General features: G+C 43.5%; 2 protein-coding genes across 2 annotated transcripts; one reads left to right on the top strand and one right to left on the bottom strand.

The window, feature by feature from the left end:
• Nucleotides 1-25894: 25894 nt before the first annotated feature.
• Nucleotides 25895-40672, top strand: ZC3H12B (zinc finger CCCH-type containing 12B). Its single transcript, XM_033201531.1, is given in 7 exon segments — nucleotides 25895-26651; nucleotides 34342-34481; nucleotides 36203-36437; nucleotides 37090-37196; nucleotides 38987-40084; nucleotides 40087-40131; nucleotides 40134-40672. Coding segments are annotated over 7 exon segments (2505 nt in total). The 5' UTR covers nucleotides 25895-26043; the 3' UTR covers nucleotides 40406-40672.
• A 9376-nt stretch (nucleotides 40673-50048) lies between these two features.
• On the bottom strand, nucleotides 50049-71834 carry LAS1L (LAS1 like ribosome biogenesis factor). Its single transcript, XM_033201144.1, is given in 15 exon segments — nucleotides 50049-50368; nucleotides 52288-52438; nucleotides 55194-55687; nucleotides 60784-60931; nucleotides 61280-61486; nucleotides 61788-61838; nucleotides 62188-62273; nucleotides 65354-65463; nucleotides 66296-66342; nucleotides 66679-66963; nucleotides 68437-68518; nucleotides 69598-69667; nucleotides 70649-70777; nucleotides 71521-71599; nucleotides 71602-71834. Coding segments are annotated over 15 exon segments (2217 nt in total). The 5' UTR covers nucleotides 71753-71834; the 3' UTR covers nucleotides 50049-50241.
• Between the last annotated feature and the right edge of the window lie 255 nt (nucleotides 71835-72089).

Raw genomic sequence — 72089 nt, 5'->3', positions numbered from 1 at the left:
ACATTCCATGCTAATGGAAACAAAAAATGATCAGGAGTAGCTATACTTATATCAAACAAAATAGATTCCAAGACAAAAACTATAAGAAGAGACAAAGAAAGTTACTATATAATGATAAAGAGGTAAATTCAGTAAGAGGATATATCAATTTTAAATATATATGCACCCAACACTAGAGCACCTAGATAAGTAAAGGAAACATTATTAGAGCTAAAGACAGAGATAGGTCCCAATACAATAATATCTGGAGACTTCAACAACCTACTCCCAGCATTGGACAGATCTTCAAGACAGAAAATCAACAAAGAAACATCAGACTTGATCTGCAGTATAGACCGAATGAATCTAATAGATATTTACAGAACATTTTATCGGATGGTGGCAGAATACACATTCTTTTCTTTAGCACATGGATTATTCTTTAAAATAGACCATATAATAGGTCAAAAATGTCTGAAAACATTCAACAAAATTGAGATAACATCAAGCATCTTCTCTGACCACAATAAAATAAAATTAGAAATTAATGATAAGATAAATTTGAGAAACTATACAAACACATGGACGTTAAACAGTATGCTCCTGAATGACAAGTGGGTCAATGAAACAATTTTTGTAAACTTCTTAAAACAAAAGACAATGGAAATACAGCATACCAAAATCTATGTGATACAACAAAAACAGTACTAAGAGGGAATTTTATGGCTATAAGTCCCTACATCAAAAAGAGGAATAACTTCAAATAAACAGTCTGATGATACATCTTAAAGAAATAGAAAACCAAAAGCAAACCAAACCTAAAATTAGTAGGAGAAAAGGTGCTGGAGAGGTTGTGGAGAAATAGGAAACTTCTACACTGTTGGTGGGACTGTAAACTGGTTCAACCATTGTGGAAAACAGTATGGCGATTCCTCAAGGATCCAGAACTAGAAATACCATATGACCCAGCCTTCCCATTACTGGGTATATACCCAAAGGATTATAAATCACGCTGCTATAAAGACATATGCACACGTATGTTTATTGCGGCACTATTCACAATGGCAAAGACTTGGAATCAACCCAAATGTCCATCTGTGACAGACTGGATTAAGAAAATCTGGCACATATACACCATGGAATACTATGCAGCCATAAAAAAGGATGAGTTTGCGTCCTTTGTAGGGACATGGATGCAGCTGGAAACCATCATTCTCAGCAAACTATCTCAAGAACAGAAAACCAAGCACTGTATGTTCTCACTCATAGATGGGAATTGAACAATGAGATCACTCCGACTCTGGAAGGGGAACATCACACACCAGGGCCTATTATGGGGAGGGGGGAGGGGGGAGAGATGGCATTTGGAGTTATACCTGATATAAATGACGAATTGATGGGTGCTGACGAGTTGATGGGTGCAGCACACCAACATGACACAAGTATACATATGTAACAAACCTGCACATTGTGCACATGTACCCTAGAACTTAAAGTATAATAAAAAATAAAAATAAAAATAAAAATAAAGAACTAATAGGCTGGGTGTGGTGTCTCACGCCTGTAATCTCAGCACTTTGGGAGGCCGAAGCAGGCAGATCAATTCAGGTCAGGAGTTTGAGACCAACCTGGCCAATGTGATGAAACCCTGTCTCTACTAACAATACAAAAATTAGCCAGGCATGGTGGCAGGCACCTGTAATCCCAGCTACTCTGCAGGCTGAGGCAAGAGAATCACTCAAACCCAGGAGGCAGAGGCTGCAGTGAGCCAAGATAGCAGCACTGCACTCCCGCCTGGGTGACAGAAGGAGACTCCATCTCAAAATATTAATAATAATAATAATAATAATGATTAAAACATAAATGAATTTAAAACGAGGAAAACAATATAAAGGATCAATGAAACAAAAAGTTGGTTTTTTGAAAAGTAAAACAAAATTGACAAAACTTTAGCCAAACTTACTAATAAAAGGAGAGAAGTTTCAAATAAAAGCATTAGAAATAGGAAAGGAGACATTATGACTGATACTGCAGAAATTCAAAGATCATTCGTGGCTATGATGAGCAACTACATGCGAATAAGTTGGAAAATGTAGAAGAAATGGACAAATTTCTAGATACATACAACCTATCAAGATTGAACCAGAAAGAAATCCAAAACCTGAACAGACCAATAACAAGTAATAAGATCAAAGTCATATTAAGAAGTCTCTCAATAAAGAAAAGCTGGAGACCCAGTGGCTTCACTGCTGGTTTCCACAAACATTTAAAGAAGAACTGGTACCCATCCTACTAAAACTATTGCGAAAAATAGAAGATCAGGAAATGCTTCTAAATTCATTATATGAGGTCAGCATTACCCTGAAACCAAAACCAGACAAAGACACATCAAAAAAAGAAAACTACAATCCAGTATCTCTAATGAATATTGATGTAAAAATCTTCAACAAAATACTAGCAAAACCGAATTCACTGTTACATTAAAAAAAAAAAAAATTCATCATGACCAAGTGGGATTCATCCCTGGGATGCAAGGATGGTCCAATATATGCAAATCAATCAATGTGATTCATCATAGCAACAGAATGAAGGATAAAAACCATATGATTATTTCAATTGATGCCAAAAAGCTTTTGATAAAATTCAACATCCTTTCATGATAAAAAACAAAAAACTCTCATAAAACAGGGGATAGAAAGAACATACCTCAACATAATAAAAGCCATATATGACGCCTTTTGTCTAAGATCTGGAACATCACTAGAATGCCCACTTTCACTGCTGTTATTCAACGTAGTAGCAGAAGTCCTAGCTAGAGCAATCAAACAAGAAAAAGAAATAAATGGCAACCAACTTGGAATGAAAGAAATAGTATTATTTTTGTTTGCAGACGATGTGATCTTATATTTGGAAAAACTTAAAGACTCCACACACACAAAAAGAAAAACTGTTAGAACCGATAAACAAATTCAGTAAAGTGGGAGGTTACAAAACTAACATACGAAAAAAATCAATAGCATTTCTACATCCCAACAGTGAGCAATCCTAAAAAGAAATTTTAAAAGTAATCCCATTTACAGTAGCCACAAATAGAATTCAATACCTAGGAATTAATCAAAGAAGCAAAAGATTTCTCAAGTAAAAATTATAAAACACTGATGAAAGAAATTGAAGAGGACACCAAAAAAGTGAAAGACATTCCATGTTCATGGATTAGAAGATTCAATATTGGTAAAATGTTCACACTACACAAAGCAATCTACAGATTCAATATAATCCCTATCAAAATGCCAACAACATTCTTCACCGAAATAGAAAAAAATGCTAAAATTTATATAGGCATACATAAGACCCAGAATAGCCAAAGTTATCCTATGCAATAAGAGCAAACTTGGAGAAATCACATCCAAATTCAAATTATATTACAGAGCTATAGTAATCAAATCAGCATGGTACTGGTATTAAAACAGACAAAAAAAAAAAAATGGAACAGAATAGAGAACCCAGAAACAAATTCACACACTTAAAGTGAACTCATTTTCGACACAGGCGCCAACACACTTTGGGGAAAAGACAGTCTCTTTAATAAATGGTGCTGGAAAAATTAGATATCCATGTGCAGAAATATGAAACTAGACCCCTGCATCTCACCATGTACAAAAATCAAATCCACATTGATTAAAGACTTAAATATAAGACCTCAAACTATGAAACTACTACAAGAAAACATTGGGGAAATTCTCCCCAATGAGAATTGGTCTCAATGTCCTGAGACACTGGTCTCAATGTCCTGAGAAGACAAGAATTTTTTGAGCAATATCCCCTAAACACAGGCAACCAAAGCAAAAATAGACAAATGAGATTACATCAAGCTAAAAAGCTTCTGCTTTTTATTCAGTTTTCCTATCACTGTTTATTGAAGAGGCTGTGTTTCCCCATTGTGCATTCTTGGCATTTTTGTAGAAAATCAATTGACTGTAATGATGTGGATTTATTTCTCTGTTTTGAATTCTGTTATTTTGGCCTATGTTTGTTTTTATGCTTGTACCATACTCTTTTGATTACCTTTGAGATATATATATATACACATACACACACACACACACATTTGTTTTTCGAGACAGAGTTTTACTCTTGTTGCCCAGGCTGGAGTGCAATGGCATGATCTCGGGTCACTGCAACCTCTGCCTTCCGGGTTCAAGCGATTCTCCTGCCTCAGCCTCCCAGGTAGCTGGGATTACAGGTACATGCCACCACACTCAGCTAATTTTTTTGTATTTTTAGTAGAGACAGGGTTTCACCATGTTGGCCAGGCTGGTCTTGAACTCCTGACCTCAGGTGATCCACCCACCTTAGCCTTCCAAAGTGCTGGAATTACAGGCATGAGCCACCACACCCACCATGTGATATATTTTTAAATCAAGATGTGTGATACCTCCATCGTTGTTCCTCTTGCCCAAAATGTCTTTGGCTATTCAGGGTCTTTTATGGTTCCATATGAATTATGGAGTGTTTTCCATTTCTGTAAAGAATGTCAGTGGGTTTTGATAGAGATTACATTTACTCTATAGTTCACTTTGGGTAGTATGGACATTTTAACATTTAACAATATTAATTCTTTCAATCCAAAAATATGGGATGTCTTTTCATTTATCTGTGTCTTATTTAATTTCCTTTATCAATGCTTTATAATTTACAGTGTGTAAGTCTTTCACCTACAGAGATTATTTAACTTCTTCCTTTCTGATTGGGATGCCTCTTATTTCTTTCTGTTGCCTAATTATTCTGGCTAAGACTTCCAGTACCATGTTGAGTAGAAGTGATGAGAATTGTCATCCTTTCCTTGTCATCCTTTACTTGTTTCCCATAGCATATATATTGCTGTTATTGCTTTCTAGTTTTTTTCATTATGGTCAGAAAATACACCTGGAATGACATTGATCCTATTAAATTTGTTAAGGCTTGTTTTGTGACCTAACATGTGATCTATTTGGAGAATGTTCCCTGCGTACTTGAGAAAAATGTGTATGCTTCTGCTGTTGGGTAGAAAGTTCCACATAGATCTATTAGTTTCATTTGTTTTGTAATGTTCTTCAAGCCAGATGTTTCCTCATTTATTTTCTGTCTGGATGCTGTATCTGATATTGTGAATGGGGTATTGAAGTCCTCTACTATTGTTGTATTGTCAATGTCTGTCTTCAGATCTGTTGATATTTGCTTTATATATTTAGGTTCTCAGATGTTGGGTGTGTATATATTTATACTTGTTTTATCTTCCTGCTGAATTGACCCTTTTGGCATTACATAGTTGACCTTCTTTGTCTCTAGAGTTTTAAACATAAAATGTATTTTGTCTGATATAAGTATGGCCACTCCTGCTTTCTTTTGGTGAACATTTGCATGAAATATTTGTTCCACCCCTTCACTTCTCAGCTTATGTGTGCCCTTAAATCTAAAGTGACTCTCTTGTTGACAGCATATTACTAGATCCTGTTTTTTTAAATCTATTCATTAGCAAGCAATGGATTTCTATAATAAAGAAAAAAATCTATTCAGCCACTCTCTGCCTTTGATTGGTGAGTTTAATCCATTTACATTTAAGGTAATTACTGATAGGTGAGTACTTACTATTGCTATTTTTAAATTATTTTCTGTCTATGTTGCAGATTTTTTGTTTCTCTTTTCCTATCTTGCTCTCTTCCATATTTTTTTTTTTTTTTTTTTTGCGACAGAGTCTCACTCTGTTGCTCAGGCTGGAGTGCAGTGGCACGATCTCAGCTCACTGCAGCCACTGCCTCCTGGGCTTAAGTGATTCTCATGCCTCAACCTCCCAAGTAGCTGGGATTATAGACTCATGCCACCATGTCTGGCTAATTTTGTATTAGTAGAGATGGGGTTTCACTATGTTGACCAGTCTGGTCTCAAACTTCTGACTTCAGGTGATCCACCTGCCTTGGCATCCCAAAATTCTGGGATTACAGGCATGAACCACCACACCCCGCCTCTTCCTTTGTTATTTGATGAGTTATTTTGGTAGTGATTTGCTTTGATGCTTTCTCTTTATCTTTTGCGTATCTATTAAAGGTTTTCTGGCTGTCATCTTGAGGATTGTATAAAATATATTCTAGTTTTATCCTTTGATTTTCAGTCGATAACAATGTAGCTTAAATATCATACAAAAATACTACACTGTTACATCCCTCCACACACACACACTTTGTGCTCTTGTACTCAGAATCTGCTTTTTATATTTTGTATCCACTAAAACATTTTATCTTTTAAGTTTTATATTTGAGCTAAAAGTAAATTATGCACCACCATTACATTGTTACATTAATCTGTATATCTCTATTTTATGCTTTCACATCACTATTTAACATGTGTTCTTTCAGTTTGAAGAGTTCCCATAAATATTTCTTTGTAAGGCAGATCTAGTGGCAATGAACTCCCTCAGTTTTTGTTTGTCTGGGAAAAGGTTTCCCTTCTTTATTTTTAAAGGATAATTTTGCAGGATATAGTATTCTTTGATGTCAGGTTTTTTTTTTTCTTTCAGGACTTTGAATATGTGTTCCTACTCTTTACTGGATTGCAAGGTTTCTGTTGAGAAATCCACTGATAGTCTTACCAGGATCCCTTACATGTGAAGCTTCGCTTTTTTCTTGTTGCTTTCAAAATTATTTCTTCATCCTTGTTTGTTTTAGTCTGTTCTCAGGCTGTTAATAAAGATGTACCCATGACTGGGTAATTTATAAAGAGGATTAATTGACATACAGTTCCACGTGGCTGGGGAGCCTCACAATTATGGTGGAAGGCAAAAGAGGAGCAAAGTCATGTCTTACATGGTGGCAGGCAAGAGGGTATGTGCAGGGGAACTCCCGTTTATAAAACCATCAGATCTCCTGAGACTTATTCACTGTTACAAGAACAGCATATGAAACACCCACCCCCGTGATTGAATTACCTCTCACTGGATCCCACCCATGACATGTGGGGATTATTACAGTTCCAGGTGAGATTTGGGTGGGGACATAGAGCCAAACCACATCTCCTGGATTGCAAGGTTTCTGTTGAGAAATCCACTGATAGTCTTACAGGAATCCCCTACATGTCAAGATTTTACTTTTCTCTTGCTGCTTTCAAAATGATTTCTTCATCCTTGACTTTAGACAATTTGATTATAATGGGTCTCAGTGAAGATCTATTTGGGGTTCTTTTCACATCATGGGTCTAGATGTTCATTTTCCTCCTAGATTTGGAAAGTCTTCTTTCATTAATTTCTTTAAATAAGATTTCTGCTCCTTTTTTTCTCTGCCCCTTCCAAATTCTATGATGTATGCATTGTAGTTTTATACTATCTTGTAAGTCACACAGACTTTCTTCAGTCTTTTCATTCTTTTTACTTTTTGTCTTTCTAACTGGATAGTTTCAATTATTTTCAAGTTCACAGATTCTTCTACTTGATCAATTCTGTTTTTGAAGTTCTGTATTGGGTTTTAATTTCTTTCTTTCTTTTTTTGAAAGTACAGAGATTTATTGCAAAGTACACACTCAAGAAAGGGGAGTGCAGGCATATTCAAGAGTCAGTCACACAATCACACAATAGAGTTTTCAGCTTCTACTTTTATGGGCTTATTTAACCAAGGAGTCGAATATTTATGAAGATTCCTGGAAAAAGGTGAAGATTTCTCAGAACTGTGGTGCCACTCATTTTTACACCACTAATAGGTAATCTCAGAACTGTCATGGTGCTGGTGGGTGTGTGATTTACTATGTTAATGAGTATATAATGAGGTCCTAGGTGAAACCTGGGTCAAATTCAGCACCATATTGGATTCAGTCAGTCTTAGCCAACTTGTTCCACACCCCGTTTTTCATGGTTTTATCAGTCCATAGCTTCTAGTCATGTGAAACTGCTGCCTGGAATTTTTTTTTTCTTTTTTTTTTTTTGAGACAGTCTCACTCTGTCACATGGGCTGGAGTTCAGTGGTATAATCTCAGCTCACTGAAACCTCTGTCTCCCAGATTCAAGCAATTCTCCTGCCTAAGCCTCCCCTGTAGCTAGGACTACAGGCATGCACCATCACTCCTGAATAATTGTTTTTCTTGTATTTTTAGTAGAAATGCAGTTTTACCATGTTGGTCAGGCTGGTTTCAACCTCCAGACCTCAAATGACCTGCCTGCTTCACTCTCCCAAAGTGCTGGGATTACAGACGTGAGCCACCGTGAACCACCTGCCTGGAATTCTTTGTTCATCCTCTTTCCTAATGATTAGGGGTAATAGCACTGCCTAGCAAGGGCATGGAAATCTCTGGCTGACTGGTCTAGGGGATCCAAGGTAAGGTCATCAAGAGAGTCTAAATCTGAGGCAGGGATTGATTGGAATCCTTGCATAACCATCATTTAATGTGGAATGTTGCAACCTAGAAGACACAAACTTTACAAGGAGGTTAAACAAGCATTATACACACACACACATGCACACACACACATACACACATACACACACACACATACACACAACAAGAGTTGTGTGAAGAAGAGGAAAAATAAAAAGCAGAAAAAATGTTTGATGTCTAATGGCTGAAAAGTTCCAAAATTTGATGGAAAACTTTAATCCACACATTCAAGAAGATCAATAGGCCGGACACGGTGGCTCATGCCTATAATCCCAGCACTTTGGGAGGCTGTGGTGGGTGAATCACCTGAGGTCAGGTCTCTACTAAAAATACAAAAATTAGCCAGGCGTGGTGGCAGGTGCCTGTAATCCCAGCTACTCAGGAGGCTGAGGCAGGAGAATCACTTGAACACGGGAGGTGTAGGTTGCAGTAAGCTGTGGAGATCATGCCATTGCACTCCAGCCTGGGTGACAGAGCAAGACTCTCTCTCAAAATGAAAAAAAAAAAAAATCAATAAACTCAAAGTTGGAAAAACTCAGAAACATTCCAGGGTGTGTGTGTGTGTGTGTGTGTGTGTGTGTGTATACACTTGATATATCACAAGTCTCTTAGGCTCTGATCATTTTTCTTTATTTTCTCTTTCTGCCCTTCAGACTAGGTAATCTCAGTTAACCTATCAACATAAAGTTGATGATACTTTCTATAGCCAGCTGAAATCTGCTGTGATCTCTCCAGTGGATTTTTTATTTCAATTATTGTCCTATTCAACTTCAGAATTTCCATTAATATTCTCTATGTGATAAGACATCTTACATTCCTTTTGTTCCTTGACATACTTTCTTGTAATTTTTAAGCATATTTTAAATAGCGGATTTAAAATCTTTGTCAAGTAAGCCTGACATCTGGGTTTGCACAGGGACAGTATTTTTTAAATTTTTTTTGAAGAAATGGGGTCTCACTTTATTTCCCGGCTAGATTTAAGCTCCTTGGCTCAAACAATACTTCTACCTCAGCCTCTCGAGTAGCTGGGACTATGGGCTCAGGCCACTATGCCCAACTCAGGAGGGATAGTTTCTATTGACTTTTCTTTCCCTGTACATAGGCCATACTTTTTTTTCTTTGCATGTCTCACAATTTTTTGTTGAAGACTGAACATTTTAAATAATATAATTGGCAATCTTGGAAATCACATTCCCTCGTCTTCCTGAGGTTTGTTTTTGTAAATGTTGTTTAGTGACCAGTGAAGTAATTCTTTTTTTTTATTATTATTATACTTTAAGTTCTAGGGTACGTTTACATAACGTGCAGGTTTGTTACATATGTATACTTGTGCCATGTTGGTGTGCAGCACCCATCAACTCGTCAGCACCCATCAATTCATCATTTTTATCAGGTATAACTCCCAATGCAATCCCTCCCCCATCCATGATAGGCCCCGATGTGTGATGTTCCCCTTCCCGAGTCCAAGTGATGTCATTGTTCAGTTCCCACCTATGAGTGAGAACATGCGGTGTTTGGTTTTCTGTTCTTCTGATAGTTTGCTAAGAATGATGGTTTCCAGCTGCATCCATGTCCTTACAAAGGACGTGAACTCATCCTTTTTTATGGCTGCATAATATTCCATGGTGTATATGTGCCACATTTTCTTAATCCAGTCTGTCACTGATGGACATTTGGGTTGATTCCAAGTCTTTGCTATTGTGAATAGTGCCGCAATAAACATACATGTGCATGTGTCTTTATAGCAGCATGATTTATATCCTTTGGGTATATACCCAGTAGTGGGATGGCTGGGTCATATGGTACATCTAGTTCTGGATCGTTGAGGAATCGCCATACTGTTTTCCATAATGGTGGAACTAGTTTATGATCTCACCAACACTGTAAAAAGTGTTCCTATTTCTCCACATCCTCTCCAGCACCTGTTGTTGCCTGACTTTTTAGTGATTGCCATTCTAACTGGTGTGAGATGGTATCTCATTGTGGTTTTGATTTGCATCTCTCTGATGGCCAGTGATGATGAGCATTTTTTCATGTGTCTGCTGGCTGTATGAATGTCTTCTTTTGAGAAATGTCTGTTCATATCCTTTGCCCACTTTTTGATGGGGTTGTTTGTTTTTTTCTTGTATATTTGTTTGAGTTCTTTGTAGATTCTGGATATTAGCCCTTTGTCGGATGAGTAGATTGCAAAAATTTACTCCCATTCTGTAAGTTGCCTATTCACTCTGATGGTAGTTTCTTTTGCTGTGCAGAAGCTCTTTAGTTTAATGAGATCCCATTTTTCAATTTTGGCTTTTGCTGCCATTGCTTTTGGTGTTTTAGACATGAAGTCCTTGCCCATGCCTATTTCCTGAATGATACTACCTAGGTTTTCTTCTAGGGTTTTTATGGTATTAGGTCTAACATTTAAGTCTCTAATCTATCTTGAATTAATTTTCATATAAGGAGTAAGGAAAGGATCCAGTTTCAGCTTTCTACTTATGGCCAGCCAATTTTCCCAGCACCATTTATTAAATAGGGAATCCTTTCCCCATTTCTTGTTTCTCTCAGGTTTGTCAAAGATCAGATGGCTGTAGATGTGTGGTATTACTTCTGAAGACTCTGTTCTGTTCCATTGGTCTATATCTCTGTTTTGGTACCAGTACCATGCTGTTTTGGTTACTGTAGCCTTGTAGTATAGTTTGAAGTCAGGCAGCGTGATGCCTCCAGCTTTGTTCTTATGACTTAGGATTGTCTTGGCAATGCGGGCTCTTTTTTGATTTCATATGAACTTTAAAGCCGTTTTTTCCAATTCTGTGAAGAAACTCATTGGTAGCTTGATGGGGATGGCATTGAATCTATAAATAACCTTGGGCAGTATGGCCATTTTCACAATATTGATTCTTCCTATCCATGAGCATGGTATGTCCTTCCATTTGTTTGTGTCCTCCTTTATTTCACTGAGCAGTGGTTTGTAGTTCTCCTTGAAGAGGTCCTTTACATCCCTTGTAAGTTGGATTCCTAGGTATTTTATTCTCTTTGAAGCAATTGTGAATGGAAGTTCATTCCTGATTTGGCTCTCTGTTTGTTTGTTACTGGTGTATAAGAATGCTTGTGATTTTTGCACATTAATTTTGTATCCTGAGACTATGCTGAAGTTGCATATCAGCTTAAGGAGATTTTGGGCTGAGACAATGGGGTTTTCTAAATATACAATCATGTCGTCTGCAAACAGGGACAATTTGACTTCTTCTTTTCCTAACTGGATACCCTTGATTTCTTTCTCTTGCCTGATTGCTCTAGCCAGAACTTCCAACACTATGTTGAATAGGAGTGGTGAGAGAGGGCATCCCTGTCTTGTGCCAGTTTTCAAAGGGAATTTTTCCAGTTTTTGCCCATTCAGTATGATATTGGCTGTGGGTTTGTCATAATTAGCTCTTATTATTTTGAGGTACGTTCCATCAATACCGAATTTATTGAGCGTTTTTAGCATAAAGGGCTGTAGAATTTTGTCAAAAGCCTTTTCTGCATCTATTGAGATAATCATGTGATTCTTGTCTTTGGTTCTGTTTCTATGCTGGATTATGTTTATTGATTTGCGAATGTTGAACCAGCCTTGCATCCCAGGGATGAAGCCCACTTGATCATGGTGGATAAGCTTTTTGATGTGCTGCTGAATCCGGTTTGACAGTATTTAATTGAGGATTTTTCATCGATGTTCATCAGGGATATTGGTCTAAAATTCTCTTTTTTTGTTGTGTCTCTGCCAGGCTTTGGTATCAGGATGATATGGGCCTCATAAAATGAGTTAGGGAGGATTCCCTCTTTTTCTATTGATTGGAATAGTTTCAGAAGGAATGGTACCAGCTCCTCCTTGTACTTCTGGTAGAATTCAGCTGTGAATCCATCTGGTCCTGGACTTTTTTTGGTTGGTAGGCTATTAATTATTGCCTCAAATTCAGAGCCTGCTATTGGTCTATTCAGGGATTCAACTTCTTCTGGTTCAGTCTTGGAAGAGTGTAAGTGTCCAGGAAATTATCCATTTCTTCTAGATTTTCTAGTTGATTTGCATAGAGGTGTTTATAGTATTCTCTGATGGTAGTTGTATTTCTGTGGGGTCCATGGTGATATCCCCTTTATCATTTTTTATTGCATCTACTTGATTCTTCTCTCTTTTCTTCTTTGTTAGTCTTGCTAGCGGTCTGTCAATTTTGTTGATCTTTTCAAAAAACCAACTCCTAGATTCATTGATGTTTTGGAGGGTTTTTTTGTGTCTCTATCTCCTTCATTTCTGCTCTGGTCTTAGTTATTTCTTGCCTTCTGCTACCTTTTGAATGTGTTTGCTCTTGCTTCTCAAGTTCTTTTAATTGTGATGTTAGAGTGTCAATTTTAGATCTTTCCAGCTTTCTCTTGTGGGCATTTAGTGCTATAAATTTCCCTCTACACACCGCTTTAAATGTGTCCCAGAGATTATGGTATGTTGTATCTTTGTTCTCATTGGTTTCAAAGAACATCTTTATTTCTGCCTTCATTTTGTTATGTACCCAGTAGTCATTCAGGAGCAGGTTGTTCAGTTTCCATGTAATTGAGCGGTTTTGATTGAGTTTCTTAATCCTGAGTTCTAGTTTTATTGCACTGTGATCTGAGAGACAGTTTGTTATAATTTGTGTTCTTTGACATTTGCTGAGGAGTGCTTTACATCCAATTATGTGGTCAATTTTGGAATAAGTGCGATGTGGTGCTGAGAAGAATGTATATTCTGTTGATTTGGGGTGGAGAGTTCTATAGATGTCTATTAGGTCCGCTTGGTGCAGAGATGAGTTCAATTCCTGGATATCCTTGTTAACTTTCTGTCTCGTTGATCTGTCTAATGTTGACAGTGGAGTGTTGAAGTCTCCCATTATTATTGTATGGGTGTCTAAGTCTCTTTGTAAGTCTCTAAGGACTTGCTTTATGAATTTGGGAGCTCCTGTGTTGAGTGCATATATATTTAGGAGAGTTAGCTCTTCCTGTTGAATTGATCCCTTTACCATTATGTAATGGCCTTCTTTGTCTCTTTTGATCTTTGATGGTTTAAAGTCTATTTTATCAGAGACTAGGATTGCAACCCCTGCTTTTTTTTGTTCTCCAATTTGCTTGGTAGATCTTCCTCCATCCCTTTATTTTGAGCCTATGTATGTCTCTGCATGTGAGATGGGTCTCCTGAATACAGCAGACTGATGGGTCTTGACTCTTTTTCCAGTTTGCCAGTCTGTGTCTTTTAATTGGAGCATTTAGTCCATTTACATGTAAGGTTAATATGGTTATGTTATGTGTGAACTTGATCCTGCCATTATGATATTACCAGGATATTTTGCTCGTTAGTTGATGCAGTTTCTTCCTAGCCTCGATGGTCTTTACATTTTGGCATGTTTTTGCAATGGCTGGTACCAGTTGTTCCTTTCCATGTTTAGGGCTTCCTTCAGGGTCTCTTGTAAGGCAGGCCTGGTGGTGACAAAATCTCTAAGCATTTGCTTATCTGTAAAGGATTTTATTTCTCCTTCACTGATGAAACTTAGTTTGGCTGGATATGAAATTCTGGGTTGAAAATTCTTTTCTTTAAGAACGTTGAATATTGGCCCCCACTCTCTTCTCGATTGTAGAGTTTCTGCCGAGAGATCTGCTGTTAGTCTGATGGGATTCCCTTTGTGGGTAACCCGACCTTTCTCTCTGGTTGCCCTTAAGATTTTTTCCTTCATTTCAACTTTGTGAATCTGACAATTATGTGTCTTGGAGTTGCTCTTCTCGAGGAGTATCTTTGTGGTGTTCTCTGTATTTCCTGAATTTGAATGTTTGCCTGCCCTACCAGGTTGGGGAAATTCTCCTGGATGATATCCTGAAGACTGTTTTCCAACTTGGTTCCATTTCCCCCCTCACTTTCAGGCACCCCAATCAGACGTAGATTTGGTCTTTTTACATAATCCCATACTTCTTGCAGGCTTTGTTCATTTCTTTTTCTTATTTTTTCTTTCAGTTTCTCTTCTCACTTCATTTCATTCATTTGATCCTCAATCGCTGATACTCTTTCTTCCAGTTGATCGAGTCGGTTACTGAAGCTTGTGGATTTGTCATGTATTTCTCGTGTCATGGTTTTCATCTCTGTCATTTCATTTATGACCTTCTCTGCATTAATTATTTTAGCTATCAATTCTTCCATTCTTTTTTCGAGATTTTTAGTTTCTTTGTGCTGGGTACGTAATTCCTCCTTTAGCTCTGAGAAGTTTGATGGACTGAAGCCTTCTTCTCTCATTTCGTCAAAGTCATTCTCTGACCAGCTTTGATCCGTTGCTGGTGATGAGCTGCGCTCCTTTGCATGGGGAGATGCACTCTTATTTCTTGAATTTCCAGCTTTTCTGCCCTGCTTCTTCCCCATCTTTGTGGTTTTATCTGCCTCTGGTCTTTGATGATGGTGATGTACTGATGGGGTTTTGGTATAGGTGTTCTTCCTGTTTGATAGTTTTCCTTCTGACAGTCAGGACCCTCAGCTGTAGGTCTGTTGGAGATTGCTTGAGGTCCACTCCAGACCCTGTTTGCCTGGGTATCAGCAGCAGAGATTGCAGAAGATAGAATATTGCTGAACAGCGAGTGTACCTGTCTGATTCTTACTTTCGAAGCTTCCTCTCGGGGGTTTACTCCACCCTGTGAGGTGTGGGGTGTCAGACTGCCCCTAGTGGGGGATGTCTCCCAGTTAGGCTACTCATGGGTCAGGGACCCACCTGAGCAGACAGTCTGTCCATTCTCAGATCTCACCCTCCGTGTGGGGAGATCCACTGCTCTCTTCAAAGCTGTCAGACAGAGTCATTTGCATCTGAAGAGGTTCCTGCTGCTTTTTTGTTGTTGATGTTGTTTAGCTGTGCCCTGTCCCCAGAGGTGGAGTCTACAGAGACAGGCAGTTTTCCTTGAGCTGCTGTGAGCTCCACCCAGTTCGAGATTCCCAGCGGCTTTGTTTACCTACTTAAGCCTCATCAATGGCGGGCGCCTCTCCCCCAGCCTCGCTGCTGCCTTGCAGTTAGATCGCAGACTGCTGTGCTAGCAATGAGGGAGGCTCCATGGCCGTGGGACCCTCCCAGCCAGGTGTGGGATACAATCTCCTGGTGTGCCCATTTGCTCAAAGCTCAGTATTGGGGTGGGAGTCACCCGATTTTCCAGGTGTTGTGTGTCTCAGTTCCCCTGGCTAGGAAAAGGGATTCCCTTCCCCCTTGTGCTTCCCAGGTGAGTCAATGCCTTGCCCTGCTTCAGCTCTCGCTCGTCGAGCTGCAGCAGCTGACCAGCACCAATTGTCCGGCACTCCCCAGTCAGATGACCCCAGTACCTCAGTTGAAAATGCAGAAATCACCGGTCTTCTGTGTCTCTCGCGCTGGGAGTTGGAGACTGGAGCTGTCCCTATTCAGCCATCTTCGAAATAATTCTTTAAAGTCTGTATTATTTGTTGTGTGTGGCCACTGCCCTCTCTTCTTGGAATAGCTTATTTGTCAGCTATTGGTTCAAAAAACTTTTTGTTAAATGCTTTGAACCAGTAAGTGTTCCTCCCTTTGCCAAGAAGCTTTGCATGCATATTGGGGCACACTTTCAACACCTAGAAAACATTTGACAACTTTGCTTTAGCCTTTACTTCCTGTTTACCTAAACCCTTAAGGTCAACTAAAGATGAGGAATAAGGGACTTTTCAGGTCTTCCATGAACACATGCACGACCCTACACAAACATGTGTTCTTCTAGATCCCTAGGAATATGTGGAAGCTTTTCAAAGCCCCTATGGACATCTGATTCCCACCTTTTCCTTGAAAGGTTTTTTTTTTCAACTTCTTGTTTGCTCTAGCTGTTATTACCCCCTCGGGCAGCTGTGATATTTTTTAAAAGTGTCTCTAATTGTTTTCAACAAACATCCCTGAGGAAAAAGCTGTTCATTGTTAGTGAGCTCTAAGTCATATCAATAAACACAAGCCCTTGAAAATGCCAGGTTTTCCAAGGAACTTTCAGACAGGTCAGATAATAATAATTCTATGGAGATGGAAGTTTGGAGAAGTTCTAAATTTGTTCAATTTCCTCTGTTGACTTCTAGGCTGCTAATTCTCATGGCTACTGTGATTGTGAGGCTGTTGGCTTTCAAGGCCACCATGTTTCTGGGAAGAGGAGATGTGAATAGAGCACATTCAAATGCCACAAATTTTCCTGTTCTTACCAAGGTTCAGCCAGGCTTTTGAATTTTTGTTTTGTTGTTGTTTAAATAAACACTATTTGTTTTTTGTTTTTTTTTTTTGAGATGGAGTTTCGCCCTTGTTGCCCAGGCTGAAGTGCAATGGCGCAGTCTCAGCTCACTGTAACCTCCACCTCCCAGGTTCAAGCAATTCTCTTGCCTCAGCCTCCCAAGTAGCTGGGATTACAAGTTTCTGCCACCACACCTGGATAATTTTTGTATTTTTAGTAGAGAAGGGATTTCACCACATTGGCCAGGCTGGTCTCGAACTCCTGACCTCTGGTGATCTGCCTGCCTCAGCCTCCCAATATGCTGGGATTACAGGTGAGATCCACCGCACCTGGCTAAATAACACTATTTGGATTATTGAAAACCTTTCATTGAGTTCCAGATGTCACCAGTGGAGGGTGTCCAGGTTCTTGTGTCTTGAGCAAAGAATTGAAAAAAATGCACAAACAAAGCAAGGAAGGAATTAAGAGATTTATTGAAAATTAAAGTACACTCCACAGTGTGGGAGCAGGCCAGAGCATAGGGGCTCAAGGGCCCCATTACAGAATTTTAGGGAGTTTAAATACCCTCTAGAGGATTCCATTGGTTACTTGGGTACACCATATGTAAATGAAGAGGATGAAGTAAAGTTACAAAGTTATTCACTTGGCCTATGCCCTATGGAGATGATATTTCCTGCCATAGGTGAAGTATGAATTGGTCTTATGTTCCCTACTTCCACACCCTATTTTCCTGCCTAACAGAATTCTGGAAAACTTGATTTTAACAATTTGCCAGTGTTGTCAATGCTTTTATTGATAAGCAGATTTTTTAAGGTCCTTTCACTGTCATTACCACTGACATCATCCATTAATATATTTAAATTTATGTAACTATCAAAAGATTTCATGGCATAAATGTAATTACATGAACTTTTAAACATTTGGAGGTTTGTTACTATACATTGTTTTCACTATTTTTAATTTCTACTGTGGGAAAAAAGTGCTTTCTAAACAAGCTGATATTAATGTCAACTGAAATACAAAGTCACTCATAGATTTTTAATGATGTCTTTCCTGGATAATCAATGACTCACAAGAATCATTTTAACCCAACTTACCACTACTTGAGTAAAAGCCAGGGCTATGTACAACTAGTCTAATGTCAAATGGTCTTCATAATTTTGATCAGCTGAACTTCACTTCAGGCTACTATGAGTATACCAGAGGCTATAAGAGTACAAGGATGGGACAGACACGGTGGCTCACGCCTGTAATCCCAGCACTTTGGGAGGCCGAGGTGGGGGCGGATCACCTGAGGTCAGGAGTTCAAGACCAGCCTGATGAACATGGCGAAAACACATCTCTACTAAAAATAAAAATATTAGCCGGGCATGGTGGTGGATGTCTGTAATCCCAGCAACTCGGGAGGCTGAGACAGGAGAATCGCTTGAACCCGGGAGGTGGAGGTTGCAGTGAGCCAAGATCATGCCATTGCACTCCAGCCTGAGCAACAAGAGTGAAACTCTGCCCCCGCCCCCCCCCAGAAAAAAGTACAAGGATGAAATATTTAATAAAGTATTCATTGAAAACGTATCACATACATAAAGGTATGCTAAGTGTTGGGATTGGAGAAAGCAGAGATGCAAACATGAATGTGGACAGTTCTTACTTTTAGTAGAGTTCACAGTCTAGTTGGGGAGAGAAACAAACTTGTTACAACTAGCAGGAGTTAAGTGGGTGAACTACAGGGGAGAGAACACTGTGTGGAGAGCATTACTCACTAATCTTGACCTCACCATTGTCTTTCACACCTCCATGCCCTTTCATATGCTATTCCATCTGCCTAGCATGTCCTCCCCAACTTCTCTCCCCCTTTCCAGATAAAATCAGCTCAAATTTCATCTCTCTTACCTCAGACAGCAGAATTACTTACCTCCTTACCCCTCCTTGGTATTACCCTAGCATCTATAAACAACCTTACGAAAACATATTCTATATTCTATGATTATTTGTTTACATATTTATCTCACCTACCAGAATGTGAGCACCTCACAGGGACTGCATCTTATTTATTTTAGAACCCCCAGCACCTAGAGCAGTGCTAATTAAAAATTAGTATGCAGGATGGAAATTAAAAATTAGTGGTAGAGGGAATATTTGAACCCAAATATCCTGACTCCAGCTACAATGCAGGTTTCTGCCAAGAGCGTACCTATGTCATTATATGGTTGACATATTTAATATAACAAGAATGCATTATTAAGCATTCCTTGTTCTGAAAGCCTCTGAAATACTTTTAAAATGGTATTTCTTACGTACTTCGCGGACCACAGAAGTACTTCTGCAGCTGAGATAAAACAGAGCAGTTCTTGAAAAAAAGCAATATGTAATTGTTTGAGGAAGGAGGTGACAACAAACAGTATGTTAGTTGAAATAATAACAATTAAAACTTGTAACCTTCTATTCCCTCTTTCCCTCCTACTCCTATTTGCCACCCAATATATCTTGAATTTCATCTGGGAGATTTTTGGAACTAACTAGACCAGCTGATGATGTCATGGCTGCAATACTGCAGCTACCCCTCAGAATTGCCCCGATCCTTGTGTCCTTTCTCATTCTTGCTAACGATTTAATTATAAAGAGAGAAAATAGGGTGTACTCTATTCCATACATTTAACAAAACAGTTAAATTGGAAAGAATCAAGAACGATCAAGCCCAGTGTTGTTAACTGAATGAGATGTTCAAGGTATATTTATCACTATTAAAGTCATAAGAAAGGCACTCTTTTTTTCCAATTTACTATAAGTTATAGAATTACATAGCCATATTTCCCTATAGCTTTTGACTAAGGGTCTTGGGATGGGGATAGGTGGCACAAAAAGAAAAAGAGAGGGAGGAGAGAAAGAAGAGAGAAGAGGAGGAGAGAGAGAAAAAAAATAAACTTCACCAATGAATCATAGAAGTGGGCGTGTTTTCTGAAGAAGCCACTTTCATAACAGCTCCTCAGCTGTCACTAATGGCCAGAGAACACACATTCACTGAATCCTTACTCTAACAGAGACCATCTCCTGTAGCATATGATGCAGCTTCCCTGCATGATTTGAAATGATCTCCCTAGACCTTCTTTATATAGAGAGAAGAAAATAGTAAGTATGTAACCTACAGTTTTCTTGTCCTTCTGGAGTGTCAAGCACTAGAAATGGTTTTGTGTGAGGAAATTGAATCAAGTATAAATTGAGGTTACATTTAACAATGTGGTTTTAATTAGTTTGGACAACACAGTGTGTGTAGTATGAAATGTTTTGGATATCCTGGAGACATACGTCCTTTCTAATGGAACACGTGGCGGTGGAAGGTAGCAGAAAAATGAGCCCCTGTTCAAAACCTGGGAATAATGGGTCTTGAAATCAAATCATTGTGTGTCTACTTTGCTTGAAGTCCTGAAAAAAATGAATGAGTAATGAAAATCAACAGACTGTTACTTTTTTGTAAACATTTGTCTAAAGCTTCAACATTTGGTGTGGGAGTGGGTGGACAAGAATTGACGTAGTTTAATCATACAAAGCTCTTGGGTCTCCTTTGAATGAAATCTTAAATTTTGAATAAGCTCAGTTGTTTTTAGCTCTGATTGTGACCGTTTTTGCTGTGACATGTATCATTTTGATAATGTATTGAAGGTAAAGTACAAAAAACCAATTTTGTTTGGAGGGTATGTAAACCAGATAGGCTGACAAGAGTGTTCTCATTGCTCAAGGGAAATCCCATTTTTACAAACCACAGAAAAAATGCTATTTCTTAAGACTTGTTTCTTTGCTAAGTGTTACTACCTATAGACTATTCAAGAGCACACAAACAGATGGGTATAGTTGGAGGTTAAGAAACAATCTTTACCTCCTTTACGATATAGTTGCTGTATGTGATTTATTATAAATAAAAATGGAAATATTTGAATTTTTGATTTTCTCAGAGTGCCTCTATGTGAACCTTTTCATTTTGAGAATCAGTAAAGTTTTCAAACTCTTTTGCCTCCAAGGTACCTGAGAAAGCCTTTACTTTATAGCTCTTTCTGGGGCTTGTGTAACTTCTTTAGCTGATGTGCTTGACACAGGGGATTGGAGATGGGCTATATAAGTCATAACATCTCAAAACTGGGTTGTGTAGGTAATTATGTGGCTCTATTGAGAACATATATGTGAATGCACTTAGGCAACTCTAAGATGTAATGCAAATGTAAATGATTGTTCATATGTTATTACTGTTATTGAAGTTTTATAACTTATTTGTGATTTTTAAAGTAAAATGCGATGATTTGATACAATACAGATTTGAATTTGTTCTTTTAGAAGCTAATTATATGTGTTCTCATCCTTTAGGTCCCATTTATAAGTGAGAACATGTAGTATTTGGTTTTCTGTTCCTATGTTAGTTTGCCAAGGAAAATGGCCTCCAGCTCCATTCATATCCCTGCAAAAGACATGATCTCATTCTTTTTTATGGCTACATACTATTCTGTGGTGTATATGTACCACATTTTCTTTATCCAGTCTATCACTGATGGACATTTAAGTTGAATGTCTTTGCTATTGTGAATAGTGCTGCAATGAACATACACGTGCACGTGTCTTTATAATATAATGATCTATATCCTTTAGTATGTACACATAATGGGATTGCTGGGTCAAATGGTATTTCTGTCTTTAGTCTTTGAGGACACATAGAGGGGAACAACACACTCTGGGGCCTAACAGAGTGTGGAGGATGGGAGGAGGGAGAGGATCAGGAAAAATAACTAACGGGTACTGGGCTTAATACCTGGGTGGTGAAATAATCTGTAAAACAAATCCCCATGACACAAGTTTACCTATGTAACAGAACTGCATATATACCACTGAACTTAAAATAAAAGTTAACAAAAAAGTAATTCTGAAAACAGTGGTCCACTTCAGAGGAGAAACCAAGAAAATAAAGCTTAGTATTCTTATGATGATTGAACTATAGTCATTTCTCAATTATCTGGGCCCCAGCAGAAATCCCACACAGCAGATAATTTTTGATATGTATATTTTCTTTGAGAATTCCTTTTATGAAAAAAAAATTACTAGAAGTGGCAGGAAGGGCAGCTGTCTAAGTAGGTATCCTAGTCTCTATCAAAACATGCATTAACAAAACACAATAACAAGTGGTTTGGTCATTTGCAGATAATTGAGAACTTACTATTTTGTTCTTGACTTGATTACTGCTGGGTAACTCTGTTCTATGTGGTTAATGGGCTTTCTGGAACATTTCCAAAGGTTTTGGCTCACTAGAAATGGCCAGATGTTTCTGCCTCTGTATAGGATGTCATTTGGCAGATTCTGGAAAAGATGAAGTCGAGTTGGTAGTCAGATGAAATTATAGAACTGGATGTAATTTGTTTTAAGAAGCTAAGAGCTTTGTCACCAGATAGTCACATGTTGAAGATACAGAGCTTGCCTATAACTTGTTTAAGAATATGATTAAGCAAATGATTGCAAACTTGCATCTGAATCTAAAAAAAGCAGAGAAACATATGCAGGCAAAATCTGCTAAAAGTGACCTCGAGGAGGAATTTCCACCAAGAAAAAAAGATCTAGTAGAACCTGAAGACTAATCTTGAAAATTTCTCTATGCAAATGCAAACTGAATAAGTTGTATTTCCTAATAAAAAGATTAGTGGGAGAGAGAAGAAAGTAGAAGACTTTGATCTTTTTTCTTGGTGGAAATTCCTCCTCGAGGTCACTTTTAGCAGATTTTGCCTGCATATGTTTCTCTGCTTTTTTTAGATTCAGATGCAAGTTTGCAATCATTTGCTTAATCATATTCTTAAACAAGTTATAGGCAAGCTCTGTATCTTCAACACGTGGCTATCTGATGACAAAGCTCTTAGCTTCTTCAAACAAATTATATCCAGTTCTATAATTTCATCTGACTAATGCGATTTTCCAAAGTATGCCAGTCTTTAATGCATTCATTTGTGGATTTTTCAATCAGTAACAATAAAAGGTAACAATTCCATTTATTGTTGTTGTTGAGACAGGGTCTGGCTCTGTCACCCAGGCTGGAGTACAGTGGTGCCCTCTTGGCTCATTGCAACCTCTGCCTCCAGGGCTCAAGCCATTTTCCCACCTCAGCCTCCGGAGTAGCTGGGACTACAGGCCTACACCACCATTCCTGACTAATTTTGGTATTTTTTTGTAGAGACAAGGTTCAGCATATGTTGCCCAGGCTGGTCCCAAATCCTGGGCTCAAGTGATCCTCCTGCCTCGGCCTCCCAAAGCGCTGGGATTATAGACTTGAACCACTGTGCCCAGCCAAGAACTGTTTTTAACACATGTCATAAGCTAAAACAACATCTTTGAACTTTTCTCCCCACTCATCTTCCTTTTTTGAGCAAAAGTGACTCTTTTGCTTTAGCCTTCTTCAGTGCTTTCATTTGTTAGTCCTTGCCAATAATATTAGGCATGAGGTGTTGACTAAGGCACTATATGATGTTAATCTTCATATACTTGTAATTTTAAAAACTCTTCCCTGCCCAGCAAATTTTAACTCTTTCCTTTAAGGCTCAACTCATAGCTCCCTATGCTTTTTAATGCTTAATCACTTAGCCAGTTTATAATTATGAATTATATGATTATTTGATTATTGTCTGTCTCCCCATTCCTCACCACATCGCTATAAGCTCCTTGAGATTAGAGTCCTCATTTTATTTTATATCCTCAGCTTCTAACATGTTGTCTGGTGCATAGTTGGCACTAAATAAATGTTTTTGAATGAATTAATTAAGTAATGTCAGCAGATGACTAGATATTATATGCTTCTTGAATTCTTTCCTAATCTCTTCAACCACCACACCTATCTCCCACCCTACTGACAGAGTTGAATATTTCCTCTTCTGTATGTCAATGAAAATTTGCAAGTAACTTGGGTGACCAATCGTATACCTAGTTTACCTGAGACATCCCTAGTATATGCCTATTGTTCTTACATAACTATTAGTAAACACTCCCTTCATTCACAAGAGTATCCCAGCTTGAATTGTAATTGAAATATTCATCCTCTATAGAAGTGCATTTCTAGGGTCACTTCTAGCCAAGGTTTTACCAGTTGGTTGAGTCCTTGAGGACAGGCTTAGTTCTGGTTTATCTTTCTCACTCTGGGGTAAGCATTACAGGCATGCGCCACCGTGCCCGGCCAGTAGCCTATTTTTAGATGAGTGAGCACAGCTTCTGCCTGAAGACCTCATCAGTGTTCACAGGTCTATAGCCTTATCTCACTGTCAGTCTTCTTTTAAAAGGAAAACTGAGCCCATAAATATACATATACATAAAGCAGGTATCATTACCTGCTTTATGTATATTGCGAACCTATTGAGAACCTATTGTGTTCTCTTCACTTTTCTAAGCATTTTCCTAACATATTTATACAGTCCTTACAATTAACCAGTGAGGTAGCTATCAATATCCTCATTTTACATATGAAGAAACTGAGGCTCAAAGGAAAGAACACACTTAGGCCAGGTTAGAACTGAAACCTGCTGGGACAGATGAGATAAGTTAGAGAAGGAGGTTAGAAATAAAATTGTTGCTGGGTGAGGTGCCTCACGTCTATAATCCCAGCACTTTGGGAGGTGGGGGCCAGCGGATCACAAGGTTAGAGTTTGAGACCAACCTGGCCAACATAGTGAAACCCCGTCTCTACTAAAAATACATCAATTAGCCGGGCATGGTGTCGTGTGCCTGTAGTCCCACCTACTCGGGAGGCTGAGGCAGGAGAATCGCTTGAACCTGGGAGGCAGAGATTGTGGTAAGCCAAGATCATGCTACTGCACTCTAGCCTGGGCAATACAGCAAGACTCCATCTTAAAAAAAAAAAAAGAAAAGAAAAGAAAAGAAATAACATTGTCCCTAATTCTCTTCTATAATTAATATTCTTTTTATTATGTTCTGGTTTCTCTTGTAAGTTGAGTTGGTTTTATCCTTTTCTCCTTTTGTTTATCAATTACAATTAAAAAAGAGGCTTCAGACGGGAAAATGCACACACACCCTTTCTTATCCGAAACACACCTCTCTGTTACCCTTACGGCCTGCTTTAGTTGTCTGAAGCAATTTTAATGGTTTTCTAGTCTCCCTAGTAGATGGGGTTCCTGATATTTTGTAAACAGTAATGCTGGAGAGCATGTGCTTTTTTTTTTTTTTTTTTTTTTTGAGACAGAGTCTCACTCTGTCTCTGTCACCCAGTCTGGAGTGCAGTGGCATGATCTCAGCTCACTGCAAGCTCCGCCTCCTGGGTTCACACCATTCTCCTGCCTCAGCCTCCCGAGTAACTGAGACTACAGGTGCCCGCCACCATGCCCGGCTAATTTTTTGTATTTTTAGTAGAGACAGGGTTTCACCATGTTAGCCAGGATGGTCTCGATCTCCTGACCTCAGGTGATCCGCCCGCCTCGGCCTCCCAAAGTGCTGGGATTACAGGCGTGAGCCACTGCGCCCGGCCCACATGTGCTTTTCAGGAGTGAATTTTAGCCTTAGCAAGAAGGATATGGTGTGGGATCTGGAAACACTTCCTGGCAGAAAGGAAGAAAGAGAGTCTTTCCATGGAATATATGTTTGTATATATATATATATTCTTGCACCTTGTTGAAATGTGATGTTTCTCTTTCTCCAAATTGTTGTGGTAAGCAGATAACTTTAGCTGTTATTTTGTGTGCATGTCATGGGGGGCGGGACAGGGGGGCGGGAATTACAGCATTATTATCACCACTGAAATATTTATGTCTAGAATTATTATAGAATTAGGGACTCTTGGCCGGGCGCGGTGGCTCAAGCCTGTAATCCCAGCACTTTGGGAGGCTGAGACGGGCGGATCACGAGGTCAGGAGATCGAGACCATCCTGGCTAACACGGTGAAACCCTGTCTCTACTAAAAATACAAAAACTAGCCGGGCAAGGTGGCGGGCGGCTGTAGTCCCAGCTACTCGGGAGGCTGAGGCAGGAGAATGGCGTAAACCCGGGAGGCGGAGCTTGCAGTGAGCTGAGATCTGGCCACTGCACTCCAGTCCGGGCGACAGAGCGAGACTCCGCCTCAAAAAAAAAAAAAAAAAAAAAGAATTAGGGACTCTTTAAGTTTAGTCTAATCATTGTAAGCAGAAAAATCAAATGCAAAAAAAAAAAAAAAAAAAAACAAAACAAAACAAAAACCCTGTAGTTTCTTAAGAAGAAACCTCTGTATTCTAAAATGCTTTTCCTAAAGTTTACTAAATATGATGTGGTATGTGTGTTTATTTGTAGGGAGTGGTAACAGCTGAACATACCAAACCAAACAGGCAAACTCTTGCACCATCGCTACCACGACATTTTACCACAAAAGAATGCCACTGCATGTGGATTCCAAGCAGGCTAAAAAGAAAAAGAACTGATTAGACCTCAGACGACCCACTAAACGGGATGACGGCCACAGCTGAGGTAGAGACACCAAAAATGGAGAAGAGTGCCTCCAAGGAAGAGAAGCAGCAGCCTAAGCAGGACAGCACAGAGCAGGGCAATGCTGATTCTGAAGAGTGGATGAGCTCTGAGAGTGACCCTGAACAGATAAGCCTTAAGAGTAGTGACAACAGCAAGAGCTGCCAACCTAGGGATGGTCAGTTGAAGAAAAAGGAGATGCCCTCCAAGCCACACCGCCAGCTCTGTCGATCTCCCTGCCTAGATCGTCCAAGTTTCTCCCAGAGCAGCATTTTACAGGATGGTAAACTTGACTTGGAGAAGGAATACCAAGCTAAGATGGAGTTTGCGCTAAAGCTGGGCTATGCAGAGGAACAGATTCAATCAGTGCTAAACAAGCTGGGCCCAGAATCACTTATTAATGATGTATTAGCAGAGCTTGTCAGACTTGGGAACAAAGGTGATTCAGAAGGGCAGATCAACTTGAGCCTGTTAGTGCCTCGTGGGCCCAGCTCCAGAGAGATTGCAAGCCCTGAATTGTCTCTTGAAGATGAAATAGACAACAGTGACAATTTGAGGCCAGTTGTCATTGATGGAAGTAATGTAGCAATGAGGTAAGCCTGGTATGTTTTTTCTCTCATTTTAAAAACTGCCCTGAGCTCATAGAAATTTATCTTCCTTTGCAAATCGTTATAAGAGGCACATGGCTATTGACTGTGGCGTGTATTTCTGAAGGTGGCCAGAGACTAAAATGATCCTGCTCTTGCCTTTTCTTCCTCCACGGAAGTTGCTGCCAATTTGTTTCCAGGTGTTCTAAAGGCAGCTTTGACATCAGTGATGATGCTTCAGAGGAGACATAGCCATTCAGCTTTGTTCCTTTTGTGGTCTGCTGTCCTACCCCTACTTTACTAGACTAATCATCCTGAAAATGCTGCTTTTATAAAGTCACTTTGCAATTTGCTTAGGAACTTTCAGTAACTCTCAACTGTTATTATACCAAATTTTGATCCTTTTTCTGGCTTTAAGGCTCTTTGTGATCTGGCCTTTCCCTCCTCCCATTTGATTGTATCTCTCATGCTTACTGCATTTACATCTATCTCTTTAATGGTCTCCATGAAAATTATGCTGATTTCTATCCCCACCACCTGTGTTCATGTCTTTTCCCAACTTAGAAGTGCCTCCTTTGTATCTTCATAGCCTTCAAAATGCACCATCTCCACAAAGAACTTCCTAATTTTTCTGATTCCAATGATGATCTCTGAACTACAGTATCTGTGGTAGACTGAATGATAGCCCCCCTAGAGATGTCCACATTTTAATCCCTGGAATCTCTGGATACATTATCTCATATGGTAAAATGGACTTTGCAAGTGTGATTAACGTTCTTGAGATGGGAGAGATACCCTGGATTATCAAAGTGGGCCTAATGTAATCACAAGTGTCTTTATTAGAGGGAGGCAGCAAGATCACAATGAGTAGAAGGAGATGCAATGGCAGAAACAAGAAGCTGGAGTGACATAAGAAAGGGACTATGAGCCAAAGAATGTGGGTGACCTTTCTGACCCATTGGACTGTTTCAGGAAAACAAACAAACAAACAAAAAAGAATGTGGGTGGCCTCCAGAAAGCTGAAAAAGGCAAGGAAACAGATTCTCTCTTTAAGCTTGCAGAAAGAACACAGTTTTGCCAACACCTTGATTTTAGATTTCTGACCTCTTGAACTTGTAAGAGAATAAATTGGTGCTATTTTCAGTCACTAAATGTGTGGTAATTTGTTACAGCAGCAGTGGAGACTAACAGTACCTATAGTGCCTTCATAATTTATTCCGTACTCTCTCATATCATTTTTTAAGCCATAGGAATCCCTTCTTCTATTTCTCAAATGAATTGTCATCCAGTCTTGGTTTAAAAAACCGCAGTAATCAGGAGCCTTTTTCCTACTGAGTCTATCATTGCTTGATGGACTCAATAGAATCCTTAGACCGTAGGCAATCAGAACAAAGTGAAAAAGCCTTAGTCTAGCAAGTTTTATATTAGATTATCCCATTGTCTTTGAAAGCAGGGATCTTGCCTTGTTTTCCCACAGTATTGGGTGCTCCCACAGAGACATGAGAGAGTGGGGATGGGAGAAAGTCATGAATGATACCATTGCTGTATACAGGAAATGCTTAGCAGACTATCTGAAAGTACACTTTAGTAGATAGTCCTGTTTAATGCTCACAGCAACTTTATCTTACAGATGAAAAAATAAGGCTCAGCAAAGGTAATTGACTTCCCTGAGTTTACATAGCTAGTAAGTACTAAAGTGAGAACTCGAACTTAAGTCCTCTGACTTCAAATGAATGCAATGAAACAAACAAACATTTACAAATACTGATTCTGTGCCAGATTTTTTACATATGTGAATTAATCCCCACTGGAGAGCCTATAAGAATAAACTAATTTGGTTCATCTTTGCAGGTGAAGAGATTCAGGTTCAGAGAGTTTGAGTAACTACCCAAGGTTACCCAAGCTTACAAAGCTTAAATTAAAACACTAATCTGACTCCAGTTCTCTTTTCACAATATCACACAGTATTATGTGGCTATTAGTGTTATTAAGAATATTTGGGCCAGTATGGTGACTCACACCTATGATCCCAGCACATTGGGAAGCCAAGGTGGGGGGATCGCTTGAGCCCAGGAGTTCAAGACCAGGTTGGGCAACATGGCAAAACCCTGTCTCTACTGAAAATACAAAAATTATCCAGGCATAGTGGCACATGCCTGTAGTCACAGCTACTCAAGAAGCTGGGGTGGGAGGTTCTCTTGAGCCCGGGAGGTCAAGGCTACAGTGAGCAGTGATCTCGCCACTGCACTCCAGCCTGAGCGACAGAGTGAGACCCTATTAAAAAAAAAAAGTATATGTGTGTGTGTGTGTGTGTGTGTGTGTGTGTGTATGTATGGCGTATTTGCTAGTAGCAGAGAATGCATTTACAGATTTCCTTTTTCAATTTTTTAAAATAATGACATTATCATCATTATAAGGTATGTAAAGCAGGCTAGACAGCTCCTTTGTTTTAATGAGGGGAAACCAAAAGCACGGTAACAAGAAAGTTAAATGACCTGCACACAATACTACAGCAATCAGAATGATGCAGTGGGCCAATGAAAAGCAAAGGATAATGTCTGTGTTCAAAAGGCCGAAGGTGTCTCTGCTCCTTTCCTATCAGGCATAAGAAAGGGTGATTCTTAAGGGGAAGGAGTTTGGGATGTGCCCAACTCAATCTGTCACCAAACCAGACCACCTGGAACACCCTAGATTGGACCTGATTCCCAAGGCCAAGGCCGTTTTTTGTTTTGTTTTGATTTGCTTTTGGTCTGGTCTGGTTTTGTGTTTCGGAGTTGAGGATGAGAAGAACCTAAGGCATTCGTGGGGACTTTGGCTTCATGGTAATGTAATATCTTCCTTTTCTCTATTCAAGGATTGCTGATCACGAAGGACACTCTGGTTCTTTTGCTTTTTAAGGAATAATGCAGAGATTAATTACTTGGATAATTAGTTTCAACATATCTGGTCTCTGTCAGGAGCAAACTATTATACTGACAGGAAAATGAACTTTTATCTCCTGTATGAGTTACTTTGCTAAATTAAAGGCATCTCGCATGATTTAAATAGAGCCAAAAAAATAGCATGCAACCTTATTGTTAGGAGCATATTAAAATAGTGCAGAGTAGATCATGTAATTTCTTTAAAATTGCCAGTTGAGTCCTTGTTAGCATCTTTTTCTTTTGTCTGAGTAGTAAATTACTGATGAGTCCCATTTATTCTGCAATCACATTTCACATGCTCAAAGTTCAGCACTATAGTCTACTTATGGATTTGTTATTACTATTAATCTAAATTAGGTTTGTTTTCCTCCTTAGTTAGCTGTAAGTTTATGGTGAGATTGGTATTCTTAGACAAACTACATGTTAATGTCTGTTGTTTCTCATCCTGTTGGATGACCCTGCATTAAAATTATGATGCTGGCCAGGCACGGTGGCTCACGTTTGTAATCCTAGCACTTTGAGAGGCCAAGGCAGGCAGACTGCTTGAGCCCAGGAGTTCAACACCAGCCTAAGCAGCATGACAAAACCCCATCTATACTACAAATACCAAAAAATAACCCGGCGTGGGGGTGCGTGCCCGTAGTCCCAGCTGCTTGGGAGGCTGAAGTGGAGAATCGCTTGAGCCCAGGGAGGTTGAGGCTGCAGTAAGCCATGATCACGCCACTACACTCCACCCTGGGTGACAGAGCGAGACACTGTCTCCAAAATAAAATAAAATTATGGGCCAGGCCTGATGGCTCACACCTGTAATCCCAGAACTTTGGGAGGCTGAGGCAGCAGGATCACTTGAGGTCAGGAGTTCGAGACCAGCCTGGCCAACAAGATGAAACCTCATCTCTACTAAAAATACAAAAATTAGCCAGGTGTGGTGGTGGTGTGCCTGTACAGGAGAATCGCTTGAACCCAGAAGGCAGAGGTTGCAGTGAGCTGAGATTGCGCCACTACACTCCAGCCTGGGCGACAGAGTGAGACTCCGTCTAAAAACAAACAAACAAACAAACAAATTATGATGCTTTGTTTGCCATTAGCAGCATTTGGTTAACATTTGCAGTAGCAGTGCACCTGTGGTCCACATACTGATTGATATATGCTAAGATCCTAAAGGTTACATTCATTCTGAGAGCTGTCTCTTTTGGTAAGAGAAATCCATCTCAGAGGAATTAAGGCTTTGAAATGTAAATGAAACCATATTCTTTGTTAAGTCTAGGAGAAGCCCAAACATTTGAACCCCAGAGAAAACAATTGCAGAGGGAGGGGCTAATGACCTATCTGCTAAGCTGAATTTGGCTTGGAAACCTGGATCATGAGAGGTTCCTAAGCCAGTTTACAAGACAAAGTGAACTGTAGTGTCACCAAGATACTCTGTGACTTGCAGGTCCTAGGGTTTTCAGCATTTATAGATTGCAAAAGGACATTGTATGGGTTTAAGCAAAAACAAGCCACTTGAAAAGCATTACTTTATTTTCCTCTTTTTTAAAAAAATATTTATTCATTCCTTAAATGTTTGGGGGGCAATAAACTTTGCATACTTGGCTGGTTGTGTACGTATTCATTGCCACCTTGATAAATGCTGAAAGTGCCATCTGATTCTTCTTGGGCATTTGGTGTGCCTGATGAAATGCTTCAGTGGCATACTTTTAATATATTTTAATAGGATGCTATAGGTATGTTACATTTTTTCTTAACATAATTCTCAGTATGTTAAGAAATTGATATCAGAATATAAATAGATCAAAACATTAAGTGTTTGTCTCTGGATTGTAGTAAAACAGTTGGATTTTGGAGTTTTTTTCTTTATATTTTATGTATTTTCCACGTTTTATACTATAACTATGTTACTTTTTTAAATGATATATATAGAGAGAGAGAGAGAGAGAGAGAGAGAGACAGGGCCTTGTTCTGTCACCCAGGCTGGAGTGCAGGGGCATGATCATAGCTCACTGTAACCTCAAACTCCTGGGCTCAAGTGATCTTCCTGCCTCAGCCTCCCGAGTAGCTAGGACTACAGGAGTGCATCACTATACTCAGCTAATTTTTTGTAGAGGCAGGGTCTCACTATGTTGCCAAGGCTGAAAAAAGTTTTTAAACACAGAATTTGGCAGTATAAAATATAAAGTTGGCTGGGCGTGGTGGCTCATGCCTGTAACCCCAGCACTTTGGGAGGCTGAGGTGGGTGGATCACAAGGTCAGGAGTTCAGGATCAGCTTTGGCAACATGGTGAAACCCCATCTCTACTAAAAATACAAAAATTAACTGGGCGTGTTGGCTTGTGTTTGTAATCCCAGCTACTTGGGAGGCTGAGGTAGGAGAATCTCTTGAACCCCGGAGGCGGAGGTTGCAGTGAGCCGAGATGGTGCCACTGCACTCCAGCCTGGGTGACAGAGCAAGACTCTGTCTCAAAAAATAAATAAATAAATAAATAAATAAATAAAATATAAAGTTGCAGTATCTAACAGCAAATTTTACTCTCATATTTATTTCTGGACTTAGACCATTTGGGAGAAGATCATAGTACTGCAGAGCCAATGAAATTCCATCCCCTTCCTTCAAATCCCCTCTAATGGCAATTCTGATAATTTTCCCAAGTTCTGTTATTCTTTATACTTACCAGCACTGTAGCAGTGGGAAAATTCACAGCTGAACAACTTCTCTTCCACAGTTCATCTAATATTAACCATTTAAGCATAATTCTTGCATAATTTCCCCATTGTTCAACTTTTTAGGAGTTAGTGGTAGTTATCTCTAAGGCTACCTTGGAGTGTATTGACAACTAAATATATTTTCTTTTTGTTTCTTAAGTGCTTTCAACTTTCAGTTGAGTAGTATAATTGCTTTATGGTACTCACTGGAGAGCTTTAAACATGATTAGCATATGCTTGGAAATGTTAATAAAAGCATTTAATAAATTTTTGCAATTTGCCTCAAGAGTGATAAGACAGTGGGAAGTCTTGCAGTATAAGAATTGATGAAGCCCCTGATATTATATATGAATTCATCGAAAGGGAACAATATGTTGGAGTTCATTTTTGTTGTAGCTGAGTGAGCTAGTGCCAGTGAGAAGGTGAGGAATCAAAAGCGAGAAGCCCCATCACATTGTCTTAATTAGCCTTCTAACAAAACAATTATTTCCTTCTGATCAGTCTTAACAGACAATAGCCACTTGATTGTAGTAGAATTGGTACATGTATGCCCATTTCTTCCCATCCAAGCTGTTGAATTAACTATAATTTAGTGTGGTTTATGTCTATGTCAGAGCACTAGATACCACGCTAAGAGATCATAATTTTCACAGCCAAAAAAGGCACAAATCTAGTGCACCTTTTCCCAATTTATCTGCAAATTTTCCCTCTTCCAATTTCTAGTTAAATGAATTCTGTTTGGCTTTTTAAGTTTTCACAATGTTTATTCCTATAAGTAATTCTGACAGTTTCTTCTCCTTTATATCATTTTCTGATCATAGAAAGAATACTTGAATTTTTTTTTCTTTTTAATAAAGATGGGGTCTCGCTATGTTGCCGAGGCTGGTCGCAAATTCTCCCACCTCGGCCTCCCAACCTGCTGGGATTATAGGCCTGAGCAGCTGCACCTGGCCAGAAATAGTTGATTTTTTAAGGATATTTTGGAATTACAGGAAGAAAATAGATCACTTATAACCCTCTCACACAGAACAACAATATTTATTAATATTTTGATGTACTTATTTCTCGTATTTTTTCTAAACTTATACATAGGTTTTCTTCTACAAAATTGGTGTTACATTATATATAGTCTATTTTTTCTTTTCTCTTTCAGAATTACGAGCATTTCCTACATCTTAAAATTTTCATGAATATGATTTTTGTTGGTGCGTTATATTAAATGGATATATGTAATAAGAATTTTCAGTGAGCATTTATGTGCATATCTTTTTTTGCTGTCGATGTTCTTTTTGAAGCTTAATATATATGTGCTTAAGACTTATCCCCAATTAATACTCTATATAAACTTTAAACCTCTAGTAATACCTTTACTCTTTTCATTTTTTGTGAATATCGCAATCTTTGAAAAGAAAGTGGTAGGAGAAACAGAAAGAGAAGAGAGAAAATGGAACTAGTGATAGGAGATAGCCATCAGGGCTGCAATAAATTGGGAGTTGTTACAACCATCTGTGGCCTTGAATGAAGTTTGTAATACTAATGGCAAATTTGTAACAATTAAATAAAAATAACTTGATTTGCTCTTTAAAAAGCATGTTACTTGGCATTATCAAGAAAGTAAATGTCATAGCTGGCCACAGTGGCTCATGCCTGTAATTCTAGCACTTTGGGAGGCCAAGGCATGCAGATCACCTGAGGTCAGGAGTTCGAGACCAGCCTGGCCAAAATGGCAAAACCCCGTCTCTACTAAAAATACAAAAATTAGCTGGGCATGGTGGTACACACCTGTAGTTCCAGCTACTCAGGAGGTGGAAGCAGGAGAACCACTTGAACCTGGGAGGTGGAGGTTGCAGTGAGCTGAGATCGTGCCACTGCACTCCAGCCTGGGCGACAAAGTGAGACAAAAAAAAAGAAAGAAAAGAAAAGAAAAGAAGTGAAAGGAAGAAAGAAAGAGAGAAAGAAAGAAAAGAATGTAAATGTCTATTATTAATACCTTGGCACTAAGAAAAAGCCTGCTTTAGGTATTTCTTTGCTATCTATTATCAATCTTCTCTCCTCTTATTCTGTATCTTCCTAAAGCCATGGGAATAAAGAAGAATTCTCCTGCAGAGGAATACAACTTGCGGTGGATTGGTTTCTAGATAAAGGCCATAAAGATATTACTGTATTTGTGCCTGCATGGAGAAAGGAGCAATCCCGCCCTGATGCACCAATTACAGGTACTGTGTCAAATAAGGTATTTCTTCTCATCTAGAGGCAAATCTGGAAAGATAGTTTGGGGATGGTCCCAATTTAGATATTTATTTTTCAAAGTTGTTAAGTATATTTAAAGTGTTTGTATTAAGTGTATATTTGAAAAAAGATTCAAAGAAAGCCATCATTATTTTGTAGCATCTGACAGTTAAATAAAGAAAACTTCAATTCGGCAAAAGATAAAGCACATAGTTTTTTTTAAAAAAGGAGTGCTTTTCTATTTGACCATAGACTTCAGACTAAAGGGAGACGAATCTGGTTATGAGCATGACTAAGTTTTCAAGAGAGTAAAAACACCATGGTGGACAATGGATCTCATTCTGTACCAAAGAAGTGATTGTGGGGTTTGCAAATTAGGGAATAAAAGAGAGAGAGAGAAAATTCCCACAGCAGTCAGAGCCAACTTATCCATGAGACACAGTAGGTCTGGCACCTAGGGCCAATGATATTGTTAAGGTCCCATGGAAATGTCTTAATTTTATTTTCTTCTCATATCAGAAGAAAAAATTGAATATAATAGCAATGCATGTAAAATGATGTATCTAGCTGGGTTATCCTTGGCTTTATACCAAAGCAATTGAAAATGAAATTTTTAATATTTAATATTTATATTTGTTTGAGACAGGGTCTCAGTCACCTAGGCTAGAATGCTATGGTGTGATCATGGCTCACTGCAGCCTCTACCTCCCTGGCTCAGCTTTTTCTCCCACCTCAGCCTACTGAGTAGCTGGGACTACAGGTGTGTACCACCATGCCTGGCTAATTTTTGTATTTTTAGTAGAGATTGAGTTTTGCCATGTTGCCCAAGCTGGGCTTGAACTCCTGGGCTCAAGCTATCTGCCCACCTCAACCTCCCAAAGTGCTAGGATTACAGGCATGAGCCACCATGCCCAGCCAATATTTAACATTTCTTATGGAGGAAGAGGTCCAGGAAAGCAAAAATGCCTAAGGTTTTCAAAAGTCATGGTGCAATCCTAATGGCAGAGGGGTCTCTACATTCATTTACAACAGTCTTCTGGCATCAGCTGTTGCCTGATGTGCTTAATGAGAAAGTCCCATGAATGACTGTCTGAGCTGTGTGTGAAGCTATTTGCCATCTGCTGAACAGGCTCTTGAGCCTCCGTCTGAGAATAGATTCTAGCCCTGCTCAAGCCCAGCCAGCAAGCTTTCTTGCCTCAGCAACTAGGAGACCAAAAGGAAAGGGGATCAGCACTCAGTTGCTATATCTTGATGTTTCACCCTAGTTTTGGTCTTCCCTCAGGCAGAAGCCAAAATGTAAGTCCCTAGGAGAGATGCTTTAGTTTCCTCCTGGCAGACACATCCTCAGTACTTCCCTGTTAGAAATCAACAACCAAAAAGCTGGTGCTTTGGCCAAAGGGCAAAACAAGCATCAAGAATGCTAAGATATCAGTGTCACTCTCACTCTTCATGTAGTTTTTAAAACTTAGATGTCATTGAATCCAGTTCCTTCATTTTATCAAAAAGAAGACTGAAGTCCAAAGGGGAAGATGACTTGCCTAAGGTCATAATCCAGATTGATATCATAGCCAGGAACAGGGCCTACTTTCCCTCTAAGGGCAAATAATATCTTCATCCAGTACCAACTTTTGCATTTTTAATATTGGGGTAATACTGTTAATTTCCAAAGATGATTTCTGCTCTGTGGCATATAATCATATTTTGACAGATCAAGATATTCTACGAAAACTGGAGAAGGAAAAGATTCTCGTCTTCACACCATCCCGAAGAGTCCAAGGCAGGAGGGTTGTCTGCTATGATGACCGGTTCATAGTCAAACTGGCTTTTGATTCTGATGGCATCATTGTGTCCAATGATAACTACCGAGACCTTCAAGTTGAAAAGCCAGAATGGAAGAAGTTTATAGAGGAGCGGTTGCTGATGTATTCTTTTGTGAATGACAAGTGCGTTTCTTTCCAGTAGGCCTATATTCAAGTTATCAGTAGGAATAGATTTCACTTTAATAAACATTTACCAAACACTTACTGTGTATCATACATTTTGCTAGTTGCCACAGAGATAAAAGGATGAATAAGGAAGAGGACTCACCCTTAAGGGACTCAAAGTGTAGTAGAGGAGTGAAAGAGACAACCACAGTGTTTTGTTATAAGAGCTACAGTTAAAAGTTGTTTTTTTTTAAAATTGCTTTGTCTATGTGAAGTAATAGAAAAGGCATCCCAGAGGAGATGACATTTCAGATCAGTTTACAGATGGAGGAAAGGGGGCTGCTAGGCATGAGAGGTAAGGGGGACATCATGAATAAAGTTATGAAGGTGTGAAAGTGGGTAGCATGTTGGTGGAACCAGCAGACATGCCAGTATGGCTCGAACATGTAGTTCATGGAAGAATGGATGAACAGGGAAAATCATCCTTTCTATGTGATAAAGTGGCAACAAAGGGAAGAACTGCTAGATTATCAGAGGATAGACTTGAGGCACGAAGTGCAATTAGAAGGCTGTGACAACAGTACAGGCAAGAGGTAATGAAAATCTGAACTCCTAGTAAGGAGTAGGGGACAGAAAGGAAGACAGTCACCTCTTGCTCACTTGCTTTCAGATTTATGCCTCCAGATGATCCATTAGGACGCCATGGCCCAAGCCTTGAAAATTTCTTAAGAAAGAGACCCATTGTTCCTGAGCATAAGAAGCAACCATGTCCTTACGGTGAGTACCTATGTACAAAACTGAGTTCTGTACCACCAGAAACATAAGGATTCTGTGAACACTTTTCTCTTCCAGGTTTCCCTTTCAAATGGGAAATCTTGGCTTGTCCACTGTCTTTGAGTTCAAGTTTGTGTCTTCATGTACACCGTTAGGTATTTAAAGAAAAATCTTAGAAACTGAATGAGGAAAAGGTAGCTATAATTGAAGGGAAGATCAGTTGTCACTTGTGACAATAGCACATGTGCTCTAGCTGCCTAAGTCCTGAACTATGTTGCCGGGAGCAGGGAAATGAAGAAACCTATATGGCCTGTGGAAGCAGAAAGGGCAATACTGAACTGAGTTTGGCCCCAAGATGAACCTGTGTCTCAGGCAAGTGACTGCACCCTCGGTCAATTAATACTAACCTTTCCTTTAGATCTGTCCTTTCCAGTTTTGTTTGTTTGTTTGTTTGTTTTGAGACAGTCTCGCTCTGTCACCTAGGCTGCAGTACAATGGTGCAGTCTTGGCTCACTGCAACTTCTGCCTCCCAGGTTAAAGCGATTCTCCTGCCTCAGCCTCCCCAGTAGCTGGGATTACAGGTGCACGATGCCAAGCCCAGCTAATTTTTATATTTTTAGTAGAGACGGGGGTTTCACCATGTTGGCCAAGCTGGTCTCAAACTCCTGACTTCAAGTGATCCATCCACCTCGGCCTCTGAAAGTGCTGAGATTACAGGCATGACGCGCCCAGCTCCTTTCCAGTTTTCTTTTCTTTTTTTTCTTTTTTTAATAAATATACTTTTCTAGAGTGTTTTCATGCTCTTATCCCAGTCCCTCTGATACAAAGTTTGTGCGCCTGACATTGCAACATGGGCTGCTTGATCTGAGGCTACTTTGAATGTCTGTTTTTTTGGATGATCATTTGTTTTGTGGGTTGTTTTGGTTTTTGTCCTCAATTAACATTTAAGTCACAGAGTACTTTCATATTCATTATCTCATTTAATCTTTACAATGACCCTATAATATAGGCATGATGATGAACTTTGTTTACAGAAGAGGAAAATGAGGCTCACAAAATAAAGTCACTTACCAAGGTCACACAGCTAGTAAGGGACGTAGCTGGAATTGAAATTCAGATCTGACTGGACTCCAAACCTGTGCTCTTTGCACTGCAATGTGCTGCTTTCTATTACTCTCTGCTGCTTCAGCATGCAAATTATGCCTAGGCAAAGTTGTACATTATCGAAAACTTGAAACTGCTCAACTGCTCAGCTTTAGCTTTTTTTTTTTTCTGAGACAGGGTCTTGCTCTGTCACCTGGGCTGGAGAGCAGTGGCATGACCATGGCGCACTGCAGCCTTGACCTTCCAGGCTCAAGAATTCTCCCACTGCAGCCTCCTGAGTAGCTGGGACTACAGACCTGCACCACCATGCCCAGCTAATTTTGTTTATATTTTTCTTTACAGACGGGGTTTCACAATGTTGCCCAAGCTGGTCTTGAACTCCTGGGCTAAAGTGATCCACCCACCACAGGCTCCCAAATTGCTAGGACTACAGACAGGAACCACTGCATCCAGCCAGCTCTTAGCTTTTATGCTGCCATTTTCTCCATAGCTTTCCACTTTCTCTCTCCCATCACAGTGTGTGATGCCGCCTTGGTGTTGTCTGTCTCTCATCTTTGTGGACAGTTAATTTTCTGCCTTTACCCCAAACAGTAAAACCCTAACCTGAGTGACCAGATTGTTATAACAGTTTCTGGCACGGAGGGTTCCATCACTGAGAGAGAGTCTTACCCCAAGGCATTATTTTTCAGGCAAAAAATGCACCTACGGCCACAAGTGCAAATACTACCATCCGGAGCGGGCCAACCAACCCCAGCGTTCGGTGGCTGATGAGCTCCGCATCAGTGCCAAACTGTCCACAGTGAAAACTATGAGTGAAGGCACCCTGGCCAAGTGTGGCACAGGGATGTCTAGTGCCAAAGGTGAGATAACCTCAGAGGTCAAACGTGTGGCCCCCAAGCGCCAATCAGATCCCAGCATCCGGTCTGTGGCTGTGGAGCCTGAGGAATGGCTGTCCATTACCCGTAAGCCTGAGGCTAGTTCTGTCCCCTCGCTTGTGACTGCCCTAAGTGTTCCCACAATCCCACCCCCAAAAAGCCATGCAGTGGGTGCACTCAACACCCGTTCGGCCAGCAGCCCAGTGCCAGGATCCTCCCATTTCCCCCACCAGAAGGCCTCTTTGGAGCATATGGCCAGCATGCAGTATCCTCCCATCCTGGTTACCAACAGCCATGGGACCCCTATTAGCTATGCTGAGCAATACCCAAAGTTTGAATCCATGGGGGACCATGGCTACTATTCAATGTTAGGTGACTTCTCCAAACTGAACATCAACAGCATGCATAATCGGGAGTATTACATGGCTGAAGTAGACCGGGGGGTGTATGCCCGGAATCCTAATCTCTGTCCTGACAGCCGTGTGAGCCATACCAGGAATGACAACTATTCCTCTTACAACAACGTGTATTTGGCTGTAGCTGATACCCATCCTGAAGGCAATTTGAAGCTGCACCGCTCAGCATCCCAGAACCGACTTCAGCCTTTTCCTCATGGTTACCATGAAGCCTTAACACGAGTGCAGAGCTATGGCCCAGAGGATTCTAAGCAAGGCCCCCACAAACAGTCAGTCCCCCACTTAGCTCTGCATGCCCAGCACCCAGCAACTGGAACACGTTCCAGCTGTCCTGCAGACTACCCCATGCCTCCCAATATCCATCCTGGGGCAACCCCCCAGCCAGGCCGTGCCCTGGTGATGACTCGGATGGATAGCATTTCTGACTCCCGCCTCTATGAGAGTAACCCCGTGAGGCAAAGACGACCTCCCCTGTGCCGGGAACAGCATGCCAGCTGGGACCGCTGCCCTGTGCAACTGACTCCTATGGCTACCACTCCTATCCTTGAGTAACAGCCTCATGCAACCATGTTATGAGCCAGTCATGGTACGGAGCGTGCCTGAAAAGATGGAGCAGCTTTGGAGGAATCCTTGGGTTGGAATGTGCAATGATTCCAGGGAGCATATGATCCCAGAGCACCAGTATCAGACCTACAAGAACCTCTGCAATATTTTCCCTTCTAACATCGTCCTTGCAGTGATGGAGAAGAATCCCCACACAGCAGATGCCCAACAACTGGCAGCCTTGATTGTTGCTAAGCTTAGGGCTGCACGTTGATATGACATAGTACTTATTTCTTTATACAAATATGAATATTAATACTAACAATACACTAACACAATATTATAGTAACTAATAATTGTATTGCGCTTTACAAGTTACAGAGTGTTTATATCATTTAAGCGCATAACAACCCTGTGAGGTACGTCTTACTAACATCCTCTTTTATAGAGAAGGAAGGTGAAGCTCAGTGAAATTAAGTGGCTAGCCAGAGTCACACTGCTAGCAAATGACTAAGTCAAGACACACACCCAAGTCCTCTAAATCCAAGTCCTATGCCCCTTTGCACTGCACCATGCAGGTAATGGAGGACAAAACCCAGGGGGAGAGGTCTAGACGTAAGAAACCCCAGAGGATTCCATTACCAGAGTTTTCCTTCTTCTCGTTTTTTTTTTTTTTTTTTTTTTTTGGAGACAGAGTCTTACTCTGTTGCACAGGCTGGAGTGGCACTATCTCTGCTGCTCACTGCAACCTCCGCCTCCAGGGTTCAAGCGATTCTATGACCTCAGCCTCCCAGGTAGCTGGGATTACAAGTGTGTACCACCATGCCCGGCTAATTTTTGTATTTTTAGTAGAGACGGGGTTTCACCATGTCGGCCAGGCTGGTCTCAAACTCCTGGCCTCAAGTGATCCACCCGCCTCGGCCTCCTAAAGTGCTGGGATTACAGGTGTGAGCCACCGCACCCAGCCTACCAGAGTTTTCATAGTCACATATTCTATATTACAAAGTATGGATGATATATCCAATTTAGAGAGCAAAAGCATCAGGATCAGATCATATGTTGAATTAACCTTTTAGGCTTTTTCTAATAGAAATATTTAAAACTATTTAAAAGTAATGCATACTTATTGCATGGATATCCAATCATTCAATCTTTATTAACGAAGCTATAGGATCACATTGAAGCTTCTAGAACTATATTTTAAATCTATTATTAGCAATTATATTGCATGTATGAATATATATATTTGGTTTGAGATGTGTGTGTATCTCTGTATAACCTTTTATATAGTGATAATGAGAGGGTAGGCTCTACACAGTCCTTCGTCTATAGCTGTATAGGTCACTAATCTGACTTGATGATTTTAAGTCACATTTCATAGTTTCAAAAAGTTATGAGAGTGAAATTATATGGCAATATTTGAACATTGCTTTCTTAGGCACCAGAGCAAAGCAGCTCTGTTTCCTTTGCACATTTTACCTGCCAACATTTATTAACAGTTCTTAGCTTCCAAGTCTCTTCACCTTAGCAAATCAGGGATCAGGTTGCAGTCTTCTGCAGAGGAACCGATGGTTAAGCTCAAGTTCCAAGCATAGTATGTGTGTGCTACACAAGCTCAGAAGAGTGACAAGGACCAGGGGACTTACTACCACAATCCACTTCCCTTATCCCAGGAGAGATGGCCAAACACATGTGGCATTAAATGGTGAATTAAAAAAGCTCCACTCAAGGAGGGATTATTGGATGCTCTTTGGACTTCCAACCTATGCAGTATTCAACATCACTGGATGAAATGTAATGGAGGACAGTGCACAGCCATGTATCCACTTTCTCTTCCTGTCCACCCTTTGGGTAATAAGGTCAATCATTGGTGGAACAGAATTCTCTAGGAAACAAAACCAGGGGATTTTCTATGTGGAAAAGGAAGTTTCCAAAAGGGGATACTGCATCTTTACTAATAGCTGGCTCAGTTATGCACTTTAAATCCACGCAAAGAGAGTGCACTTGCTGTTAAATAATTGTTAGATGAGTTATTAGAAGGCAGGACTTTCAGTTTGGGCGACACCATTTGCGCAACTTGTATCTTGCTCAGGGTGGAAAACTTCATAGCTAAATGCCTCTAGAAGAGGTGTTTATTGTTTTTTTTTTAAGCTGCACTAAATGAATTCCCTTTTTGAATCCACTGTATATTTCAATATTTCGAACCATGACCAGCTCACTATTTCCTGAGCTGGAACTTGCTAACTTCTATGATTGTTTTTTCATGAAAGTTGAGAAGGCCGGGCCTTGGCCTTTTGTTTCTTCATGAGAAGGTGTGACACTGCCTATAAATGTTTCTTACTGTGAAACACTCTGAATGTGAGGCTGTAGTCAGGGTTGTTTCTGGTGGTTTGATAATGGCTTGCATGCTGCTTTCTGGCTTTCTGTCTCTGTCCAAGTTGATCAATACTGCATCTTAACCAATGTTTCACTTCAGTTAACCACAGCTTTACATTCTATCTCCTATCCTCTGATCTTCGTATACCCCAGCATATTGAAAAAGAGTAAAAGTATTTTCTATCAGGTAGGTCCACAGAGTGACAGTTGCCATTGCAGTGCTTGCTATTTCACACAAACACCATTTCATACCTTCAACTTCTTGGACTTTCTAAATAGGACCCATGTCTAAATCAGGGTATTTGACAATCTCAGATGATGCTACTGCCTATGTGCCAGTTAGTTCATCTTCCTACCAAAATCATCAATGGCACCACAGTATCCACTAGCTGTACAATTTACAGGGAAGCAAAAGATTAATCTTGTCACCTATATTCATCTTGAACATGTTCATATTGGTACTCAGAAAACGTGTAAGCTCCTCCCAATACAGAAAATTCTTTTAAGGCAGCATATGTATTTCTGATTTACTAAAAATGATTGTCATCCTCCTCTCATTCTTCTTTTTGGTATGAACCAAAAGCGGCTAGGAGCAATGCCTCAAATAACCAGAAATGACCTTTTGTTGATACAAATTGTATCTCTTTTTTTCCTGATTGTATAGAAACAAATGTACAAAACTCATCTTAAGCTAGGTTTGGCACTGAATTTTCACCAGGAGGTTTGTGGCACTGTGTGTCACAGGGAAGTAGCTCAGGGGTTGTGAGGGAGCTTTTATTTCTAAAGGGCAGTAGTAATTTATAGACAAAAACAATTTTTCAAGGCCTCTTTATTACCAGTGCACAGCTATCACGTGTACAATTTCAAGCATTATATTGCATAAGTTCTCTTTAGCCTATTAAATTTAATATGTCCTTGAAAAAGGGATTTTGTGTAAAAAGTGTCAGTGTTAGTGACTCATCTGCAAGAATCTATAAATGGAGCTATACAAATATGAATACATAAATACAGCATGGTTCTTAGTTATTAGAGAAACATTTTCTTTATATTGAGGTCTAGGCACTTCTTGGCTTTCCATTTTGTCTGTAATTATAAAACAGCAAGTAACAAAGAAGCATTGGGACCCCCTCGGCTGCCTTGATAATAAAATCAAGCTTCCTTCATGGGGCTAAGCATATGTCCTTCAGGATACTTACCTCTAAGCACTCAGCAGGGGTTACTACAAAGCGTTTTGTGTGGTTTTCAAGAAACAGTGTGTTTTGCAAGAGGTGCTTTGTAATTTTAATTATTTCACTGATTTTCTGACCTCATAGCAAGTCTGTGCCTGTTGAGGTCTTCAATTTTGTAGCTTTTCTGATTTTTTTTTCTTCTTTTTGTGATTTTGTTGTTTTCATTTTGATCTAAAGGAGAAGTGTGACCCCGGAGTGGCATGGTCAATCCAGGGCACCCTTTCTGTAAGACAACTCAAAGGAAAAGAAGCCTTTTCAAAGGTAATATCGAGCCATTGCACTCTCTCTTAAGGTGCCAGGTATGGAAGGGAGAATGACAGATGCCTTATGGAAATGGTCTACAAAACTTTTCTTCTTCTAAGTAATAAAACACATAGCATGATTCTCTCTCCCTCTCTCTCTCTCTCTCTCTGCCCACCCTCTGCTAGTTTCCAGGAGAATACTTCTCTAAAATTCATTTTTTTCTATTTGGAATAAATATCTTTATACAGTAATTCAACACTGATTTCCATTAACCTTTGGCCCTGAGTTTTCTTCTAACATAGAAGAGTTCATTTTGAGAGGCACTCAGTTACCATTCTATCTGTGCTGTAAGTATGGAACTTTATACAAATGCCCTTTTTGAGGGCCAAAAATTTCAATACACTTTGTTCTACTTTGTGAACCAGGTCTGGATCTGCAAGAGAAAGTAATGCTGAGCTGTCCAAAGAGTCCGCTCAGGTCTCCCTCCTAACCCTCTTCTGCCTTCCCCTAGTTTGTTTATCCTCAGGTCTGACACTGAGGAGTGCATAGTCTTCAACTGAAATGGCACTATAGTTAGTTCTCATTGGAAACAAACAAGTGTATTTCTGGAACCTGCTTGTCTAAAATAGTCAATGCCTTTGTAAAGACTCAGCATATTCAATATCTATTGTATGGTAGCTAGCTATATACATAGATTGACTATTTTTAGTCCTGGTTTGTGTATTGTTGAGCTATAGTAGTTTGCTTTATCCATTTGTGGGATTAAACAATACTGTTTAATGGTTGTAAACTTTTATAAAATCTCTTTGGGTTTTTTGTTTGACCCAAATATAATGTAAGTCTCAATGACAAAATACACAAAGTTAACCAGAGGTGAGTGAAAATATAGCCCTTCCCCAGTTTTGTCTGCCCCTATAATGCACGTGCATTGCTTTGTAATATGCTCTCACTAGCATGAATGTGCTATGACTACTTCATGAGGTTTTAATTTGTTTCACCTATAATTGTGATGGAAAATGCTGTATCGCTGACAACAATGAACTGTAACCAGTTATTTACTGCATAAACTATTTGTCTACTGACCACTCATGGCTCTGTTTCTTTAAGAATACCAACAACAATGGGCCGGGTGTGGTGGCTCATAGCTGTAATCTCAGCACTTTGGGAGGCAAAGCAGGAAGATCACCTGAGGTCAGGAGTTCTAGACCAGCCTGGCCAACATGGCGAAACCCCGTCTCTACTAAAAATACAAAAATTAGCCGGGTATGGTGGCACGCACCTGTAATCCCAGCTACTCGGGAGGCTGAGACAGGAGAATTACTTGAACCCAGGAGTTGGAGGTTGCAGTAAGCCGAGATTGTGCTACTGCACTCCAGCCTGGGCGACAGAGTGAGACTCCATCTCAAAAAACACACAAACGAAAAACAAGAAACTAACAAAAACCAACAACAAAAGCCATACCACACATACATATACATATATTCTAGTTTGCTCCTAAAGTATTAGATGTATGTCCTTGCGACTTATACTGGGATAAACTATAAAGCCAGGGATTTCCCCAAATGTGTTCATTTGAATTTTACCACAGTAAGTATATGTCCTCAAATTTTTGAAGACTAACAGTTCCAAGTGCTAATCAAACTGGCGTTCCCTGCAGGGCAGGGCTGGGCCTGCTTTTGCTCACCAGTCAGAACCAAGTGGTGGGCCCAGGGCCCAGACTTAATTTTTGTATGCAGCCTATAGTTTCTCCCCTGAATAGCCTCAGGGCCAAAGATACATCATCTGCTGTCTCAGCCAGAATATCAGAGCCAAAAGGTGCCTCCTATCCTACACTTCACACTCAGAGTGCTCAGCTGCATCAACCCCTTCAGGGAATAGTGCGTGAACTGAGGCTCCAAGAGCACTGAAGAGATTTGACCAAGGCCGAACAGAATCAGTGGCAAAGGCAGGACTGGAAGCCCAGGCCTCATGACTCCCAGGCCGGTAAGCCCTTTATCATAGTGGAGTTGGTTCTTCTCTCTCTGGAGCCTCCTACCTACCTTCCACCGCACTCCAGGCCAGTCTCATTCTAAAGGTAGAGGTAGCCATGATGGTTGCAGCAGAGTCCAGCCTACAAGCCTTTGGAAGAGGCTATTTGTAAATCTGAGAATCTTTTTTTTGTTATCATCCTCCATGGGACTAAGAGTGTTCATCTCTCCCCACCTTTTTCCTCTTCTGTCTCTTACTCTTCCTGTCACATTCCTCAGGCATACACATATCAAGTTCTTACTGAGTACCGGATTGGGGGGCGGTCTGGCCTATACTAAGCTAGGCAGACAGAAGAGGAACAGTCCATCTTGGGGAACTTGCACTCTAGTGGGAGAATGAAGCACACTCAGAGAATAGAGTAAGAAATTAAGACTTCCTTGGAGGGCAGTGGCAGCATGAGGGTAAGCAGAGTGGTAAGAACTACTAGAATTCCAAAAAGGGACAATCAACAAACATCCAGTCATTCTGCCCTAATCTCAGGTGGAAAATGAACTAGTCTGGTCATATCCCTCTCCACCTCCCCTCGGGCCTCATGTAATACCAAGTCCTTCACATCACCATGTTCCAATTATCCTGTACCCTGCATTTGTGCCCCCAACCATGCTTTCTCAACCTCTCCAGACTTTGACCTTCCTTCTACTCCTTGTTCTGACTAGTATTCTTGCCTTTAAAGACCCAGTGCCAATGTCCAACCTCCTGGTCAAGCCATTGTTAGTCCCTCCCCACAGTGGGCCTTGCAGGAATATTGAGCAATACCTCTTAGCTCTTGTCACTCACTTTGGCACACCGTCTCTACCACAAAACAGGGAGTTCCTTGGGCACGGGAACCATGTGTTTGCCACTGATGAATTACCTATCAGAGGGGAATCTCTGAATTACTGTTGTTGAATAATAATATAATCTATGCTCCCTTTCCTTGACCCCATCCTTGTTTCCCAGTTAAATGTGTGCATTTCAGGCTGGGCACACTGGCTCACACCTATAATCCCAGCACTCTGGAGGCTGAGACAGGAAAATCACTTGAGGCCAAGAGTTTGAGGCCAGGAGTTTGAGACCAGCCTGAGCAACATAGGAAGACCCCCATCTCTACAAAAAATTCAAAAATTAGCCAGGTGTCATGGTGCACACCTTTAGTCCCAGCTACTCAGGAGGCTGAGGTGGGAGGATTGCTTGAGCCCAGTAACTGGAGGCTGCAGTGGCCCATGATTATGCCACTGCACTCAAGCCTGTGCAACACAGCAAGACCTTGTCTCCAAAAATAAAAACAAAAATGAAAATTGTGTGCAGTTCAGACTTTCTAATCAGTCTATCTCTAATCAGACAGAAAACATCCATGGGCACTAGGCTAAGTAAGGTTGCTTCCTGACAGCTCCACTCCCCACCCACCACCCCTGCCATCTGAAGCCCTTCACCTGGCCTCAGAACTCCCAGGTTCCAGAAGGACACCAGCCAACAATGACCCTTGGCTCTTACTCTCTGGACCTGGACTAGAATGAGCTCATGTAGTCTGCTTCTCATCTTTAGATCATCTTTGAGGGCCAGGGGAAAGCATGACAATGGGTTATTTATATAGAGACCTCAGTCCTAATTTCAAGGCTTCTCAACCCTGGCATGAACCTACACCACTCACACATACAAAGTATGATACGCTTTAGACAACACTTTCCCATCTATTGTCTGTTTCAATCCTTATAAACATGTGAGGCAAATATTATCTCCCTGCAGGTGAAAAAACTGTGGCATGATTTGTCCAAGGTTGCTCCTCTTAAGTGGTACAGCTTGTCTGGAACCCAGGTCTTTGGCGAGCTTTTTCCTGTATACCAGTGCATCTGAAACCTCAGTGTGCAACAGAATCACTTCAAGGGCTTGCTAAACCAAAGACTGCTGTCCGCTCTCACCCCTTCTGATTTGAGTCAGGAGTGGAGTCCAATAATTTGCATTTCTAACAAGTACCCAGGTGATGTTGACATTTGCTAGAGAACACTGATCTATGCTGACCTATTAACTTGCTCTGTGGCCTTAGACAAATCCCTTTTTTTTCCTATCCCACTGTCTCAATGCATACAATGGAGTGGGGCAGGGGTGTAGACTAGAACTGTGACTTCCAGACCTTATTTATTTTTTTTAGCAGCAAAACCCATCTTTCTGGCCAGGTGCGGTGGCTCACGTCTGTAATCCCAACACTTTGGGAGGCCAAGGCGGGTGGATCACCTGAGGTCAAGGGTTTGAGACCAGCCTGGCCAACATGGCGAAACCCCATCTCTACTAAAAATACAAAAAACAATTTGCCGGCCTTGGTGGCGGGCACCTGTAATCCCAGCTACTTGGGAGGCTGAGGCAGAAGAATCACTTGAACCCGGGAGGCAGAGATTGCAGTGAGCCGAGATCGTGCCACTGCACTCCAGTCTGGGTGACAGAGTGAGGCTGTCTCAAAACAAAACAAAAACAAAAACATCTTTCCAAAGAAATCTTATATATGATTCCAATACATAAGAATCTGGTGAAGTGCTGGATGGGAACTCAGAGCTTGTGGCACCTATCTCCCCACAGAGCAGGCACTGGAGTACCTCCCGGAGTACACAACTGCAAATCCTTTCACTAGGTGTAGCCTACATGTTCTTTTTTTTTTAAATTGAGACGGAGTCTCGCTCTGTCCCCCAGGCTGGAGTGCAGTGGCAGGATCTTGGCTCACTGCAAGCTCCGCCTCCCGGGTTCACGCCATTCTTCTGTCTCAGCCTCCCGAGTAGCTAGGACTATAGGCGCCCGCCACTACGCCCGCTACTTTTTTTTTTGTATTTTTAGCAGAGACAGGGTTTCACCGTGTTCGCCAGGATGGTCTCCATCTCCTGACCTCATGATCTGCCCGCCTCGGCCTCCCAAAGTGCTGGGATTACAGGCGTGAGCCACCGCGTCCGGCTGCCTATATGTTCTTTGAGAACTCTTCCAGCTCTGACATTCCAAGATGCCAACAGACTTCTAGCACTTGCCATCATGAGGGGACAGGGGGTAGTTGGAAGGAAACTGATGCTGCACAAGACTGCTTTGCCCATGCCTATTGCTTGGATCATACACAGGAAAGATCTTAACACTGCTGGGCTGTTGGACTATGGATCCCTTTGACAACTTGATAAAAGCTGTGGACCAGCCCCTTAGAAAATTATTATATACATATCCACAATGATACTTAGTATATCCTTTGAAGTGTTGTAGACACTCTAGGGGTCCTAATCCAAGTTAAAACTCTTGTCTGGGCTCTGGCACAGCACTATTACCAAATTCCTCTTTGGTATTTTCTTAGTATAAGCCCTCTCTATCATTTCTTGGTGTGGCCATTTACAGAAATCCCTTAAGGCACCTAGCAGAGGCATCAGGTTATCATTTGGTGACTCTGTCCTTCCTCACCAGACTGAAGGCTCTAAGGAATGAAAACATGGTTTATTCATCCCTATCTCTTGCTAGCTCAGGGCTGACATGGGGTAGGCACTCTAAGGTGAGGTGAGTTTCTGAGGGGATTTGCTGACCACAGAGAACAGGCTCTCTGGATCAGTCCCTAAGATATTTCTCTTGCTCTAATGCACACCACAAGGAAGCCCACTCTCATCTTTTCTAGGCCAAAAGAGTGCAGAAGTGACAAAAGAAAATCTCTCTGGCTTTCAACTGCTGTTTGGTGCATAGTGTGAGCAGGTGTGGAGAACAGCAGGAAGCCTGTTGGGTAGCAGCAAGGCGGCCTGACTCTTCCCACTGTCAGGGAGGCTCTAAACAAACCACCTGGCCACTCGCTAGGCTCTGTAGCCAGCAATGCCTCTGGGGCCTGATGCTTCCAAGTGAGCTGGCCTCATACTACAGCTGAGACAGAAATGGTTCGAGGAGTCCGGAATAAGATATGGTTGGAGCCTGGTTATGGGAGCAATCAGAACCAGAGGCCCACAGGGCCTCAGGACCTGGTTCCTGGTCAAGCCTTGTCTGGAGCCTCCACAGTAAAGGGAAAACTATACTGGTCTGCCCCAGGACCCACCCTCTTCATCTCACAAACACCAAAACTACAGTTGCCTGTTTATTATTTTTCAAAACAAAACAAAAACAAAAGACATTCAAAATTCCCCTGTGGTGGACAACTGAGTTGATGTGGCTGATCCAGGCTGTCTCCCAGGTTGTCTCAGGGAGCATCAGTTGTACTAGGGGGTAGGCTGTTGCCCTGGCAGGGCTGGATGAACACTTGCACCAGGGATGGCCATCAGAAGAGCTGCAGGCCAGTTTTGAGCCCATGCAGCTGCCCCTGGCTCCAGAGAAGGCCCTCGAAGTTGCTGCTGCTGCTGTTGCTGCAGTTGCCACTGCCGACACCACAGCTCAGGCCCAAGGTGCTGAGGAAAGAGTGGGAGGTCAGTCAGGGAAGGAGGCAGCTTTAGGCTCTGGAGGAGCCAAGTGTGCTTGACATGTGTGTATCTGTGGATGGGCCCACTCTCCTGTCTGGCTTTACAAAGAGGCTGGAGCAAATCCTAGAAACGACTTCATGTGGACCCCAGGGGTGGCTTGGCCCTCTCCTCAGTTGAGGAAGGGAGGGAAGGAGGCAAGGAGCTTTTTAAATGAAGCTTTATGCAGAGCCCTAGTAGATAAACCAGATTAAAGTAGAGCTGTTTGGGTTGAGGTAGGGGAGGGGGCCCCACACCACCTGACTCCCAAGACATTGAAAGTAGCTGCCTTAACAGGGCCACCTTTCAAGGCCTTAGAGCTTCGGGGCCAGGGCACTCCAGGCTGGATCCCTCCCACACCCAATAGCTGGTTAAGGGGTCCAAGGCCAGGCTTGGGCTATAAGACAAGGCCCACAGTTGCAAGATTGCTTTAGGGAGGGTGGCTCTGCCCTCCTTCTCCCTGGCCCTGCTCATAACACTCTTGCTTCCCCTGTTTCCCGCAGGTCAAGGTCCTTCCAGCTGGGTGAGGGTGACAGCTGAGAGCAAAGCCATCATCCTACCCTCAGACAGATCCATGGTTACACTACTGCAGCTGAAAAAACCCTTATAGATGATCTAGTCCCACCACCTCCCATCACCCACAATCTTACAGATAAGTTAACTGAGGCCCAGAGATGGGAATGGACTTGCCCAAGGCCACATAGCCAAGTCAGGGGTGGAGCTGAGACAAGGAGCAGGGATGGGCATGCCCTTCCACAGCAGAGGAAACCTCCTGACTACAGTGGATGTGGGAGCTGGGCTGAATCAGCTTCCTTCTTGACTGAACAGCTCCAGCTGCCCACACTTTACCCTTGATATCCATGGTACTCAATAAGCCATCCTTACCCAGGACCAGGCTGGTTGGGAAGGACGGGTAAGGGCACCTCTGTCTCAGACATGTGAATCCCACTCCCAACTACAGATCTCCTGGCTTCCCCAGCTGCCGCCTCTCCTCTCCAAGAGGCCTGCTGGCCCTGGCCCGTGGCCTTGGACAGAGTCCATGGCATTGCCTTGGGTCTGGTCTGCTTCTGGGGCCCCTGGATTCTATAGCCCTCTCCCAGGATGTCCAGATGAAGAGGGGTTCATCTCCCAGGGAGTAGGCAGGCAGCAAAGGAAAAGACTCGGTTTCAGGGCCCTGCAGGGGTTCCTCTCTAGTACTCACAGGATTTTCCTGGTCAGAATGGCCCAGCATTCTGGAATGTACAGGCCCTTTGGATGGGCTCCTTTGTGTTACCAGCATAGCCCCTCAGCAAGGGCTGCTTGGTTCCTGGCTCCCTGGTGACCCAAGGGCTCCCACGCCTGTGATTCAGAGGCGAGTTTCGAGGGACAGCATGAAGCCCTGTGCAGGCCTTGCTACCAAGGTGCCTGGACAGTGTGGGGAGGCCTACTGACTACTCTGTGCACATTTGGACAAATCCCTTCCCCTTTCTGGGCCTTAGTTTTCTCCTCAGGAACATGAAAAAGCTGGATGAGAGCATCTATTATTGACCTTTTAGGAGTGGTGGACCAGTTAAGAGAATCTGCTGAAAGCTATGGACCCTTCTCCTCCCAAAATGTGTGCACAGACACACACACACACGTCCATCCATAAACACAAACTGAATGCAATCTGAGAGGGATGCCAAGCCCAGCTGTGTGTGGCTACTTCACTGGCTCCCCACACTAGGGACAGGAAAGCTGGCAAGGGCCCAGCCGGGACTGGGGCTTACACTTCACTCATTTAGGCCCTGACTGTGGACAGCTACCTCCCCCACCCACCTCACCTTGTCTTCTCTCCCTCCCACAGGTGGCAGAGAAAGGGGGTGAGAAATCCTGTTGCCATGGGCACTCACTCAGTCTTGCATGTTGAGGGTTCCAGCCGCTGCTCTAGCACAGGCTGGTCCAAAAGATACATGGTGTCATAATTCTCCAGCATGAGCTCTGCTGGGTCCTCGGTCTGACCTGGCATTCGGCCTAGGGGAAATGTGTCCCATCGCACGTCTTCTGTGGAGCAAAGGGAAGTGGCAAGACTGGGCTGATGAGCTGGTTCTCCGACTGGTGCACAGGCCTGCTCACCTTGTCCATCCACCCACCCCACTTAGCACGGGTGGGCTCTCTCAGGATCTCCAGCTTCACTGCTCTCGGTATCACTTCTCATGAGCCCCTCTCCACCAGAGTGCTTCACTACACATTCTTTATGGTCCTTCTTCCCTCTATTTGTTTACATATACAAGTATACAACTACAGACATTTTTGTCCCTCTTTGCTCTTTTCCTACTTCCCCAGGCATGTTCCCACACAGACACAAATACAACTTCAGACCTGGCTGTATCACTGCTTCAACTTCTCATCCTCACCCTATTTCCCTGTCTGCAGACACACACACAGGGACACATCATGGAGGGTCTGGATGTCCCAGAATTCCCAAAGCACCTCCCCCCCAACCCCAAATCCACCAGTACCTCAGAGTATCTGAATGACGTAGATTTCCTACAAATCTACACACACACTCCCCTGCCTGTTTGAATACCACATATTTTCTTAATGCAGAGATACACACACACCCCCATGCCCATCTCAGGGTGGACTCCCTGAGATAATATGTTCCCCTGTCCCCTGCAGTTCCTGCCCCAAGATGCACAAGGTACACCCCTTTTCTGGGGAAGGGTTGTCTCACTACACATCCCACCCCTCACAGCCACCCAAGTATGTATACAGAAGCACACATATACAAGCCCTTCACTCAGTGACTGTCCTGTTCACTCCCTGCCTCCCACAAACCTCATTCATTGGCATACAACCAGGAATCTTCCTGTCCCTACCTCCCCACACATGTGTACACAAAGAAGGAGCAATGGCAAAGGAGAGAGGGAGAGTTAACGTTCTAGACTTTCCACATTCACAACTCATATCCCCCCACATACAGATGCTCCACTTTAGAATGGGGATGCCGGGCATCCCCCATCCCGCTCTGTCCTATCACTGAGACACCTACCACACAGTATTATATTAAATGTCCCTCCCCATCCTTCCACAAATGCATTCAGTGTTTTCAAATGAAGCCTTCACTAGTGCATTCCACATAGTTTCCATTTCTGGCCTTCTGCATCTCCCTGGTACTCAAAGAATTCTCCCTGTCATAATGCCCCTGGCATTCTATAATGTGTCAACTCTGGACCAATTTTTTATGTAACCCAGAGCTCCTCAGGAAGGACTGTTCCTCTACTTGTCCATCCCCCTCCCCTGGCTCTCTTACTGGAAGTTGTACCTGTCTTAATGTCCTGCATTACCCCATGATACAGAGACACCTTCGTGCACAGGGACCACTACCCACATAGGCTCTGTCACTGACCCAATCATCTATCATCACTATATCCCCAATGCTGTCTATATCACTGCCCCTGCCTCTTTATCCTGATACCCTTGTACATGTCCCCAGTGACAGTGTGAACATACAGGCCACCTCTGGATGGCTATATCTCATTGCCTGTTCCCACTACCCCTCCATAGACGCCAGCCTCAATGCTGTCACTTCTCTCTCACAGACACCTATTAGCCCTCATGGATTTCAGCAACCCGGCCTCCTCTTTACAAAGCTGTACAACAGCCTGCTTGGCCATGACTTCTTTAACTGCCCCTACTTTTCCCTTTTTCACACACACACACACACACACACACACACATTAACTGCCCCTACTTTTCCCTTTTTCACACACACACACACATTAACTGCCCCTACTTTTCCCTTTTTCACACACACACACACACACACACACACACACACACGTCTGCTTATGTCAATGCCCCTCCCTTTCAATATTTACAAAGACCCCCCAACACAGCCCTCTTTGCCCTAAGTTATCTGTCACTGGGCCATGGTTTGGCCAGCAGGTATAGGCACATGCCCATATACACACACAGAGAGACAGATTTTGTGTCTTATGTTCCAGCCCTTCCACCCTGTCCATACAAGGGCAAACAAAGGCCATAGTATCTTTCTCTATAAACTCATTCACTGCCTCCCCTCTCACTTTCTGCCACTGCCCACCCCACACCACACAGGCCCAGCTGTTCTCCCTCCCTCCCCAGGCTTCAGCACACAGACTCCACACTGTTCTGTCATTCCTTCTGGGTCTTCCAGCCTCCGAGGTTCCTGTTCATTAACCTAAGCAAGGGTACTCAAAAGGAAGAGCAGATCCCTATCACTAACCCTCCCTGCAGCCTCTTCCTGGCTTCAGTCTCACCAATTTGTGTGCTCACCTAAAACTCACAGCATTCCTTATTCTCTCTTGTGATTTCACTTCCTGTTTCTCTGACTTAATGCCCTAGGTTCCTTCTTTCTAATACACAGAGCAAAATCTTGTCTCATGACCAGCCAGCCTCGAGGCACACACACACATACACAGAAAGCACTGTCTCACTGCAAGTGAAAAACACGTGCAGAACCATATACATCCACATTCCCTACTTTTTGCTATCTTCTGCCTCTATGTTACTGCCCAGGGCTCACACCCATGTCATCCTCTCAGAATGTGCTCTTTATATGAGGTAGCCAGCAGCCTGACAGTGGTCCCTGGCACTCACAGGCTCCATCCTAAGAGGCAGGAGAAGCCACCTGTCATCTATGCACCAGGCTGCCTCCAGGCTTGCCTCACATTGGCTACCTCCTGCTACTTTCCATCTCTTCCTAGGGTAGAAGGAAGCCTCAAGAGCCAGCCAAAGAGAAAAGAAGTTCATGTGGGAACAAAGTAGTTCTTACCTGAGCTAACCTGCCATGCAGAGCCCTGCAAAGCTCCTCTTTTCTGGGCCAGAAGCCTAGCATTCTCGGCAGTGGGGGACTCTTGCCCTGTAGAGAAAGGCCCCACCTCCATTCTGTCTTCCTCTTCATCATCTTCATCATCATCGTCTTCATCATCATCTTCATCCTCCTCTTCCTCCACTTGGTCATCATTTTCTTCCTCCTCCTCTACCTGGTCTGGCAAGACCTCGTTCTCCTTCTCCTCTTCCTTGACATCATTAACACTGCCCTGCTCCTCCTGCTGCTGGGCCTTTGCTTCAGACCCGAAGCTGGAGCTGGCTGGTTTGATGCTCCAATACAGGCTGTCTAGTGTATATGGAGACTTCCCAATGGGGGAGGCCTCAGAGCCCTCCTGCACCAGGCTGTTTTCTCCACTCTGGGTATAAATGGAACAGATGCGCAGCAGCTTCTCCTGCTCCTCGTCTGGCAGGCCCTGCCCCATGGCTTTGAAGATGCTGAGCAAAGGGAGGGATGGGGTAGGAAAGATTCAAAATCCCAAGCCACTTCATACCCCAACTCTCCAGGGTTTGAACTTGGTCTCTGAACTTCCAGATCTGCCTCTGAAAGGCAGTGTAGTAGAGCAGACAGAACATAGAAACAACAGGACCATGGACCCCGAACAAGCTCTGTGGTTCATCTCTGTGCCTCACTTCCATTCTCAGGTAAAATGAGGACAATAATGATACCTAATGTATAGGATTGTTGGGAGGAGTAAATAAGAAAGCTCACATAGAATGCCTGGCACAGTGCCTGGCACATAGTGGGCATGCAATAAATGATAGCTATTAGTCTGCACTTAAAAGCTACATAAATACACAAAACAGCCAACAGGCCTGCAGGGCTGGAAATGAGCAGATCCCTCTCTTCTCTGGCCTAGCTGAGCAACCTGTCTTGAGCTCCAAGGATATGCCTGGAAGTGTTCTGGGCTCCTTCTGCGTGGAACACAAACTGTGATCCCTTTATGGGAGCAGCTACAGCCCAGCCTGGAATGGAGGAAAAGAAAAAAAAAGCAGCGGCTGACAAGACAAAGCAGGATGTGGGAGGGAGGCCAGATGAGCACTGCAAACCTACTGCAGGCACTGCGGGGCTGAGGGAGACAGAGAGCACGAGGAGGGCAGGAAAGACCAAGGAGGGCTTTCGTGCAGGAGGTAGGGCCCGGGAAGCCCAGAGACAAGAGCAAGCACAGGGTGCTGCTGCGTGCAGTGAGTAGCCCAGCTAGAGGGCACGGCCTGTGCTGAGGAGCCGTGGGAGGAAGAGAGGGCTGGGAAGGTAAGTGTGTGCATTGGTGTGTGTGTGAGGGGTCACTTGCCAATTCTGAGTACACATGAAGGCCATGTTTCTGAAGATCACCATGGTGACTATGTGGAGGCTGGCCCGGACAGGCAGCCTGGAGGCAGGGAGACCAGGGAGACCAGGGAGGAGCCTGTTCCGACAGTTGAGGCCAGAGTCGGGGAGGGCTGACCTGGGGCACTGGCAGTGGAGATGGGATGGAGTGAAGCTGTGAAGGATACACAGACAGACAGAGAGCAGGGCTTGGTGACTGATGGCAGGGGTCAGGCAGAGTTAAAGATGATGACACTGTGCACACAAAAGACGGCGCCAACAGCAAAACCACCAACAGATACAGAGCTGCTGGGAAGGGGAGCTCGAGGTGAGAAGAGGGTGAGTACCCCTCACAGAGCCTCTCATAGAACCTGGTACCTAACGGGCACCCGGTCACAAATGGATGCGGATGGTTCACAGACGGGCCATGAGCTTAGCAGGCTGTTTTCTCTGGGCACATGCAGACTGGTCACATATGCAGGGTGACTGGTCAGTGGGGGCAGGGCTGGGGGGCTGATGACTTGACTGGGAGATCCTGTCTATGGAGCCAATTTCATATTCCAAGAGGATAGTGGTTCAAATTAAATTGATATTGGCTGGCTGGGGAAAGTGCTTGAAAAGCTTCCAGCCCTATCAGATGAAAAGCCAGAGAGAAACTTTGTCCTCTCATGGTGGTCCATTAGTGTGATTAATAATAAATATTCCCAGACACTTGATACTGGCAAAACGCCTCATCAACCTGCTTATGATTACCCACCTGCTATCTTGAGCCATTAGTCTGACCACTAAGGCGCAGGGGTGATGCAAATCTTAAGATACACCCCCTTCCTTGAGTATGTCTGGTCATAGCTCAGGACTGAGGTCACAGAATTCAGGCTGGTGGAATGAAGGTAGACTTTGGGGTCACACCACCTGGGCCAAGATCCCTGTCCCACCATCAACAAATGTGTGGCTATTAGATAAGTCCCATCACTCCTTAGAGCCTCAATGTCTTATCTGTCAAATAGGTTATAATACATAATACTTCCACCTCCCAAGACTGCTGTGTCAAAGTAAATGAAATTAACCTCTACAAAAAAACACAGCACCATGCCTGACACTTATTTCCAATAGTATCTTTTATTTTTTTCTCTGGGGTAAACAAAAGCCAAGTTCTGTGCTTAACAGATGCTTTCTGCAATAATACAATCTAGCGGAGTATTACAGAAGAGCATGGGACTAACGACAGGCTATCTGGATTCTGGCCCCAGCTCTGACTTGCAGCATAATACCTAGGCAAACACCCTCTGTTCCCCACTCTGTGTAATGGGGTGATTAGGACTAGATTCACTGCTTATCTGGGAAAGGCAGGATCTGTGCACAAGAAATCGTACCCAAGTGAGCCGCTGTTACTGCTGGCATGTCTCGCATCCCTCTGGTATGCTTGGGTTGGGAGAAGATCTCTGTGGTCCAGACTTCTCCAAGACCAGCAGCTTCCACTCTGCAGGCACTTAGGATTGGAAAGTACCTTGAAGGCCACCTATCCAAACCTCTCCATGCTGCTCTTGTCATTCCCTCCCTCCCATTACATACACATGCCATGTTCCTTCTGGACTTTGAAACTTGCTTTATTCTTTCTCCTGCTCGAATTGTTCAAATGCCTCCTCTCGAAACTCTGACTCATCCAGGCCCTTTTGGTTCTCCTCCCAATTTCCCACCCATCCACATCACTTCTAGTCTGGAGCACACATCTGGCAATGTGGCTGTTCAGTCCCAATTCCTGGAAGTCTTGCCTTGACTGACTTTGTCTACAAAGCCACTTTTAAAATCTTACAAATACCTCTGTGTCCCAAATGTCATCAGGGTTAAAGAAAGACTTTTGGACTCAATAGGGGGATCAGGGACTAAGAGGGTCTTGGCATCCAGACTCCCACTTCATTCATTCCCCAGGCACTGGGTCAGCTCCCACCAAGGACAGCACTGCTAGGAATGAGAGAGCAGAGCATGGTTCAATTCAACAACATTTACTGAGGCCTGTTTGGTGCCTAGACTTGTGTGGTGTGCTGGGGCACAGACAGCTGATGTAGAGTCCTTGCCCTTGAAAAGCTTAGTCTGATAGAGGGAAGGAGACACTAGGGGAAGTAGACACGGCAACACAAAACCTCAGATTTGGGAAGTATTCGAGAGTCAACAGGACAGGGTAGATGGTGCTGCCACCAAGTGAGATAGGGAACAGAGGAGGAAGATCACTTTAGAGTTGAGATGGGGACTAAGACGACCAATTCTCTTTTGGTCACAGTAAGGTGCCTGTCGGCCATCCAAGGGGAGATGTCTGACATGCAGTCGAGTACAGGAGGCTGAATCTTGGGGAAGGGCCAGAGCTAGACAGATTTGGGTCTCAACACTTTACAGGAACTAGTAATAAGCACAGGCATCTTTCAAGGAAGGGGTGGTAAACAGCATCAATGCAGCAGACACAGAGACTGACAAGGGCCCACTGATTTGGTAATTAGGAGGTCAAAGCAACTCTGGGGGTGAATGTCAAATTGCAGCAGGTTGAGGAGTAAGAGGGTAGTGAGGAAATGGAGAGTGTTGAGTGTAGACTACTCTTTTGAAATGTTTTGATGGGAAGGGTGGGAATGATAAGCTGATGATAACCCAACAGAGGGATGCAGGGTCAAAGGAGATTTTGCTTGTGTTGCTGTTACTGTTGTTTTGTTTAAGATGAGAAAAGCTCAGGCACGTTCCTAGGTTGAAGAGCAAGAGCCAGCAGAGCAAGGTACAGGCTGGGGTGAGGCCCCAGCGATGCTGGCAGAGGTGGCTCCAGAGCACAGGTGGAGGAGCAGGCTTTGAGGTGGGGCAAGGCCACCTCATCCTGAGACTGGCGAGAAGGTTGAGTGCAGCCGCAGATCAGTTCACGAGGGCTGGACCTCAGGTCGAGGGGGCCCTGCTGGATGCCTCCATGTGCTCGAGGAAGCTAGGGTGAAATGGGAGAGGGGGAGGGGCTTGAGGTGAGCGGTAAGGGTTTAGAATAGTGAGGAAATGGGAGAGAAAGTGGTCAGAAAACAAGTAAAAGTTCAGACAAGCAGAACTGAGGCCTCGCCCAAGATTAAAAATCATACCTCTGCAGTGGCAGCAATCCGCAGGGCTATGTGGTTTTCTCCAGCAGAGCTCAGCTACCCTGGCTGAGGAGCAGGGGAAGCAGAATGGGGAGGATCAATTACAGCTCAGGGGTTTGCAAGTCAGATATGGCCAAAGGATGGGCAAAGCTGAAGGTGCTGATGATGAGTGGCCGAACTGAGCAACCACAGACAGGATAGAGGGGAAGCAAGGTCAAGGGATGCAGGAAATGGAGGGATGGAGATCTGGATGCAGGCAAAGAGCAAATGTCATGGGATGCAAGGGTGAGAACTAGAAGGACGAGAAGTGGTGGTCACCGAGTGGGATGCTGGGATGTCAGCTTTCAGAGGTGGAACAGCTCCGAATGATGGAAATGGGTTGCTGAGTGTAGTGGAGAATGAAAGTCACTGGAGTTGAGGAGCTGCAGAGTGTCAGATGAGTCATCCAAATGAAACAGATATTGCTCAAGAAAGCAAGAAGGAAATCAGGTGCTAAAGGCTTCCATGATTATGAGGGAAGTGGCTCAGGGTCAGGAAATGAAAGAGAAAAGGAAAGGGAGACAACCACAGGTATTTACCAGTGCAATATTCAGTTTGACCATAGAACCCAGGGTGGATGGGGTAAAGGAGACTCACAGGAGGTATGGCTACCATGGTAAGTTGGGCCAGAATCAGAAAGATCTTTGAATGTCAGGCTGAGAAGCCTAGACTTAACAGGAAGGCAATAGGGAGCAACTGAAGGTTGCTAAGCAACTATCGGAGGTATACTTTGGAAAGATAATAGAGGAAACAGCACTGGGCTTGGAGTCAGAAGACCTGGGTTCAATAATAAACAGCAGCTACCATTTATTGTGCACTTACTCTGTGCAGGCCACTGTGCTAAGCACTCTAGGGGGATTGTCTTATCCATTCCCACACTGGACTCAATTCAGTCAGGTCTTAAGCTGTATGATCTTAGGTAAGAAAACCCTACCCCCCCGCCCCGGACTCAGTTGTCCCATCTGTCAGTGGGAGTGAGAGTGGGCTAGCTTGTCCCCAAAGGGCCCTTCTAACTCAGTCATTCTAGGGCAGTGTGGCCCCGAGGCTTGAAGGGCCTCACCCTCTTACCGGATGGAATTCAAGAGACTTACATCCGAAGGAGTTGGGGGCTGGCCCAGCAAGGTGAGCCCAAGCAGGACTCAACCATCCGGGGCCAGTCAAGGGAGGCGGAGCAGTTGAACAGCCTCCAGCCCCTTCTTGCTTCCCACTGGCCTGCAGAAAATCGGCGAGCATTCCGTCCTGAGAGAGAAGAGAGGATCTAAGGAGAAGGAAGCAGTGAGCCCCCCACCCAACATTTCACCTCAGAAAGTTTGGCTCTGTCCCTCCCCATCCCCCCAGACGCCCCACCTATACCTCCCAACTGCTCAAAGAATTCAGGGCACTTTGCCCCAGCCCAGTTTAGTTGGCTCTGAGAAGAAAAGGAAAAGGGAGATTTGTCCACTGCTTCCGCGGGGCCCTCTTGGGCAAACCTAAACCTTTAACACGGGAGGTGTTTGCCTGGTGCTTCTTAGCAGAGAGCTGAGGACAGCGGCAGAGGCTCCTGCCTGGGCTGCCTTAGGCCCTAGGGCTAGGGCTAGTCTCCCTCACCAGTCTTGGTGTTGGCCACGATCAGTTCAACGGTCCATCTGAGGATGTAGGTAGGCCGGATCCCGCTGATCCCCAAGGCTGGCAGTTCAGAGAGCATCCTCTCCAATAGGGCCTGCGTGAAGTTCTGGGAGTGCAGGCCCCTGAGCAGGGGCTGCCAGAACTGAGAGAACGGCTTTGGCACCAGGACGTCATTCAAGTCCACGTTTTCTGGTTTGTAAGGGACACCCATTTGAGGGGGCAATAGGAGGGAGAGAGCAGGAGAGCACGAAAGAGAGAGCAAGAGACAGCAAGAGAAAGGAAATGAGAGTGAGAGCAAGAGAATGTGTGCGCGCGCATGAGCCAAGCCCCCCACCAACAACAGAGTTGCCACCGCAGAACAAAGGAAAGAGGAGAGCAGAACAGTGGGGAGAGAGAAACCAGTTAGTATCTGGCAACCAACAACTGACTCAAAATAAAGTATAAACAAAACAGAGATCTGGTTCTAGCTTCAGCTTTGTCAATAACTCACTGTGTGACTTTGGGTCAGTACCTTCCCCTCTCTGGACCTCAGTCTGACCATCTGTAACATGAGGATGTTGGACTAGATGACCTCACAAGGCCCCTCCATTCTGCTGTTCTAGCTCTCTAGCTAGCAGCCAAATCACAATGAACATGGCACAATAATGTCATTAAGACTCCCCGACCCCACCCCATCCCACCCCATCCCATTCCAGACCACTTAAGGACAGCCCCACAACTGTCAGTGAGGCTATCTGTTCTGCTCAGCGAGAAAGGCTGAGGGAATTTCAGAGACCGCGGAATGGCAGGAAACAGCCTTCACACCCCAACCCAGGGCCCCCCAGCCCACCCCAGGTGTTCCCACCCAGGAATCAGAACCCTAAGGGTGCAGTGAGCCCCCAGAACCCTACCTTCATACTCTATCTGCAAAGCTGCCAACTGTTCAAATGTGGGGACAAGGAAGCCATCATCCAGAAAAGCATCCAGCACAGCCTCCCTGGAACAAGAGGACACTAATTTAGCAAAGTGATGCTGGCAGAAGACCCTTTCCTACTCCTCCACCTACCTCCAAAGCAGTTAATGCCTCTGGCTCAAGTGGCTGAAGCAGTATAGGGAGAGGGGTGGTGGGTGGGTAGGAGTGGGGAGGAAGGGAGTTGACAATTGGATCTTAGCCTTCAGCCTCCTCGGGCAGGGGCTGGTTAGAGGCTGGGATCAATGGGTTTTGAACAAGTGCTTACCAAGCACTAATGCTGATCTATGGCCCATAATGAGGGCAGTAGTGTCTGAATACACTTCAACACACAGACAGGAAAAAGTTCCACATCCACAGAGGAAGGAATTAAATGCCTGGGATCATGGGGTCAAGGGCTTTTAGACTCAGTTCTTGCAGTCTGTTTCTCTTAACCACTCTCCAGTACCCTACCCCTTCTCTTCTCTCTGGCTACCTTCTTTTAGATCCTAGAAGTAGAAACCTTGGGGACCCAACTGCTAGACCAAATATGGTCCACAGGCCTTATTACTAGGGGGTTCTAAAAACCCAGAACAAAGTTAGAGGGGTTGCAGGAATAGGCTATAGAGATAATCTCCCATCTCTATCTATTAACCCATTTATGCCTAGTGTTCCATTATTGGAACCGCCAGCATAAATGGGTTAATAGCTCAAACCTACACCAGCAACAGCAAGCTGATTCCTCCAGAGTTAGTGGCTTCCCAAGAGGCTCTCTGCTATAGTTTGGATGTTTGTCCCCTCCAAATCTTATGTTGAAATTTGATCCCCAATGTTGACCTTGGTGCCTGTAGAAGGGGTGTGGGTCACTGGGTCGGATCCCTCATGAATGACTTGGTGCTGTTCCCACAGTATCAAGTTCTTGTTCTATTAGTTTCCGCAAGAGCTGGTTGTTAAAAAAGAGCCTGACATCTCCCCCTCCACCTTGCCATCTGATCTCTGCAAAGTGGGCTCCCCTTTGCCTTCTGCCACGAGTGGAAGAAGCAGCCTGAGGCTCTCACCAGAAGCAAATACTGGCACCATGCTTCTCGTACAGGATACAGAAGCATGATATAAACAAACCTCTTTTCTTCATAAATTACCCAGCCTCAGGTATTCCTTTATAGCAACACTAAACAGATACAGACATTCTCCTAGCTGACCAAGCCTAGACGTGGAAAAAAGAGCTCCCAAGGTGTCCTAATGCCTGGAAAATTGACATACTTAGATCCCAAACTCCAGCTTTACCAGGCAGACGCTACTGTGTTAGGGGCATAGTTTTCCCAGCTGCTAATGAAGCCACCACCAACTCTTTTGGTGAAAGGTAGAGCCAAGAAACCTAGGCTGGGCAAACACTGATAAAATACTTTTGGAACTAGTATCCTGGACATGAAGAGAAGACTCCAGGGGCAATCCCAGCCTACACTGTAGTTTTCACCCAGGGTTACTCTGCCACCTACACCACCTACCTACACTCTCCAACTTCTCTTTAGCTGAGGTTTAGCACTGCCTCCACAGGTTCTTAGAGGAAAGTCCCCCAAAGCCCTTCCAGCTGAATTTAGGTAGAAAGCCCCCAAGAGCTAGGGAGGAAAGAAGAATGGGTAGACATACCATGCGCCTGCTCTAGACTGAGCTGAGCACTTTGTTTCGGAAAAAAAAGGCTCACAGCCATACTTGAGAGACAAGGAACTTACTCTCTAGGAGCCAGACCCTGAGAAGGTCCTGCCTCTATTCCCCTAATCATGACTATCCAAGGGATGCTAATACCCTCCAAAGGCAGTTCAAAAGAAAACACCAGGCTGGGCGTGGTGGCTCACATCTGTAATCCCAGCACTTTGGGAGGCCAAGGCAGGTGGATCACCTGAGGTCAGGAGTTCCAGACCAGTCTGGCCAACATGGCAAAACCCCATCTCTACTAAAAATAGAAAAATTAGCTGGGCGTGGTGGTGCTTGCCTGTAGTCCCAGCTTCTTGGGAGGCTGAGGCAGGAGAATCCCTTGAACTCGGGAGGTGGAGGGTGCAGTGAGCCGATATCGTGCCACTGCACTGCAGCATGGGCAACAGCGAAACTCCATCTCAAAAAAAAAAAAAAAAAAAAAGACAAGACAAGACCAGGCCGGCTGCAGTGCCTTACACCTGTGATCCCAGCACTTTGGGAGGCCAAGGCAGGAAAATCTCTTGAATCCCCAAACTTGAAACCAGTCTGGGCAACATGGTGAGACCCCACCTTTACAAAAAATTAAAAAATTAGCCAGATGTGGTAGTGCATGCCTGTTGGTCTCAGCTACTTAGGAGCCTGAGGTGGGAGGATCTCTTGAGCCTGCGAGGTTGAGGCTGTGGTTAACTATGTTCACACCAATGCACTCCAGCCTGGATGACAGAGCATGACCCTATCATAAAAAAAGAGAAAAGGTCAGGCTCAGTGGCTCATGCCTGTAATCCCAGCACTTTCGGAGGTCCAGACAGGCAGGTCATTTGAGGCCAGAGTTTGAGACCAGCCTGGCCAACATGGTGAAACCTGTCTCCACTGAAAATACAAAAACTAGCCAGGCGTGGTGGCTCACATCTGTAGTCCCAGCTACTCTGGTGGCTGAGGCATGAGAATCACTTGAACCCAAGAGGTGGAGGCTGTAGTGAGCCAAGACTGCACCACTGCACTCCAGCCTGGGTAACAGAGAAAGATACTGTCTCAAAAAAAAAAAAAAAAGACAAGACTAGTAATGCCACCATATTATCTTTTACCTCAAACTTAGACAAGGGCTAGGCAGTGAGGTGGTAATTATCAAGGGATTTTCCTAGTTGTCAAGAGCTCCACATGCCACCCGACAGACAGGAAAGCAGCTGGCCAGGAGATGGATGACAGTGGGCATTCCTTCCTCTGGCCATTCTAGTATAGGCAACCCCCACCTGGAAGTTGGCAGGGTCGAGGGCAAACAGTTCTGCCAAATGTAGGGTCACTGTGGAGGGGATCAGGATTATCCCTGGGATTCTGTACAGCAGAGATTGGCAAGCTAGGATAGGGAAACCAATTTCAATGAGGCTGCTACCCTCTATCCTAGAGAATACGCAGCTCCCAGTTACCTAGTTACACACCTGTTCTCGCATGTAACGCCCTTGAGCTCTGCCAGGACACATTCTACACGTGGGGACGGGTTATTCCACGCCTTAATGGCCTTAGGTAAATACCTAAATTTCTCCAGCACCTGCCAGTAAAGAGGGTCCCATCAGAAGCCTGGTTCAGCCAAGCAAGCCACCTCCACCCCTCCAGGATCCCTTCCCATAGGACCTCTCAGCACTGCCCTGCAGGGGACAGGGTAGGGCATGCAAGGGTGGACCCACAACTCCCCTATGGCCTTGCAACTAAAAATAGCCTGACTCTCAAATATGAGACTTTCTCCTCCTTCTCTCTCCCTCCCTCCTCCAACTGAATTTCCTGTGGGCAAATACTGAGACGTTCAATGGGAGAATTTGGCTGGAGATAGAGACCCTTAGGCCAAAGGGCCAGGGATGAGGGGAGGCAATGAGTTACAGAAGAAAGGTAACTGGGAGATCCAGGTACTAATCCTGGTTCTATCATTAACTGTATATGTGACTTTGGGCCTGTCCCTTCACTCATCCATGGCTTCAATTTCTTAATCTGTGAAAAGGGAGGACTGAACTAAATGGTTTCTGAGTGACCTCCCTAAAAACAGAACCCCTCCAGCTCACCTGATTTAGGGAAGCTCGTGGGCCCCATCTACTGGTCAGCTGCGGAATTGCAAGGCTGCGCAACTACCCATTCCCAGTTGTTCCCTACCACCCAGTGGGGCAGATTATCCGCAAACTTCATCATCTGTTCCCTTCCATCGGTGTGGAGGATCAGTCAATTGGACTCTGCTCCTCTTGTGTCCTTCCTAGTTCCCCCCTCTCTCTTTCCGAGAAGTTCCCTCACGCTTTGTCACTTTTCTTTCAAATTCCTTCTCATCAGGTAGCTGGCAAGAGGCAAGAAATGGCTGGGGCAGATGAGAGCACATCAAGTCCAGGGCACTTTCTTACCGTAAACTGCTCCTCTTCATATGATACCAGCAGTTCTCGGGCTCTTTCTGAAAACAGAATGGGGAAACAGATAGGATTGCCAGCCCAGACCCCTGTTCCTGATGGGATTCTGAGCCTCTCTCACCTCATTTCTTGAGTTGTAATTGGGGAGCTAGAATTCTTTCCCCAACTACTTCACAGGGCTCAAGATGGTTTGTGAAGTGAATGTGACAGCCATTATACTATGGAAACTAGCCAGGAAGATGGTTTGTGACAGTAATGTTTTAAGCTAAGACTCACCACAGCCCCAGAGGAAATGCTGAGCCAGGGAAATAAACAGCATTAACTCTTAAGCCTGAGCCTTCTGGGCTCATGGGCCCCTTTCTGCCCTCCAAAACACCTACCATATAGCTCTTTATGACTCAGGGCCTTTTTGCAATGAGAATCCACCTCTTCGCTGCCTTTGCTGTCTCCATCGGCCTTTACATCTGACTCCGCACTTTTCCCATTATCCTGAGGCTCTGGTTTCTGTTCTCTGATGTCATCAACAACAATGTTCTTATCTTCCTCTTGATCCTCTTCCTCTATCCCTTCCCTGAACTCCTCCAACTCCCAGGTCTCTCTCAGGCTGTTCTCCAGTTGGCGGCACCAATAGGTCTTCTGGAGCCAATCTAGGACAAAGTAGCAGCCTAGAGGAGGGAAGGAAGGCAGTGCCACAGGATCAGGCAGGCAGCTAGCAGGCCTCCAGCCTCATCTTGTGGGCATTATAGGAAGGCCCCAGGAAAAGGCTTGGCTCCAAGGTTCAAATCTCAAATATCCAGAAGCAGCCTCTTTCACTCTGGGTTATCCCCGTTCTTTGCTTTATCCTGCTCACGAGCACCTTTACTAGAAAAAAACTATTATTGGACTTAGAGACGGGATGCAAAAACAGCAAGTGGCTAGTAAGTGGGAGAAGTAGGAATCAGCCCCATTAGCTAGTTACATGGCGTTGGCCAAGTCTCCCCTTTTCTAGATCTCAGTTTTCCCATCACAAAAGGTGAGGCTAAATCCGGGACTCTTAATTGGGATGGGGGTCCAAGGAACTCCTGGGTTCATAACACTGCTGATGGCTCATGTCTGACAACCTCCCCACCTCAACTACGGAGAGGTATGTGAGACTAACGAGGGACTACTTCAGGAACAACATTTAATGGGGGAGTGGCCGGGCACTGTGGTTCACGCCTATAATCCCAGCACTTTGGGAGGCCAAGGTGAGCAGATCACTTGAGGTCAGGAGTTTGAGACCAGCCTGTCCAACATGATGAAGCCCCAACTCTACTAAAATACAGCCGGGTGCAGTGGCTCATGCCTGTAATCCCAGCACTCTGGGAGGCCGAGGCGGGCAGATCATGAGGTCAGGAGTTCAAGACTAGACTGACCAACATGGTGAAACCCCATCTCTACTAAAAATACAAAAAAAAAAAAAAAAAAAATTAGCCAGGCATGGTGGCGGGTGCCCGTAATCCCAGCTACTCAGGAGACGGAGGCAGGAGAATCACTTGAACCCAGGAGGTGGAGGTTGCAGTGAACTGAGATTACACCACTGCACTCCAGCCTGGGTGACAGAGCGAGACTCTGTCTCAAAAAAAAAAAAAAAAAAGTTAATCACGCGTAGTAGCGTGTGCCTATAGACCCAGCTACTCAAGAGGCTGAGGCAGGAGAATTACTTGAACTCGAGAAGTGGAGGTTGCAGTGAGCCAAGGTCGTGCCACTGCACTCCAGCCTGGGCAACAGGGTGAGACTCGTCTCAAAACAAACAAACAAACAAAAAACAACTTAAGGGCAGGCAAAAAAAACCTCTGTAGTCAAGGTATCAAAATATGCCAAGCCATGTTGGAAGCTGAAACAAAAGGAGAAATCAGTAATACTAATCCTGTTTTATTTAAAGTTTTGATATTATGTTTATCATGAATTTTTCCACATTAATATGTTATTTATCTTGATTATGGAACTTTTGACTTCTCCCCGCTTTAAATGTTGTGTACAAGGCGAGGCCTCACTTCTTTCACCCTAGTCCCAGCCTTGGCTCCAGGTGAAGACCCTCCTGCCTATCCCTCTACCTCAGTGCCACCAAGCCCAGGCCCTGGGTTTAACTGTAATAGGCATACCCTCTGAGGACTCACCTCTGCGGCAGTCATTTATATGGGGCATTTTCTTGTGGGTCAACTCATGGCGAAGGTCAACAATCCAATCCGGAATGTTTACCTGATTACAGGGGAGGGTGTGAGTATAGAAATTGGAAAATATTAAAGGTGGAAGGGAGCCAGAGATTAATTATCCTGACCACCCTCTGCCCCATTTTACAACTAGAGAAACAGAGGTCCTGAAAGAAGATTCCAATCATAGTGACAGAGCCAAGATCAAAAACCAGCTCTCCTTATTCTTTTTTTACTGCTCTATGGAAGAAGTATTGAAAATTAGAAAAGTGGCCCGGGCACAGTGGCTCATGCCTATAATCCCAGCACTTTGGGAGCCCAGGGCGGGCAGATCACTTGAAGCCAGGAGTTGGAGACCAGCCTGGCCAAAATGGTGAAACCCCGTCTCTACCAAAAATAAATGTAATCCCAGCTACTCGAGTGGCTGAGGCACGAGAATCGCTTGAACCCGGGAGGCGGAGATTGTGGTGAGCCAAGATCACGCCACTGCACTCGAGCTTGGGCAACAGAGCAAAACTCTATCTCAAAAAAAGAAAAGAAAATCAGAAACAGAAAAGGCACACACCTCCCCTAACCACCAACCACCCTTCTACAACAAATAAATACCTGTGAATGAGCATTAACAATCACGTCTCCAGCCTCCCTCCACCCTGTCCTTCTCCCTGAGTATCCTTTACCCCTGTTTCCTCCTACACCTACTCTGGGAAGTGCTAATGACTGAGAACATGCCTGCCCTCTGGGCCTCTACACACTTCACATACTCACTCAGGGCAGGAATGTCTAAGTTACAGAAGTAGAGACATGGGATGGGAATTCCTGATTTACAAAGTGACTCACAGTGGCTGAGCTGTCTCCTCCCTCTGACTGTCACCTCTTTCCTGTCCCCACCCAGTGCTACATTTGGGCTCCTCCAGCAAGTTGGGCAGGCCAAGCCCTCTGAGATACCAGTCATGAGCAAGGGAGCAACTGTGCCTCCTTCAGGCTGGAAGCTGAGGTTCTGGGATTCTTGCAGGGCTTGGCTGGTAGTGATGGGATGAGCTAGTCTGACTGTGTGACCACATTACCCCATGACCATTTGGTGAACCCTCTTGGAGAGAGAATTGAGCAAGTTCACTGAATCATACGCACCTCTTGAGCCAGACACTTGAGGGGGACCTTGGCAAACTTTGTCTTCCTCTCCGAGATGAGATTCACAAACCTGGAGTTGAGGGAAAAATAAGTGGCACAGCCCAAGGAACCATTTTATTCCGAACGCTTTGCTGAGTTACTGAAACCCTGCATTTCCACAACTTTTCCACTGACTGTCCTGTCCTATTCTTACAGCTGGTGTCAGCCAGAGCAGGGACAGTTCCATCCATTCCGACATTTAATGAGAGTCTGCCCTATAATGAAGCCATACAGATGAATAAGACACTGCGCTAGTCTTGAACAGTTCTGTCTAGGATAAATAATCATGACATAATGTAATGTATTAGGCTAGAACATAATATGCTATAAATGCTGCAAAGGACTATATCAGATAATGGGGAGCACAGCTAATCAATGGAGAAAATAAGAAGAGAAAGGGAGGATCTCAAGGCAGACAAGGGGAACAATAGATAAACAAAGACTTTGACAGATATGAAAACTCAGTAGCAACCTTTTTTCCAATGTGTATACAGCTAGAACCATTATGAGTCACTTTGTAAGTCAGGAATTCCAAGCCCATGTCTCCACTTCCATAACTCAGCAATCTTTCAGTGTTCATGAGGGAGAGAAGGGGAAAAGGGTGGTGCTAGGAATAGACAGGGACAGGGTTGGAAAGTCCACATTAAATCACGGGCAAGGACATCGAGCCATTCAGACAAGTTCCTCTGGGTGAGGAATTCAAAGGTAAGAAAAAATATCAGACTATCAAGAGACCCACAGAGATCACCTGGTCTGAATCCCTTCCTCTACATTCCAAGAGAGAAAGAAAAATGGAAGAGAAGACTTTCAGGAAAAAGGAAGAAAAAGAGGAATGTGTTGGCGAGGGTACCAAAAGCTGTTAAGTCAGGCAATAATCACAGGCTGATCCACACTGAGGTACACGCGGGGTTTTGCTTCAGATAACACCTGAAGCCAAGTTTTGCTTATCACATGCCTCCCCTGCCTCCAGTCCCCAAAGCCAACCTCCACCCCTACCCCATGCAGGTCTTACCTGACCAATGCCATGCCATAGAGCAGTCTAAGTTCATCAGTGCCCAAGCCACCAGTTACATCCAAGAGCTTACAGCGTATCAGGTCAGCAGTAGAAGCCACTGCCAGAGGGAGTTCGTTGCCTGACCTAAAGGGTCACAGTCCAGCACCATCATAAAGAGCTCTTACACTGGTCTACCCTCCACCTCAGAACCTAGGTTGTTGCAGGCTACACCCATCATATTCTGGTTCAAGAGAGCATGAACAGACACAAAACAAGAAGGTGAAGGAGACAGGGTAATGTCTGTGGGATCCAACAGTATACAGGACATGAGGGGCTGACTAGGCCGTATACAGGACACCTAACTGGTAGACTGTCAATCAACAGTTGTGTGGACACACCCCTTTCTTTCACCCCCCCCCCCAATCAACTCATTGAGCTAGAGGAGCCCCTTATCCCTTGTTAGTCGGCTCCCAACTCAATCTTACCAACTGGACTGAGGCGCCCCACTCAAACATGGTTTTGCAGGCAAGACCTCCTCCCCATTGAAATCGGAAATCCACCCAAGGGTATTAACCTACTCCTTAAGCCCTGGCTCAGGCCTCACTAGTCCCTCCGGCATCCTCTCCAAGTGGGAGAAGGTCACTTTTTGGAGGTAATGGGTAAACCTCACAGATATAACAAGAGAATTGTTGAGGCACAACCCTTACTTTCCATCCACAAACGGGATTAGCGCAAGGATGGCCGCGGCGTTCCCCTAGGCATTTGGGAGAGGGGCAACTTTAGGCGACTTAGGGGAAGACTGGAGAACAGGGCCTTATAGAAACTCGACAAAGGAAGAGGTGCAGCGCCACCAACACGCAGGCAAAAGGGCCGAATCCGCCACCTTACCTGCTCTCCACACCGTGATGCGGTTAAGCGCGTACCGCTGCAACTTGTGGTCGTCACAGAACAGATAAACCGTCACCTGGTCCACTCGGCCCTGCTGAGCCAGGCGACCACGATGCCGTGGGCCCAGAGTGGCAACGACCCTTTCCCTTTGCAGCACTTTCCGTACCACGCACTCCACACGAGATCCATCCCCTGGGAACCCAGACCTGGCCCGGCCCCGGATTCCCACGACATACTGAGCTCAACACCAGGCTCTGCGCCGCGCTGCTCCGCACAGCCTTCAGCTCAACGTGCTACCCTCACCCCGAACCGCCACCGCACCAGCAGCCAATAGGAGAGCGTGACCCCATACGCAAGCCCGCCTTCCAGCGTCACCATGGCCAATCGGAACGTGAGAGTTGGGCGCCGACCTAATGACATGCGGGGTTAAAAACTCGCCGGCCGGAAGTGTTCTTTTCACAAACCAAACCCTCCAGGTGCAAGCGTTCAGCCACCAGGTTCCGCCAATTTCCTGGTTGCTAGCCGGCTTCTGTACCAGACCGGAAAGGGTGTGTCTTCACTGCAAGAGGAA

The sequence above is a fragment of the Trachypithecus francoisi genome, unplaced genomic scaffold (genome assembly GCF_009764315.1).
Source record: "Trachypithecus francoisi isolate TF-2019V2 unplaced genomic scaffold, Tfra_2.0 Lachesis_group6, whole genome shotgun sequence".
Lineage (NCBI taxonomy): Eukaryota > Metazoa > Chordata > Mammalia > Primates > Cercopithecidae > Trachypithecus > Trachypithecus francoisi.
This window is presented reverse-complemented; position numbering and strand designations above follow the sequence as displayed.